The sequence below is a fragment of the Choristoneura fumiferana genome, chromosome 15 (genome assembly GCF_025370935.1).
Source record: "Choristoneura fumiferana chromosome 15, NRCan_CFum_1, whole genome shotgun sequence".
NCBI classification, from domain to species: Eukaryota; Metazoa; Arthropoda; class Insecta; order Lepidoptera; family Tortricidae; genus Choristoneura; species Choristoneura fumiferana.
Window position 1 is genome coordinate 5,039,784 of NC_133486.1, and position 72,089 is coordinate 5,111,872.

At 37.1% G+C, this 72,089-nt stretch overlaps 1 protein-coding gene across 3 annotated transcripts; it reads right to left on the minus strand.

The window, feature by feature from the left end:
- Positions 1–2,079: 2,079 nt before the first annotated feature.
- On the minus strand, positions 2,080–58,818 carry LOC141435508 (uncharacterized). 3 transcript variants are annotated; one of them, XM_074098202.1, is made up of 3 exons: positions 58,687–58,818; positions 6,823–6,959; positions 2,080–6,565 (listed from the first exon to the last, which is right to left on the minus strand). In XM_074098202.1, the coding sequence occupies exons 2-3, from the start codon at positions 6,936–6,938 to the stop codon at positions 6,289–6,291; spliced, it is 393 nt and encodes a 130-aa protein (XP_073954303.1). In that variant the 5' UTR covers positions 6,939–6,959; positions 58,687–58,818; the 3' UTR covers positions 2,080–6,288. The 3 variants fall into 3 exon arrangements, with proteins under 3 accessions (XP_073954303.1, XP_073954302.1, XP_073954304.1); XM_074098201.1 differs by lacking the exon at positions 58,687–58,818 and adding an exon at positions 47,767–47,855; XM_074098203.1 differs by lacking the exon at positions 58,687–58,818 and adding an exon at positions 36,612–36,700.
- Positions 58,819–72,089: the final 13,271 nt, after the last annotated feature.

Sequence of the window (72,089 nt, forward strand, 5' to 3'; positions counted from 1 at the left end):
CTTGGCGACAAATATTGACTATGGTAGAGTCATTTTGTTTAAGACCCTGTGTGGCTGTATGTGCCTTCGCAATTTTCACTTCTAAACGTATAATTCCGATCCGAGTAGACTGTAGTACAAGATACTCACTCATGAGCCTTGTGGGTATAGCATGTATGATGAATAAGAATGTTTGCAAGTAGGTTTGTTGTTTCAAATTCAAATTCTAATCATTTATTCAGTAAATAGGCCGCAATGGGCACTTTTACAAGTCATTTTTTTAAACTACCAGCGCTTTCGGAAAGACCATCATTGCCAAGAAGAATGTGCCGCAAGAAAGTTGGCAGAAACCATTTTTTCAAAATAAAATTAAAGAAAAAATTACAAAAAGAAAAGTAATAATACAGGGATGTATGGGGTCCCTTAGTTACAAAACTAACTATATCTACGTTCAGTGGAAGTGTAGAATGCCTACACCGTCATAAATAAAAAAATAAAAAACTTAAATATACATTTCAGGTCAAGTAACCATTAAGCTTTTGGATTCCGAAGGCAAGCTCACGTCTGCCGCCCCCAAAGTTAGCTCACATACATACTCGTATGTATTAGGGTTTTTTTTAATCGATTGGATGGCAAACGAGCAAGTGGGTCTCCTGATGGTAAGAGATCACCACCGCCCATAAACATCTGTAACACGAGGTCTAAGATGGGATACCTCAAGTGCCAGTAATTTCACCGGCTGTCTTACTATCCACGCCGAAACAAAACAGTGCAAGCACTGCTGCTTCACGGCAGGATTAGCGAGCAAGATGGTGGTAGCAATCCGGGCGGACCTTGCACAAGGTCCTACCACCTGCACCTGCACCTGGTTTAGTTGAAGTATACTGCCAATCGATTTACACGAGCGGTCTGTGGGTGACTGCATATGCAGCGTGACTATAACACGCTGCGTGTTCAGTACAATATTTTCAAGAGGTTGATGATGATACATTACGTATATTATATACTTATTTGACTGTATCTGTGTAACCGTGTACGTGTTAACTGTGTAACTGTTGTCTATAACTCACAAGAACTACAAGCTTTACTTAGTTTTGGTTCAAGTGAATAATTGTATTTTTCCTTTTTTTAATTCTCCCACGATATTTATTATTAAATGTAGAAAATGAGGATTTCGTTTGTAAATAAGACCATGTTCAAATCTACAATTGTTTTAATTTAGACAAACCAGATTACAATAAATTATTTATAAATAAACTTAAAATAGTGGTAATAAGGTACATTTAATATTAAATCCACAATCTAAAAAAACTCGAATCTTAATTCAAGAGTCAAATAAAACCAATTGCATGGTAAAAATAAATAAGGCCTTAAAAGTTACTGGTTAGTCTTATATAAAACTTCAGACTCGCGTGATTTTAAGGTACAAATATTTAGAGTTTTCAAATTAGTAAACTGTAGAATATTCTGTAATTAATTCAGTTTCGTTCCCAAAAAATCGTCAAAAAATGTATTTTTTGTAAAATTTCTAAGTCACGAACAAAAATGATTGGTAACATTTCATATACCCGTTAGTGCTCGTAAAAAGTGTACAATATGTCTTTTATTTGTACCTATGACATACGAAATTTATGTAAGGCGCGTCTTAATTTTATGATAGTCATTTTAAGACCATTCTTGTGATACACGAGCACGGTTAAACTACGGCCTGTAATTCTGCCCTCCTTATGCAAATGCAGTATTTGAAAAATGGCGGTTTACAGTAAAATTAAATAAACATAGTATTTTTGTGCAAGTACCTACTGCGTTTCTCATTAGAAAAAACATGTTTAGTTTTAAATGATGAAAAAATATATATAAATAAATTATAGCCCCTCGAGATGTCGTTTTTGCATTCAAGTAAAAATTCCAAAAATTATGATTATTGCAAATAATTTGATTAGCCGGGTAAAATTGTCATGATGAATGAAAATAATTTAAGAATGTGACGTATTAAGGGTTTGAATTATCAGGTCGTTCATTCCAGATCGAGAAATAAGGGGCTGAACACTAACCACACACAGAGAGGAAAAATAGATGCATTAAATGTAAAAAAATACATAAATAAGTACAATTTATTTTGGAATAAGTTACATAGAGATTTCAGTAACACATAAGAAAAAAAAAATCCAAATTTAAATAAATATTCCAAATGTCTTACTTGCCATTCTTTAAAGATTTTTGCTTTTTTAAAACAAAAATTAACGTACAAAGAAAGGCCTACGTTTTTACAATACTTAAAATTATATCATAAATTAATATTTTTTACAAGTATGAAAATTGAACCCTAACGTTTCACAGTAAACTGTGTTAAATCAGTAATATCACTGTCTATCAGAAATAAAAACATCTACCAGGACTTTGGAACGTAGCTGTTTGATTTTATCTAAGCCATACTAAATTATCATATTTTTAGGGATAATGATTGCGCTTAAGGATGTTTCATGGCAAGTTGATGCAGTGGATTATTTCTGTGTCTGGAGCTCGATTAAAAGGACGCAGTGTATTCAATATTTTATAAACTTTAATTCAGTTTTAAAATGTTGTTTTCTGACTTGCCAGAAAATTAAAGAATAATAATTTACTATTCCGTAAATGACACCAAATTTGGTACTTTGAGTGCAACGTCATAAAAATATGATAATTTAATTGGCATTAGATGTAAATTATATTTAGCGTGTAAAGCTATAACAAGAATTCTTTTAAGTTGGCTTTAGCTTTTAAACTTTTAATTTAATTATTATATCTACCTAAGTTATATTAAAGCTGCAGGGCTTTATTAAGGCACGTTTGCTTTTAAAAAGTACTTCATTTAGTTCACAAAATTGTATTTCGGTGTCAAATGCTTATTAAGGCAATTTGTGTATCTTTTTTTCTCTGCATGCACTTTTTATTTTTTGTCGTACTCTAAACGACATTTTTGGACTAACATGGAAGTACTTTTTAAAACCACATGTAATCTAATAATAAGCCATGCAGATACTAAATAAGTCTCACTATTTATACTTAAATCGCCACAAATTATATGTATTAGGGGTAGGTGTATATATTGTAAAACATATAACCATACGAGTAGATTAAAAAAACAACGAATGCAAATTGAATTTGTATAGCATGCTACCTACTGTTGATTTTTTCTAAACGATGCCGTTGCAAAATAACCCCAATAATAATATCTTCATAACTGTATACATTTGTGGCTTTAAAATATACTTAAAATAAATTTTATATCAATCGGTGATCATATTCGTCCTTAACCAAACAAAAATTTTACCTATTCGAAACTGAAGAGATCACACGATCTATGAAGATAAGGTGCCGCGTGCGCATTTACGCAATACGCATACCGCAGTGTCATTGGATGCAGTAAGAAAAACGAATTAAAAATAATGGCCGACCTTTTACCGTACTACCACAAAAGTTACTACAGTGCTATGTTACGTCAAAGTCCATCAACATGAAAATAAAGATTGAAAGAGTAGGGTGACCATATTCTCCATTCATTCCAGTTTTTTTTTTGGTTGCTGTACAAAACAAACTAAGGCATATATACCTTTAGTCCTATCTATTGTGATCATTTGATAAAGTACGTTTGATGCTCATTCTTTGCTCCTCGACTCCGAAATGGAAACCATCGGGAAAACTCGAATCTCAATCGAAATACGACCGCACCCGAAATGTCAACCAATTATTGTATTAAATGAGTGACATTGTCATATTCATTATTATGGTACTTTATTATTTAGTGTCAAATGTCATAAGTATCGAAAAATGTACGGCTGTACGATCGTACTGAAACTAATTGAGAAAACATGGATAAATGGGTGAAGACCAAAAAGTTGCACACCTTATTGCAGGTAGTTAAAATTACAATATTTTTTTCCAACGAGACAGAAAATTATCCACAACAACGTAAAATTAATTTTCTGTCACAATGGAAAAGTTAGTAGTAATTCTAACTACTTGCGTTAAGGTGTGCAACTTTTTGGTCTTCACTCAAATACGAAATTTTTCGATGAAATACGATGGCAATTTAGCAGTTGCCACTCGAATGTGTACTCTGCGACTTTTGCTAACACCATTAGCGTTGAGCCGACCATTTGGTTATAGAGGTTAAGGTTGGTTTTTGGAGTCTTTTTGTATTTTTTGTTTCATCTCTAAATTTTGTTACTTTTACGGACATCCCGTAAAATCCATATTGAAAATACAAACGGAAACATAGATGCACAGAAAAACCAGAAAGAGACCAGCGCTGGGAATCGAATCCAGGTCCTCAGCATTCCGTGCTGCGTGCTATACCGCTACACCACCACTGGACAGGACTACAGACACAAATTTCTCCGATGCACCACTTTGTCAGCTTGTTTGTTTCTTATTTAGTCACTTAAGCAGCGACACTAGCGACATCTATGCTTCAGCCCTCATCGAGCTGCTTGTGGTGGTGTAGCTGTGTGGAATGCTGAGGACCTGGGTTCGATTCTCAGTGCTGGTCTCTTTTTCTGGTTTTTCTGTGCATCTATGTTTTAGTTTGTATTTTCGATATGGATATAGAGGTTGTTATCGAATCTGTGGTAATACGGTTTTTGGTCAGCTTAGTATACGACTCAATATTGACATCCTTGAGTGCCACACGATATGATTAATTTCAGAGCTAGTACTTCAAATGACAATAGATTTAAGAACTGCATCCCTTTTACAACATCGAAAAATGAATTTGTTATAAGACATAAAAAAAAAACAAATGTGAGACCATGAAACTGAAACAATGAAATGAAAGAAACTAAATCGCATTCCAGGATGGAAGTTTGTGCTACTAAATTACTGATACCATATTCAAGAAATCATAGCTAGATTTATTATGAAAAGGTCCCACTCTGGTACGCGATTCAGTTTGTTCAACTGTACCTATTATAGTCAACCAAGAAATCCATTATAAATAAAAAAAAAAAAAATATCACTTAAAACTCAATGTCTAAGATCATCTTACCTACTGTTTTTTTTTACGTAGGAGCTCTCGAAAAAAATGATAAAGCATGTAATTGGTTGACTACTGTTGTCTGAAGTTACGTATTTCCGATTATGCCGTTGTATACGGGCGCTTTAGAAAAAAGTGTACCTTTTCTTTAAAAATGAGTCATTTTTGTGACGCCCATACTGAGTGTATGAAAAGAACGTCACAAAACTGTCATTTTTTGGGATTTTTTTTAAACTGTCGTTATCGATTGTGCTTTTCATTTTGAGTAGGAAAAACCATATTAATTTCCAAAATTGAAAAAAAAAGAAAGGGTACACTTTTTTGTAGAAATGCCCATAATACACTCATAGTACTAAAAAGATAGGTAAGTTAATAGTTTTGTAAATAAAATACATTGCAGTCCTAAATAACACCTATCCTACGCTTTAATTTGTGATGTTACGTAGCGGATAAATAAAGGCTAATAAAATAAATAAAGCTAAAATTTTTACACAAAACAGTCTTTTTACAGTTACCGAAAACGACTACAGTTATAAATAAATATCTACAGTTGAGTTTTAACTTAACGAAATGACTATTACATATATTGTAGTCTTTCTCATAGCCAATGAAGTTACACTAAATATACAACACAATAGTGCGTTACTATTAATCCGTCTATTATTGTTTAAGTAGATAGTGTATTTATAAGAAGTTTGCTTGGAATACAAGAAAAGAGAAAGAAATTGGCCTGTTTAACACATGTATTAAGAACTATATAAAATAATGGGATTCAGCGTATTAAAAGAAAGAAAGATGAAAAAGACTGAATAGATATAGAGACATATTCTGACAATCATCCAAGTAATGCTAATTTATAGATTACTTGAAATAAGGACATAAAAGTGCATTTAAAGAATAAATCGGCTTTGATGATGGTGACGATAATTACAAATCGTTACTTGTCAGTTTCTTAAAAGTATGTGGACATTAGGGATTGAAGAAAGAGGTCACGCACATGTATTTGAAGCAAAACTTCTTATAAAGAAACCTACACATCAGTTCCTTAAACTTCAGTCATTTTAAAAACTTGGATCCGACAGTAGTAAGATAAGTTCAAACTCGAATATCACATCACTTGAGAGCTAAAGAGCGCACATTTTGGAATTAAGCGATTGCGCTATCCGATAATCATGTCCTGTTGTGCCTAGACACAGATACTATAAGGTTTCTATCTATTCTAATATAATTTTAAAACTAAAATGTGAAGTGTGGCACTTTTGAAGCGTTTGACAGCTCTACCTCAAATCTTCATACTAATCGAAACTTATTTTCCTTCTTACTCCTTTGTCACTGGACGCCGAATCATTCCTCCTCTTTCTAACAACAGGCGGATCCTTAGCAGTCTTTTCATTCGGGGTAACTTCATTCTCCATTTTCATTTGAAAGCTATCTTTTTCATCACAGATATCAGTGTTCTTCTCCCACCCTACCCAGTTCTCTCCTTCACGTTTGAACCATTCGATGGGTCCGTCTAAAGGTGTTTCGGTATCAAAGTCGAAGTTCCATTTTTTGGACATTTCTGCTTTGTCCCTAGAAAAAAAAGTTAAGTATTACCCTCAACACATCTTAATACAGTGACATGAGTTGCGCGCCGAGTTGATAAATTTAGACTAAGATAATGACAATGACATAGTAGGTAACTGAAAATGATCAATAAAATAAATATTTAAGTCAATCTGGCCACTGGAAGTGAGCCCAATTTAACTTGCAAGATCTGACGCGTATAAACATACATACATAGGTACATTGCAAGTTCAATAAAAGCTCATAATACCGATTATAACTACCTTGCTATGGACTCCTGCAGAACATTGGTACAGTTGTCTATGCGAGCTTCTTCAGACAGATCGGCGTCGGCGAAGAGACGCCTACGCACCGGGTTGTTAGGGGAGATGCGCCGCATCGCTCTTTGGTCTCTAGTTGTCTGTGGAAGAAGAAACAACATTTTATTATTAAGAAATATGCCTTTATTCGCGACTTCATACGCCTAAACTATTAAATCAAGCAGCAGTTTAACTGAAATTCCGGGATTCTACTAAATCCTCATGGAAAATGTGGACATTTACATTATGTTCTTCATTTTGGCCTTATTTTATGACAGTTATAGACAGAGACGCGCCTAATCCTATAAGAACTTGGACCCACAGGCCTCAAATTGACCGGAATTGTTGATCGGCCAGCAGGCAAATAGCACGACAAGTTTGTGTAGTAAGGTGCCTCTAAAATTACTGGCCGGCGCCACATCAGACTTTAAAAAAATTGCCCACCTAGAAAATCATGCGTGGCTAACTATGAGTCATGAGGTACGGAATCCTATTACTGGTGATGGTAAATCGTAAAGGTAAATAGGTAATGGTTCGTCGACTGTTCAGATAATCCCCAAGGTATCAAGAAATTGGAGATGTCACTCAAACCACTCCACTAGGTATACTTAGAGCCCGATGAATGCTCCGATCGGATGTTTATCAAACAAGCCACTTATAAACGAGGCCGCGATGGACGGCCATTTGTAAACAAGCGATGTTGACGAAATAATTGAGTATGCACTGGAAATGTGTGTGCCCATCACATTTGACACAATATGATACCGAATAATTGTAATGTCATTGAAAATCAAAATTACACCAAATTAAGAATCAATAGCTCAACAGGAAGAGGGTAAAATTAAAATAAGTATTGGTTAAAAAAAAAACACTTTTTTGTTGACTGTGCATAGAAGCCATATGGAACCCAATAGGTTGGCTAAAATAGCCACAGGCTGGATACCACAAAGCGGACTTCGGCGGCATGGCAGGCCCAGGCGACAATGGCGGGATGATCTGGCCGCCTTTCTTCGCAGCTGGTCAGAGATCGCCCAAAACCGGGTCGAGTCGAGGACATGGGGGGAGGCCTTTGCCCAGCAGTGGGACACCTCTACAGGCTTCTAAATAATAATAATATATAGGTCCGGGGTCCTTTCAATTCACCTCGACCCCTGAAAGTGCGTCAAAATTAACTTGCAAGATTTGACCCAACAAAAAACACCAAAAAACAAAGATAAATAAAAGCTTGCTTGTTGCTCTAGGTACTTGACCACACAAGACAAAACAAGCATGCTAAAAAAATAGAAAGTAGATATTTCAGATGGATTCTAAATCCTCTGCCTTTATTTGTTGTGGTCATCAAGTTCATTTTTGTTAGGTAAGCTAATTTTTTTGACAGAGAACAGTGGCAATATCGGAGCGAGTCTTTTGATTAACAATAGGACACAACTAAATATAATAATAATAATAACCTTTTGAACCATATTCGTTTATTTTACTACCTACGAGAACGAAACTGCGGACAAAATCTGAGAATCTATAATATACTTTCTTCTAACTAGGTTAACAAGAAGAGATTAAGGGATCTTAATATATATTAGGGATAAGTACCTACACCTTCTTTCTGCGTACCTGTGTTTTTATTTTAAAATTTTCATGTGCAATAAAGAGTTTACATACATACATATTATTATGCAAGTAAAATAGAAGTATTAACCGTACATGTATTTCGAAATGCAGTCCACGTGTTAGCGCCTCGGGTTAGCAGCAGTTAGCAGGCTTACCGCTAGGCTGCGCAAGCGCTGGTGTTAATAACGACGCGAATTGACGCGCGTGAGACTCCGTTTGTTAAACACATCCGTATTTGTAGCCGTTCTTGCGACTGCTAGACTACTACGAAATTCGAAAATATCGTTCCTCTCACTCTCATATTAAATAATATTAGCATCAGCGGGACGGCAAGATACGAAATTCGAATTTTTCACTTCCTAGTAGGGCCAGGTGTGGCGGATTGTTTTTATCACTATAAAAAAATATACTAAACTTGTTAAGAGAAGTCTCTTCGTTCCATTCTCCATACAAACGTAGTCCCGGTCTCATTTGAAAACTAGGCAACAGAAATAGATGAAATTTTGTAAGTATGGACTAGACGTAATTATCCTATGACTGTGGTTTTTCAGATTTTCATATAAATGTGTAATATCAGAATTACAGGAGCTCAAAAATCGTCAAAAAAAAGATGTCAACTTTGCACGAGAATTACAGACTAATAAAGCATTTTTACAAAAATCGAAAAAACCACAGGCATAGAAAATAAAATTAATATCTTGATTGTAAAATATCATTGATTTCTGTGCTATACTTTTCGTATAATATGAGAACAACGAAACCCAAAATTCAACCGCCCAAATCTTAAAAAGCCTATAGCTATCTCGATATAAATTACGAACGTTGCGGAAGGCATGGGGGGGACGGCTGCGAGCGCTTATGTCACGAGCGATAAAGACAGCAATATCCCAAACGAATACCTAACGCGGCCGCGCGGCCGGCAGGGAAACTTCTCTTAATGAGGTGTACAATCACCTGTATTGATATCTACCACAGCGAAGCGTGTAAAAATATCTGTTACATCCTACCGGCCATAGAAAGAGTATTTTACGCTAAGAATATACCAGCCAATTAAAAACCATCTAGCACCGAATCCAGCCTAATTTCGCTCGTTCCAGACCAAATTTAGACACTAATTGATTGCACCGAGCTAGTTATATGAGACAATGCAATTGATCTACGTCTATATATAGCGTGCTCCAGTTGACAGATGCGTGAGACTGCGCCCGCGCAGCAACCGCGAAGGATTTAGGTCGCGGATCATGTGTCGATACCGGCGTGTGGGACTGCGAATTTCTTACGAGGAATGAAAACCAAATACTTCGCTGTTCTGCAACTGCAGCAAGGCTGCGTCTGTGTGACACATAATTATGGTTTTCTCTGATAAAATCAAACCGCCTACTGCGCCCACATAAATTATTGACTATGTAAGTCATAAATATGGAGAGTACATGTCTTGAAAGGTTTGTGTCAAGAAGTGTCAAAGGTCGGGTCAGGAGTACTCTAACTAAACCGACGTGCACGTATGAAAAGATTGATGAATGTAGAGGAAGCGAGAGTTGTATGCCAGGATCGTAGCAAGTGGAAGGATATAGTTTCTACCTACCCCTTGGGAAAGAGGCGTGATTTTATGTATGTATGTATGTCTTGAAAAGTTCGAAAAATTTGTCGCGGGAACTATGCAATTTTCCGGGATAAAACTAAGTATGTCCTTGCCCGAGCGAGACTCAAACTATCTTCATACCTAATTTCATTTAAATCGGTACAGTGATTTATTTAAGCGTGAAGAGGTACATACAGATACACATACTTATGACATTTGTAATAATAGTAAGGATTTTTGTGCATTTTGATAAAGAGGCTTTTTATTGGAAGGCACGCTGATTCATGTGGAAACAGCAGGAGGTATGCCTGCTATGCCTAGTGCACAAAAACATATATGTATCGTATAGATGCCGCTGTCTTACACGTGTAGTTCCAGAGTACTGAATTAATTGGCTTTAGATCATAAATTATATTGTACTAGTTTTTTCGCGCGGCTTAGTCCGCGTGGAATTCGGTTTCATGCGCTGTTCCCTCGAGAACTGTGAATTTTTCGGACTAAAAAGTAGCCTATATGTCACTCTCTGGCCCATAAATTATCTCTATGTCAAAAATCACGACAATCCGTCACTCCGTTTCGGCGTGAAAGACGGACAAACATACAAACACACAAACATGCAAATACACTTTCTCATTTATAATATTAGTATGGTATAAAATTCCAAAAAATATTATAAATGAAACAGATACAAAATTCAGATCTATAGTCAAGAAGACATTAATATCTAAGGCGTATTATAAAGTTAATGATTATATCATGGACAGGGGATATTTGGAAATAATTCCGATCCGCATTAGCGATCCCTTCAAATAGCGAACCTACTGTGTTAAAAATAAAGTTGTGTTAAATACTTGTGATGTATACATATCATTTAATAATATTGTAAATCATTTAAAAAAAAATATACCTCGTTGAGTTTCTTGCCGGATTCTTCTCAACAGAGGTTTTTCCGAACCGGTGGTAGATTTTTTTTGACATTCATAAGTTCTTGTTATAGTCTAAATTAAATAAATATATTTTGACTTTGACTTTGATAGTGTAGTGTAGTATGGATTATTTAGTACTAGTTGAAGTTAACTGTAACTAGATTAAGATATCGCATAACCAACTCTATCTCAACGGACCACAAACTTTTGCATTTTCAAATAGCGCTCAACTTTTACGCAATACGAGTATAATACAACTGCATATAAATCACGTCAGTCAGTTTTTCCTCGAATCATCATCAATTATGGTATAAAATTTTATAACGATACAATAATAAAAATCATCGTCAAGCCCCAATTACTTTCCGAAGCTGCAACGCTCGCAGTAACGAGGAATCTTATGTTACATAACGAACAGCGATCTCGTTTTGTAATTCGTTTGTAACACATTTAATTGCTATGGGGTGTGGAAGGTAAAAATCTGTTATTTTAGAACGGAACGCAGTGTCCGTATTCTTGTAAACGTAAGCATTAGATATATACTTATAAAAATAGATAATACCACATGTAGAGTAATTCACAAAATAAGAAATTAAAATACTAGGTCCGACAAACTTGGAATCCGATGAACTTAGAATCCGACTAGCTTGGAATCCGACGAGTTTGGAAACCGGCAAACCTAAAGATACCTTGTATATTCTGGAACCATTGGAACTTTTGAGACAACTGCCACAATACACTTTTAGATTTAAGAAATTTGTAATCTGTTTTTTTTGTTGTTGTTGTTGTTGTTTCGAAATAAATTTTATTCATTCATTCATTCATTCATTCATTCATTCATTCATTCATTATTCATTCATTCATTCATTCATTATTCATTCATTCATTCATTCAACTTAGAAACAGAAGGTTAGCAACCACCTGTGGCAAATTCGCAAACCGCGTGAACCAAAAAAAAAATTGTCAGACCAGCGCGATGAAACAGAGGCCGTATTGTCTGACATGCAAACGCTTGCTATTGCATTCATTATTTTCTTTCTGTCTAACAGTGTAAGACGGTGACAGAAAGAGATGGTGAAAGCGATGGCAAGAGCCCGCGCGTTAGACAATACGTAAGGCCTCTGGTAACAATCAAGAAAGTTAACTTAAAAAATGAAGACACTTAAATGACGACGCCGAACTTTTATTTAAATTTTATCAGAATAGGGCCGCAAACGCACACGCATCTTTATTCATGAAGGGCATTAAAGGGCCCAATCTGCGTGTCCATCTTCACGCGTAACGCCACAGACAACTCATGAACAACACTTGCTCAATTCTAGCCGCAATTTCGACGCCATAAACACTACTACAATGCTGTGTTTAACATATTTAAATAATGGCAATTACCTAAAGCAAATGCTGTTCGTCCGATCCGTTCGCTTGTAGCCCTTCTAGGCCTGTCCAAACCTATACCTATTAATATCTGCCACAGCGGAGCGTGCAAAAATATCTGACACGTCCCACCGGCCCTAGATTTTTTTGCATTGTTGCATTACACTGCGGCGCCTCGATTGACCACTACAACTCGTTGGCTTTCCGGTCTAATGTAATGCCGAAAATACAAACTGAGACATGGATACACAGGTTTTTATGTGCATCCATGTCTCAGTTTGTATTTTCGATATGGTTTCACGGGATACCCGTAAAAGTAACAAATTTGGAGTTGAAATAAAAAATACTCCAAAAAACCAATCATAATCTGATTGCTTAGTAGCGACATCTCTTGTGTGGGTGAGCGGTTAGTTTCGAAAGAATGTGACGTCTATCGACAAAACATAGATGTTGCTAGTGCTGCTGCTTAAGAAGCGTAGTAGAAAAAAGCAACCTGAGATATGTATGCATAGGAAAAATTCGTGTCTAGATTCCTGTCCAGCAGTGGTGTAGGGGTTATAGCACGCAGCACGGATTGCTGAGGACCTGGGTTCGATTCCCAGTGCTGGTCTCTTTCTCTGGTTTTTCTGTGCATCCATGTCTCAATTTGTATTTTCGATATGGTTCCACGGAATACCCGTAAAAGTAACAAATTTAGAGTTAAAATAAAAAATACAAAAAGACACCAAAAAACCAATCATAATATTGTAATGTAATGCAAATTCCACGATTTTTCTTGCAAGTCTAAACCGTGCCTAACAATAGTTATTTGTGCAACAAGAGAGCAAAGTTGTTTTTTGTTGCGAGTGTTGATTTTGAATCCCGAGTAAGCGAAGGATTCTATAATTGAATCACGAGCGTTAGCGAGTGATTCTAGTTTAGAATCCTGAGATCAGCAAGGGATTGAAATACACGAGATGCAAAAAAACTTTGGTCTCGTGTGACACATACAATTTTTCACCTCAGCAGCGAGAACATAATTTAAATGTAACATAAGAATAAAACCACATATACCTACCTGTTTACAAAACAAACACATTTTTTTAAAATAGAATCCGATTATTATCAAATATAATAATTACATTTAAAACCATAAAAAGAGTCCAGTAGCTACAATACAAATTGCATACTCATAACATGCAATCTTAACTTCTTGTAGGTACTAATGTCACACTTATTTTTTAATACTGCAAAAAGCCTCATCTCGGGGTAATTGAAAAGGTTGAACAATTAACCTTTAAATATGATTTTTATTGAGATTTCTATTACATAAACATAAATAGATTTGTTAAAAAATCATTAAATTTAACAAATAATAATTATACTGTAGAGGCAGTATACGGAATTCTTTTATAAAAAAAAAACAAGAGAAGCGGCTTTCGTGCAACGAGGTTTCATACTTTATTAAAAGATCGGGAAAATTTACATTTTGGAAATATTTCGATATATTTTTAATACCAAAAAATTTAAGTTTGTAATCGACAAATTTGATCCTATCTCTTGCTTTTTTCGAGTTGAAGTGAAATGACAGATCAAAGTAAAGTTCAAATATTTGGAATTCAGTGAGTAGACCCAACACTGTACTCAGCATTTAAAAAAAATAATTAAAAAGTTACTTTGTCTCACGGAGTGAGCAAAATGCGATTTTGCTCACTGATTTCTCATAGCAAAACCTGCCTGTTTGAGGTGCTGAGGTGAAAACATATTTGTACAGTCACCAACACCAATGTGACACAAAATATCTGACACGTCCTTCCGGCCTTAGAAATAGTCCTAGGGCCGGTAGGACGTGTCAGATATATTGAACGCTCCGCTGTGGCAGATATTCATGCAGGTAACTGTACACACATACTCGCAAACCTCACCTTGCCTCACCATTTATTGGAGCACACAGAATCAAAAGCAGCTATCGAATACAAACACAAAGGATACAACAAACACAAATATAATAAGGCCAAAGGATATTTTTACAGCTAGGTAAGTAGTAGTGTTTTCAATAATTACAATGGATATTGTAACTTATTATTACTAAAATAAAACGATAAGGTCGCTAAATCGCCTCTACCTTAAGGGTTAAGGGAAACACTCCCGTAAAAAATATTATTATCTCTATCGGCGGCCATTTTGTTGTGCCATTCATCAGCCGTTTAGTACTATAGTATTTTCATTTCAAGGACTAACCGTTGGACGTTGAACTGATTCCAGTATTCCCAACAATGTGGCACCTGCGAGGGATATCTGTCTGTCCGTCACGCTCTGCGGAGGGCTAAACGTCCAACATCCGCTCTGTAATGGACTCTTACTCTCGCGAAGATGAAAGTTATTGGCTTTTTATTTCACTTGACATAGATGCGAGATATACTTTAGGTAGGTTAGGTATTGGAAAAGACTTCATGATTGATGAAGTAGATATTGCAATTTCATAAAATTTCATATACGAGATTGAGTCAGAGACCCATCGATATGTATCAAATCAAATACTTTATTTTGCATAAAAACATGGTGTACATAATAGGCCTTAAATATTATTAGGTTTCACATGCTCTGTTGCTAGGACAACGCGTAAAATACAATTTAATAAAATTAACAAAATAAGTAAAAATATGAATATAAAATTTAAATGTGTATGAATCAAAAACTCTTTTCACTTCTCATGCTCTTAAAGTTCGTGTTTATGCTGGATCTAGGCGACATAAAATGACTTTTTATGCACTATTGCATAAAATAAAATCTTCGTCTAAGACCAAGGTAATCAGGTGTCAACAGCCACAAACAAAGAAATTTCTATATATTTTTAAATACATTTTTAATTTATATAAAACTAAAAATCAATCAAAATAAAACAATAAAACTAAAAATGTATAATTATATAGTAAACTCGAGCATTAAACCCATTTCCCCCTTGACTTGTCTATCCACCCTCGGCGTACCGGCTCGGGTGGCTATATGAAAGTCTTGGGTAAAATGGCTCGTTTTATGCTCTTGTTGTACAATCTACTATTAGTTATACGTACGGAGTTTCAAAAGGCGTCAAAACTTAAGAACTTTTACGCCACTTTGCCGCGTTTTTATGAACATTCCAAGTGTAAACTAACTAACGCATGCAATTATCTGAGAACATCGTCAGATGGAGAAACTTCTAGGGGTGGTGTGAATTGAAGAAATGTATAAATGGAAGCTATTGTTGGTTCTCTTTGCTTCTGAGAAGCCACCAAGCCACAAAAAAACCACAGTATAGTGATAAATATATCAACAATACTGATGGATGTGTATAGTATTATATCGAAACTTATACTGAAATTCATAAGTTACTTAATGGCGTTAAATTAAGTGTTTAGCTCTTTCCCTTTACGGAGGGTATTTAGTAAAATACCCCTTTACTAAATATTCCCTGTGCAAGTGTGTTAGATTATTTTTACAAATACTTTTCATTCAATTAAATGTATTGAAATAAAAACGGAAACGTATTTTTGATTTCATTTTATCGGTGTAATTCAAGTGGATCTTATTTGCTATTAACTAGTATACTTATATAGTATGTGCAAGTGCAGTCATCAAAAAGCACAGCGTGGCACAGCGAGCAGAAAGTTTAAAGTACAATACAATACAATACAAACTATTGAACACGAACACATAGTAAGCAGTACAGAAAACACAGGTATATGGAGATTTACCAAGGTAAGCAATAGGCGGCCTTATCGCTTCAGAGCGATCACTTCCAGGCAACCTTTACAATAGACGGAAAGGAAGGAATACATTTTAGCAAGTATTCAAAAAAACATTTTTTACCGACTTCATTGCTCAAAATGAATACACAACCTTATCAGTATATCGTTTGTACAATCACCAGCATTAATATCTGCCACAGCGGAGCGTGCAAAAATATCTGACACGTCCTTCCGACCCTAGAAATAGAGTCGTATCAGATTCTTATGCACGCTTGTTGTGTCAGATACCTATTCATGCTGGTGACGCACATTATTTTGAGCACGATAACCTTCGATCCACTTTTGCTGGATACAGTATCATTAAGAATTAAGGGAGCAAATGTACTTCGAATTAGGAAACTGACGCCATAGTACGTATCAGTAACCGCTAAGCTATCCGGCCATAACTATCCAGATGACCAAGATCCTGAACAAGCCACAAGCCCAATCGTTCCTAGTACACCACACCGCTTAAGGCACTGCGGAAACGCTCTATATATAAACTGAGGGGGCGCTAGGGCTGTCAACTTTCGTATCAATAAACCGACTAAATAGTCTAGTGTTAACCTAGTTACTAGGTTAACACTAGGTCCTAGTGGTTCGCTCGATCGATCACGCGACCCGCGGGCCGAGATACAAAACAAGGCGCGAGGCGAGGCCCAAGGCGAGAGTAAATCTCGTATAAGTTTGGGAGTGGGGGCACGTGATGTCACGCCAGACGTTAACTGGCATATATCTCCGTGATTTTTTTAACTGCCAAAAGAAAAAATGCGTTTCCTATATTTTTAATAATCTGACGAAATAGTCAGAATTTAATGGAGACTAGCTTATTTTCCGGGATAACCTTTCCAGCCGAAGACCTTCATCATCATCATATACCTAGCTCTCGTCGGTTGAGTTATCCCCATTTTGTACGCCTCTCTGCCAATGCTTTGAGCTCCTGATATGACATTACATTGCCTTTCTCTTTAGCTTGATCGATAAACGCACGTCTCGGTCTTTCCCTGCCTCATCTGCCCTCTATCTTCTCTTCAATTATTGTTTTTATGTAATTATCATGTCGTATCAGGTGCCCCAGCATAATCCTATTCTCATCCGTTTCTCAACAGCAGTCTCTTCTCGCCTACTAAGTAAATCTAATACCTCTTCGAGCCGCATCACTTCCATCAAAGTGATCCTCTTTAAATATGCCAGATAGCTCTGCTCTTACAAAGCTAAATTTAATTAATATTGTCGCATTACATACTTGCGTGTTGACCAACGATATATTTAAAAAAAAAACGCGTATAGTTGGCAACCCTAAGGTCACGGTAATGGTGTTGCGCACGCGTCGCAAAATGGCCGCTCAACGAATCGCTTCCGTCCGCGACAAGTGCATCCGAAATTGATACGCTTTTGTATGGCTTTATTGGGGTTGCGGACTTTTTTATTGGCACAGGCTCAAGTCGATTACATTGGTCGATTTTCAAACGGTTAATTTGAAATAAAGTTGATTAAAAAATGCTTTTTGTAATTACAAGATTTTTTTCTAAATGAGGCACCTGAGTTCTACAAATTATATGGATAACAGATTTCAAATCAGATATCAGGTACACATTTACTTAAACAAGCATAATACGAACAATTGATTAGAATGCAATATAATTCGGATTTACTACTGGGAACATAAAAAGAAAAAGTCCAACATCATGCACAAAAAGAAAAAAAATAGACCGTATCTCAGAAACGCAAATAAATCAATCCGATAAACAGAGAGTTCAAAAGCTCTGCTGGGGATTTTGAAAATAGAACTTTTTCAGCGTCGAGTGGGGACGACGCGGGAAGTGCATTCGCTGTATTTGGAACGTGCAGCCATGTTGTCAATTTTAAAAATAAACTGGTAGTGGCCAGGTAGAAATAAGCTAGGGCGTTTTCGAAGTTAGCTTCATTAAGTTACTTATGCTTCATAAGTTATATGGCTTACTCCATGAGCATTGATAATTTAAAAAGGAATTGTTTCATTTTCAAATTTAAATAAATTGGCAAGAACAAATAAAAAATATGAAGTGCAGTCCGTTTTCATGCGAGCGACAACTTATCCAACTTTTGAGGCAGACTGTGAAAATAATTTATGAAAAACACTACCCTCTCAAATGTCAACGATGACCTATATAACTATTTATAGGTAAGTATTATTATTTTCATCAGCATTTTTTTTTACGAGCTAATATCTATATATACAATCTTAATATTTATTCTACAAAAGAATTACTTACTCTATTCCATGGATACCATAATGACTTAAGTAATTAATGCGTGTCTCCACAAATTATACTTAGCCTAAGTATGACGAATGGCGTATAGTTTGTTATACTTAGTCCATCTATGGTTCCCTCGAATTGGTCATTGGTTCCGTGACCGCTTCTACCTTATATTCAGGTTTTTCTTTAAAATATAGTCATAGTCTTTTTCGCGTACGCTACATCTCTTAGCTTACGGTGCCGAGCGGTAAATATTATGTAACCATTTTTTTTTTCGTTTTTAACCTTATACCTTAATATTTCTTATGGCCCCGAGCTTCGATCGGCAAAAACCAAAATGTTTTAAAAAATTGTTTCCATACAAATTGCTGGGGAAGCAAAACCTATTGGATACTTCCCGTTGTCATAGAAACATAAAATTTGGTATGATAGTCTTTACAGCACTCCTAACAAACAAATTCTGAAGATCTTAATTTTCATGTTTTTTGCTGCTGACACTAGCTATTCATAGATACCTACAAATTTGCACGGAACCCCCAGAGCACAAATCCGACTAGCACATTACCGTTTCTTATTAGTATAGTTTTTTCATTCCAAAAAAAACAACGCCTTCGAAAACGGTTTACCAAAAACTTTACAATTTTCCTAACCGTTTCTTCCATCTGAACCAATTTTTAATTATTTTCCATCTCTATACTGAACCCAAACCTCACTGCGTAAATGAGGAATGATTCCATGTCACAGTTCGTTAGTGAAATGATGACCATGGATGCGTGAGCGCACCCCGCATCAATTAATCTTTCAAATAATTCTATGTAATTAGAAAATGACAGGATCATAGACAATTAGAATTGAAAGCAAGACGGCCGAGTGTATTAAGCACGCACGCGGAGAAATTGTGTGGAATGCAACTGGAATGCAATGTGAATTGGGCTTTTCTATTCTAATATAATAGGTACCTCTAAAACCTCTACCACTAAGTCTCTCTCTATGTACCTCGTTTTCTGTGCTGCATGCTATGTGTTGGTGTTCAATAAAGAGTCATTGTACTTATTGTATAATACTACTAGTTAGAATAAAAGTTATTATAGTCCGCAAGTATGACCATGTGGTAGGACCAGGTGGTAGGACCTTGTGCAAGGTCCACCCGGATTGCTACCACCATCTTGCTCGCTAATCCTGCCATGAAATAGCAGTGCTTGCACTGTTATGTTTCGGCGTGGAGAGTAAGACAGCCGGTGAAATTACTGGCACTTGAGGTATCCCATTTTAGGCCTCTAGGTTGGCAACGCATCTGCAATCCCCCTGGTGTTACAGGTGTCTATGGGCGGCGGTAATCTCTTACCATCAGGAGACCCACTTGCTCGGTTGCCATCTAGTCGAATAAAAAAAAAACGTGTCTAATTTCAGGGTACAGCTGAAGTGGTTGCCTATAAGGGATCGTAGGAACATAGCCTATCCTTCTACCTCTTCCAAAACATCTTTTACAGTGCAAGCTGCCAGGCTGTGGAATCGGTTACCGACCTCCATCAGGCAATATCCCACCGTAGAATCTTTCAGGGAGGGCTTGAGAAGGATGTGGCTTACCTACACCTTCTCCCTAAAGATTTGAGGACATTCCTTTGTTTTATATTCGCATGTATAATATGTATTATGGTTATATACATATAGAAATAAATAAATAAATAAATATCATGGGAGACTTGACACCAATTGACCTAGTTCCAAACTAAGCCAAGCTTGAACTATAGGCATTAGGCAAGTGATAAAAATACTTATATAGATAAATACATATTAAACATCCAAGACCCGAGAACAAACATTCGTATTAGCCATACAAATATCTGCCCCGGCTGGGATTCGAACCCGGGACCTCAAGCTCAGCTCAACTCGTAGTCAGGTTCTGTCGGACACTAACTGGTTACACCTCTCATCTACTCAAAGGCTGACTGGTAGAGATCCCTTAAAGGGATAAGTCCGCTTATGTACAATATCTCAAACTTTGTCAATTGTGTTTTGTTTCTTTTCTTTTGTAGAATAAAGAGTTTACATACATACATACATAAAATAAGATAATTTCAGGATAATTTTAATTTATATCTACATTCGCATTTCTAATAATACACATTAAGTAAGGATGGTCACAAAGACTAATATAACTTAACTTTTTTGTTGAAACAATTTATTCGTCTAAACATACATTAAGCCAAAAAAAATACCATTTGATAGAGTCATTATCCCTTTTATTTGCCTAGAGTTCCATTTTCATTAGCAATTAACTAAGATTATTTTTTCGTGTGCTTCAGGTGGGATACGAATTCGTCGCACTACCTCTGGTTATACGCGTCGAATATGTCCTACCCACTAGACCACTGGGAAACCGAATAACCATCCGAAAATCGTTCGGATTTTGTCAACAAACGCATTGCTGCATAAAAAACAAATAATGATAGAAGTTGACTGTCCCCATAACTTACTTGAATTAAAAATGATGAAAAAAAATAAAAGCTGAAAAACCGTCATTAAAGAAGTGAATGAACACTCAATCCTTTCACACACTCTCGACGTCACATTAAAATGAGGTTTAAAAGGCTTCCTGTAAGTTAAAACATAATTAAGGATAAAAATAAACTAGTAAAGGGACGTTCAACGAAGAGCACGATGAACACATTACTTAGTCTGAAATACTACTCTATTTCAAGAAAAATATGTTTCATTTTACTGTGTACCAGGGACTTCCAATTATTTTTCAGTATGCATATGAGTTTATTAATCAGATTGTGAATACTTTTTTATTTGCAAAAAGTGCACAATCCTCTAGCAATATACCGTTATTTTGCTAAAATAACAGTTATGAAATTAAAAAAGGTAAAGTTTAATTATCTTAACCTACTAAAATTACTGTAGAAAATAGTAAACTTATTATTATTTTATTTCTCTGTTTTCTTGTCTGTCGGATAGCTCAAGACAGGGATAAACTTTCAGAACTAACAGAACCTCCGGTAATGGAGTGGCACTTTAAGAAGATCTCAGAATCATTATTTTGTACCTAGTATTAATGTGATAGTTTGTGGCAAATCAGTTAAAACACAGGAAAATCACCTTGTAAAGTCAAGTTTCCAAAAACAATCAATCTGTATAATGTATATATAATTCACTGCACACTACAGGATGTCTCTCACCCTCCTATGTAACGGAAACTGCGGTAAAACGATCCAACCAGAATCCTCGTGGGATCTTAGAAATGAAGTTTTTTTTAAACCTTTTCTAATAGAGCATGGGAACAGTTGGTGATGATCTTATTACTCATACCCCTATTCTTAATGACTATTTGTTTCATAGAACGTAGGGGATTTCTTCATCACTGTCGGGCACATGAAAAATGCGATTATTTCAGGATGTTCATGAATTTAACATCATCATCAATCGAAAGACATCTACTGTTAAACAAGGTCTCACCTTTAAAATGTCACAATGAACGACAACTAATGCCAATTTTGAGGATTTCCGTGAAAATTTTGTCAAATTTCGGAATGGTTATTCACTGCTAGTTTAAGCTAGCAACAACTAAATAAATAACAAAGAACGAAAGAAAGACTTATTTGGTTCCAACAGTGCCACCACCGTACAGTAGGTAATAAGACTAAAACACTAAAACTAACAATAAAAACTAAATACCTAAATATTTCTAAGATCTTTACTGAACAAACCACAGGAAGAAACCGACTCTCAAAATCAAATCTTAATTGAACAAACAAAACTATCCACTCGTAACAAGACAAACAGTGAAGTCATGTATGTAAATCCACAGACGCACAGACAGGACAATTTACAGAAGAGGGATACTGGCATGCGGGTCTCACTAATTCATCGATTAAGTAATAGTCTCAAATTGGTATCCAATTTATCAGTTAACCGAAGGAATTTGTAACAAATAAATGGTGTAAATGCCTTTAATGGTATAAAGCTGTTGATTGGAACAATAAACTATACATCAGTGGCTATTCCGACGTTATTTTCTTGTTTAATGCCCGTTAAAACGGTTAACAATAGTAGATTATATTCAGTTACTCGTACAGTCACCAGCATTAATATCTGCCACAGCGGAGCGTTCAAAAATATCTGACACGTCCTTCCGGCCCTAGAAATAGAGTCGTATCAGATATTTATGCACGCTTGATGTGTCAGATATTGGTGCTGGTGACTGTACTAACGCCCTTTTTACGTGTTTTACGTGTTTGAACGTCTTCCTCTCGGTCTGTTACTACTCCGCGTGAAACTGCGAAAGGATATCTAGGTTAGTTTGATCCCGCGAAATTGCATTCTTACCGCGGGATAGTGATAAAGGAATTCTTGATTGATATTATGAATAACGGACAGTACAAATGCATAAAAAACAAATAAAACTAAATGGAAACACATTAATAAAAGGGCATGTAAAGATAAATAATAATACACAATCTGATGCCTGGATAAAAAACTGCGTGAGCAAACCCAATGTCTATTGAAATAAAAGGTATCTATTTTTCATCTGAGTTTAACATAAATCGTAGATCATTTCTAAACTTGAAGATGTTGTTTCTTAATTTTATTTAAGTTTTAATATGAATGTTCTGTAACATAAAATAATAATCACGGCCTAAAATTATTTATACATCATCATCATCAATTAATACAAACTGCAGGTGCAAATTAAACACATTGATATCTTTTTTTTGCAGATGTTGCTCTGTTATAGACTAATTGGTAGATGTAGGTGTGAATACTCAGCGGTCTTATCGCTTTAAAGCGATCTCCCCTAACTTCAGCAAAAGGCACAGAAGAGCCGAGATAAAAGAAGGTGTTGCAAATTACATAATAACAGAGATTATTAAAGTAACAACCACGTAACAACAATTATATAACATTTTATTTTAGCGATGAAAAATTAATTCAAAAGTCAAAAACGGATTTTACTTGTTACTATATATGTTAACCATTGAAAGAATTTAAGACTTAATTTGAATTTAGGAATCGAATTTTATTGTTCCATACTATGAACTCTTTGATTATTCCTCCAATGTCGAATAAGACACAAAATGTAATTTTATTTTGGATAACAACTAGATAAAATATGTATAAATAAATAATAAGAACAATTATTTTTAGCCTGTTAAAGCGTCCCACTGCTGGGCAAAGGCCTCCCCTTTTTCCGCCACTCGTCCCTGTCGAGAGCAAGCTCCTGCCACTCTTAGCGTCCAAGTCGTCCCGCCATCCCTTTTGAAGAACTATTCAAACTATGTGTATAAATTTGTTAAAAAAATACAAAAAAAAATTATTGGACTTTTTGCTGACTATACTTATCTACTTGCAAGCTTACTTAAGTATACCAAATATCAAGTCGATCCGACCACTGGAAGTGACTTTCGACTTCAAAGATTTGGCCTAAACACACTAACCGGAAAAGTTTGTAAAAAAGTTGGAAAAATTCGACGGTGAAGTAGCAAGATCTTTTAAACGATAAATCTCGAACATGCAACTTAGCTTTATTAGGTAAGGGGTGCTAGCTAAGGTCCTCAATCGCAGTATATTTAGGAAGAATGTGTATTGCATGCTTGTTAGACTATTTAATAAATTGCCCAGAAATTTTCGTGACATGAGCATAAATAATTTTAAGAAAATTATGCATCAATTTTTATTAAAAAAATGTTTTTATTCAGTCAGTGAATTTTTGAGTGATGATAGTTTTTAGTTTACGTTTAGTAAGTAAGTAACTCTGATCTTGCAAGCCGGAAACGGCAGAACATGATGCACCAAGTTTATTTTAAGACCTGATAATATGTAACACATGTTCAGCAATAAATTATTTCATTTCGCATGTCAAAGGTCTTGCGATTTGCCGCTTGCTCTTTTGCTTCACCAACCCGGAACCCCAGACATCCCGCTAACTTATAATTATCAGTGACTGCAACACTGGCAGTTGACACTGACATTAGTCATGCCGGTGTCAGTGCCCTGCGATAACGCGGTGCGTTTGCGCAGCGATTAGTGCGCGGAATACGTCGTGTGAAGGGCGGCATAAAAAATATCAGGAAGCTTTTGAATACAACCACCATACCATGGACTTTTCTCAGTTTATTATAATACTAGACTGTACTCGCGGATTTGCACGCATACCTAAACCATTAGATCTGGCAGTCGTAATGCTCAACGTCAAAGCTAATGTGAAACTTGACTAATTTAAATTAAGACGTGGGCCTTACGAGGATAAGACAACCGCACCAAATTTCATTTCTAGATAATCCCAGCGTTTGAGATTTCAAGGTTCTAGAGTTACAGCATGAAAAAGTAACAAACATACACACAATACTCACAAACTTTAGATTTATAATATTTATTAGTAGCACACTCCACAAGTTTGTATATGCATAAGTATACATATAAACATACGCATATTTTCAGCGTTTCGCACGAAGATGTTACCTCTAGTTTCTCGCAGCATGGCAATTCGTCCCCGTGTCATTGTTAGTATACATTACAACTAGTTTGTAACCCAAGTGGTTCGCGGAAGCTGCGCCTGCGCAGCGAACTATGACGAGCGACGGGATGTTGTCAGTGCTCCTGTCAGCTCACATCGATCGTACAAGTAGAAAGAACGAAAAAAAAAAATTCGTAACTTATGATAAAGAAAATATAACAAAAATACGTAGACTGACCACAATATGCCAATTGAGATTGTCTAAAAAAATACCACAATGCTTTTTATTTTATTTTTAAGAAAATAAATAAAATATTAGAAACCAAATTCGACATTTTTCATTTAGATCATTACTTTTTCTTTATCATTAAACTATGACATATCTAGTTCTGCCACACTAATGCAATTTCATAACTTTGATCTGTATGCGTATGTTGTGAACCAGCATTATTTTACTTTTATCTCTGGTGAAGTGAAGTTTTTGGCCTTAGTGGTTTAGCAGGCTGTTACGCAGTCAGTCACTCAGTCACTCCCGCTACTTTTTTATTGTTATATAGAAGATATAAACCTATACTTTAATGCTCAGTCACACTCCAAGGCACGGTAATGTGGCTCGTGACGAAACAACGAAATGACATGCTGCAGGCAATCGTAGCGGGACAGTAAAGTACTATTACGCGTGAGCTCCGTGAAATGTGCCGTGGAGGCACGACTGTGATTACGGCACGCTTTTGATTCAAGTAAACATAGCCCTTCGGGAGGCATTCAGTTTGATTGAAATACGGGGTTTTACCGTGCTCTTACGCTAGCACACGACAACTACGTCTGTCTGTGCAAGACATATACTTACGTAGGTATGTGATCATTGATTATATAGACACCTAAGTCTCTACATTTTCAGTGGTTGAGATTTCCTTGCGGACATCCCGATCATGTGCGAATGTCGGAATAAAAATAATATAATAGAGTAATTCTCTCATTGCATAAATAAAACAAAACTACGTACCTTCTCTACAACGACTAAATATTTTTTTACGTTTTAGCTGAGTGACAAAGTATATTTGCCACCTTAATATGATAATTATAAAATTATTAATTTATCCCAGCGGATCGCACTTGCGGTCCAAAGGGGTAATGCGGCCAGCATCATGGGAACTCTGCCACAGGCAGATCCTTTGGACGGGGTTTTCTTTTTATAATTTTTATTTTTATAGTAACATATAGATATATTTAGTTAAGGTTTCTTAGGTAAGTTTTCTTTGTCTTCTTATTATTATTATTATTTTATTTTATTTAATCTGTACTTCTTTTGTTTTTTTATTTGAGTAATTAAATAAATATTTGTCATCACTATTAAAATTTAAATAAGTATAAAAATAACAATTTAAATGTTATTTTATTTAATAAAACAAATTAGTAAGTAATAATATTTTTTTATAGCCTAAATCTCATTACCAACACCACGCAATGGGCGAATTTTAGTAAATGAAATTTAATAATAAAACAACCTGATGTTTCACGGAGTGCTGTTTTACTGTAAGTATTAAAACTGTAAATTAAAAAAAATATATAGCGATTGTTGTTTACGTTCACTGAGCACAAATAATTTTGTAAAAAAAATAGTCATCACCATAAGGTCTACTTGATTAAGAAAAACAGCTCGTGCACACACGAAGTGTCATGCCTCGCCCCTTCCGCGCGTGTCGGAATTGACTCTATTTGACCACTTGACAGCAAATAGGGCAGACGCTTGCAGATTTTGGAAAACATAATGTTGGCTGTCGGGATTTCACCTTTGGTACGCATTTTATTTCATTACCTACCATTAGTGCTATTTGGAGATTTGTGCTATTTATTAGATACTTAGTCTTTAAAAAAAAAGACTTTCATAAACTTTCAAATTTGTTAGGACAGCACAGTGAAGGTACCGTTCAAAATTCAAGCAACAAGTATAATAAACTACAAAATGAGTTCTAAATGGCACTCAAGTTTTTTTCGCCAGATGCGTGATTATTGACTGGAAAGCGATCACTTCACACCGATACACAAGACTATCTCATTTAAAGTTACTTATTTTGACCACATCGATACTAGACGTAATGGGCATGGTGCAACGATAATTCTCAAAGGGACCGCTTCGGCAGTGATCGCCACCACTCGGCCACCACCGTCGGACATTAAAACTACGACGCGGCATACTTCTAACAGTTACATTGCGGGTATTACCAAGCAAACGATGTGTGGGAGTCATTTTGACCGCGCAATGGGCAGAAAATTCGCCCGCCTCAGCAATGATCGTCGTCGGTAGTTACGTGAGGCATGATGCGCAGGAGCAAGTATGCGTGCTAGATGCGTCTGGTTGAGATTGTCTTGTAATTTCCGTTGGATGTAAAGCTTGTTTCGAGTGAGAGCTACGTGACACAAGTTATTATGAATTAAATATTTTTTTTTTATCTTTATTCTTAGGAACACAATAATAAATTAAAATTAAACTAATTTCATGATATTAATAAAAGTAAAACAAACTAATAACTAAACTATAACTAAAAGAAATTGCATTGTCTCTCTGTATTTTTAAAGTAAATTTATCGATATCATAGTAGACCGATTTGGTTTGAAATTTATTTTAAAAGGGCACCTAAACTCGCAAGGCAGATTGCCTTAAACCTGACTTAAATTATACCAAAAAGATTCAAGAATTGAAACATTATCTTCCTACATTTAAAGTGGGTTAATATTTTCTGTTTAAGCATGAAAAAAGTACTTATTTAATAACTAATCAACTGAACAAATAATACAAAAAAATTCGACCTGTACTCTCAAAGATACTCTTAAATATAGATATTAAAACTGCAATGTCCCACTTTTGTAAACTGGTCAAATATTGTAAATGTTTCCTACTACTAACTACAACATCTTTACCCAGCCTCGCTCCTTGTGTAACTTCGCCCTTCGCGCGCACACGCATGTGCGAATCTGATATACTTTTTGCCCGACTCCTGCCAATATCATTGCCCGTTGCAAAAAAAACTCGCTGCAAGTTCCTACTAGATTCCTGCCTTTGATTTATAGAACCCTTGATGGAGTTTTAGTCCAGTGTTGCAGGTTTTTGCAATCTTTTATAGCGCGGTCTTGAAGTGCGATGACTTTCTGAATCTAGTCTTGATACGTGAGTGGTCACTAACACTAGTATATACCACAACAAAGTGTTTTTTTTTATCGTAAAAATAAAACCTCATTCTTTTACATCATAAATTGGTATTGCAAGTTATACAAAACGCGTGTCATCCCATCCGCCGTACGCGAACCGATACATCCTTTAGGGTGGCGCTTCGCTCCATCGACGACGAACAATCGGGCAGGATGCTTCGTGCTACATCAAGACAATGAAAACTGTTGTCGCGTTTCATTAAACACCGTGAGTTGCAAAGGGAAATTACCTTGGAATTGTTAAAGTGATTTGATTTGCTCCACTCCTTGAATCTTTCATTATACCACTTTGATTCAACCCGCTTGTTACCTTCCAGAAGAAGTAACCATTTATTGACATAGCATTCTTGTTCCATTAACTGGCTGAGAACTTTCAACGTGTATTTCATAGGATTTAGACTATACAGAATAATAATAATATAACGTTCAGTTTCAGTTTCTTTATTTGCGTTGAAAGTATTCCTATCAAACTAAAATCAAAAGTTGTCCTAACGTATATAATGGAACAAAATTTGGCCCACTCTACAAGTACCTACATACAAAATTACCTATTATTGCATACATTTGAGGGCCAGATTTTTGCCGCTCAGTATATTATTTTCAACGTAGGTATCAAAATTTACGTTCTATGTAAGTATGAGTAATTTAATTTCGGTTAAACGTACTTAACTGGTCCTGTAGCTATTTAATTTAATTTAATCTTAAGTAAGAAAGCGGGGAGTCCGAAAAATCTTCAGTCCTTACACAGGGGAAGGGAGTACAAAATGACCAAAAATAATCCGAAAATGTACAGCTTCGTTATGGACTCTATCACATCGTTCACAATTACAAATTAACCAACAATGAGCATCCAATAGGGTATACCATAAAACCGGGGTTACGGTGGGTGCTCTGAAACAATAGGGATGTTTCACCATCAAAGACTGCAATTGTATAGGCACTGGTAACACCGGTATTGTTGAAAATTTATATCAAGTCACTGTCGGTTTAATTGTGGATAGGATGTACGATTCGTTTTGCTAGCCACCAGTTTGGGTGTGCCATTTCAGGCACTGTTTTTTTCCAAGACCATTGTCCGAAATTTAATCTGACTGCCAGCGCTCCACCACAATAAAGTCGTTCTATACGCTATCGTTGACATGCAGCGCTTCTATTTTCTTTGGCAATGGACACCCAAAAATTTACTCTGTGACCGCATGAGCAGCGCTTCAAGCTGCAATACAGCGGTACTCAAAAACGAGTGTCGGGTCTGTTACGTATTACCTATTAAATTAGTCTGTGGTACCCTGTGGTGGTACCTTAGAAACTCCATGCTCTCCGGAATAAAAGTAACCTACGTGTATGAAGAATTCCATTAATACATTCGACAAAAAAAACAAACGAAGCTTAAAATTGTATTATCTACTTTTTCTTTTTAATACATAAAAAGAAAAGCCCATATCTATATGTCTAACCAACACATCAACGCTTGGTCCCCAATGTTAGATCTACCTAGAAAGCTGAAATTTTGCATAACGTGTTTGAGTTTGTGATTTAAATAAAACTTGTGACCGTCTCAAACTAATTGATAATTGTGTTCTACTTTCTGGCAAGAGCCTCTAGGGTTAGATTTTCATTAAACATTCATTCCAAGGTAAAATCGAACGCTAGATCGTCGATACGTTTGCTAATAAATACCCCTATACATATTTTACATGAAGTAAAAAAAAAAAACAAGCTGTGTTATCTGTATAAGTTAAAGTATCGTTCATTCCAACAGTCAATCAGAGGAGTGCCCCAGTCGTCACGGCCCATCAAGTCTAGCATCCTGTGTTCACATAATACCCACCTATAACGGCTATAACACATTAATCGTATTGTGAACGCAAATCTATACGTCCATGGGCAATCGTCCATCGATTTCCCGTATAGCCTAGGGTGTACCTGACTAGAGCTGGACGTATTGGGTTCGAATACCAGAGGGCCTACTCCGAAATTCGAAAATCGAAGTTCGTATCGTACTGTCCCTTTCACTCTCGTGTTAAAGAGTATAAGCGTCAGCGGGACGGCAGGATACGAAGTTCGAATTTTGCACTTCGTAGTATAAGTAGGGCCAGTAGGGGACATTATTATATGTGTTTTCAAAACACACAGCATTTATTGAAGAAGCGTCTATAATTTTTTATCAAAAACCATGTTAAAGAGTAAAAACGCCTTTACCTTTGTATGAAGTTACCGTTTCCTCTTGCTTGTCATACTCACACGCAGCAGAGCGCGCTGTAAAAACGCTCCCAAAAAGGCGCGCAACTGTCATCTGTCACTCATAGCGTATAATTTTTTTCACACGCCATGTTCAAAAAATTTTTCTTTCATCAAAATAAATAGAAAAGAGAGTGAATAGATAGTGATATTGTGTATAAGTGTTACCAAAGTGTTGTTGGATAACAGGTGAGTCGATATTTCTCACTAGAATGAGTAAACAAGGCGGGGAGGACGACATTGTTAGCGTCGTTAGTGACCGGTCGGAAGAATGCGTTGCTTCGGGCGAAGAACGCAATTCCCGGCGCCACTTGAGTGGCTCAGATGGTCAGAGTGAGTCTTCGTCGTCTTCGGAAGACGATGAGGGCTCCTCATCGCTTCCCCCTAACAAGCGTCGTAGATGCGATCGAGGTTATGTACCTGTGGATCCACGAGTTGATTCCTTGGTCAATCAGGTCAATTTTATATCTGGGTATCTTACACAGTTGCCGCAATATTTGACGGCCTTTTCTCAGAACAATCAGGGCAACCCACCTACCTCTAATAATAGAGTTGAGCAGCCTAGTACGTCAGCGGCTTGTCAGTACCTAGTAAACCCCTGCAGTGCAGGTACAGGTACCTTTACATTGGGTGAGTTACAGACGGACTCTGACGACAAGAAGGTGGTACCACCTGCTAATGAGGAGCGCCTTCGGAAGGTTACCAAGCTCCAGCATTTTAACACACAAGCCTGGAAAGGCTTGAAATATAAGTCGATTTTACAGGGTTTTTCAGCGACTCCAGGTTTTGTAGCCTTAAAGGTAAATGAGGAATTTACTCACTTCAAAGCTACCAAAGATTTTTTAGCTTCTGCAGAGAACATGTTAGCCGGACTAACAAATGCTGAGTTGGAGCATGAGGAACTATTGAGAGGGGGGCTGCAGGAGCTTATCAATTGGGCGGCAAGGAACCCCAGTGAATTAAACCCAGCATCTTTACTTGAGAAAGCAACTTCTCTCTTAGGACCTGGCTCCCCTTTACACAAATGTTCAGAAAGGAAGATGCAAGTAATTTGTGGCAGACGAGGTGAATGCATCGAAATAAGAAGAGAAAGGATTTTGAAGGAAGTAAATAATATCAACCTTAAAACTTCATTGCGTGAGATTCCACCAAGCGCGGAGTACTTGTTTAGCAGGGATGCCTTACAGCCTCTAATACAGTCGCTAGGAGGTTTTCACACTTGGCTTAACAGACCTTCCTATATAAAGGAAAAGGGACAGAGTCGTGATCGCTCATCAACTTATAAACAAGACAGGAGAAATAGAAATAATGGACAAGAGAATAGAAATCCCGGACAGGACAATAAAGCCAAGCAAGGAGGTTCACAGACCTTTCAGAAGCGAAATAACTTTCGCAACAAAGGCAACTACACTGGCAAGAAGAACTTCACCAATCAAGATAAGCAGAAGTGACTACATTCAAAGGCAGACATTCCGGGGGGGGTTGTTTAAAGCAGCATGCACAAGTATGGAGAGAGCTGGGCGCAAATCAATTCATTATAAATATTGTAACCAGAGGACGGATACCTTTCAAGAAGAAGCCACCTCTCCAACATCTAACACAAAATTTGCTAAACAGATTTACAACAAGAACCTCCCCAGAGATGTCTGCAATCATCAAGGACTTGAAGGAGAAGGCAGTGCTAGAGGTGCCACCAGTTTTGAATTCCAGCTTCCTTTCAAAGATGTTTTTGATAAAGAAGGCGGATGGAAGCATGAGGCCCATATTCGACCTAAGGGGCCTAAACCAGTATGTAGCCACCAAGCATTTCCAGTTAGTTTCTCAGTTGGATGTAGCAGATTTCCTACAAATGAACGACTGGATGACAAAAATAGATCTGCACCAGGCATATTTTCACTTACCAATCGCAGAGACTCATCGTCGATTTTTGAGAGTCTACTACAACCAAGAAGTGCTACAACTAACTGCACTACCATTTGGCCTGTCTTCAGCCCCCCGGACTTTTGCAGCAGTGTCAAATTGGATTGCAGAGTTTCTACGAAAGAGGGGTATAAGACTTCTTGTGTATCTAGACGACTATATCCTTGCAAACCAGGACAAAGACAAGCTGGCCGAACAAGTCATGGAGACTCTAAGCACCCTAGAAAATCTAGGCTGGCAGGTAAACTACCAAAAATCAGTTCTCACACCCACACAACAGCTGGAATACCTGGGACTGTCGTGGAACACACAGCAAGTAACCATGGCCTTGCCCATATCAAAGGTGCAAAAGGTAAAGGAGTCCATAGGCAAAATTATGACTAGAGCTCGGTCTTCCCTCAGAGAAACTCAATGCATTTTGGGTCTGCTAAACTTTGCCAGCCTAACAACACCCAAGGGCGGCTACACTGCCGTCAAACCCAGAGATTCCTAAAGAACCTAATGAATTGCAGACCAAGAGAGAGGAAACCTCTACCCCGCTCAGTTCAGATGGAGTTACACTGGTGGCAAAGGGCCATAGACAACAGCTCAGTGGCGATGCACCGAAAGGAAGTAACTCATTTTTTAACAACAGATGCAGCAGATACCGGCTGGGGTGCTCACCTCAACGAGACTTACCTGACGGGGAGATGGTCAAGAAACCAGAGGTCGTGGCACTCAAACCTCAAGGAGTTATACGCCGTCTACGGCGCGATAAGTCGACACCAACAGAGGCTAGGCAACGCACATATTTTAGTTCAGTCAGACAACAGGACCCTCGTGGCTTACATAAGAAACGAGGGGGGCACGCGTTCCCTGGCCCTACTCGAGTTGACGACGAAGCTTCTAGAGCTGACGTCACAGTTGAACGTCACGATCTCGGCGGCGTATCTCCCGGGGAGATACAACGGCATAGCCGACCGCCTATCAAGGAATCGACCAGTGCCGGAATGGCACTTGTTGCCCCCGGCCTCGGAGGCCGTGTTCAGAATTTGGGGCGTTCCCGAAGTCGACTTGTTCGCTTCCAGCGAGTCCGCGGTCGTAGACCGCTATGTAACATGGGACTCCAGAGATGGGTCGGCAATTTTTTGCGACGCATTCAGTCGGCCATGGAAGTTCAAATTGGCTTGGGTATTTCCGCCGCCCAACCTAATACCTCGGGTACTAAGACATCTCAATATGGCCGTGGGAACTTACATAGTAATAGCACCGCACTGGATGCAGTGCTTTTGGCTGGCGGATCTGCGTGCTCGGGCACTAGCAGAACCGTACCCAATTCACAATTTGCACAACAATCTTATAGATCTGACAACGGGCAGAGCCCCTCCCCAGGTAGAGAGGATAGTACTTCAGGCATGGAAGATTGGGGGTGGGCCAGCCAGGTCGCTCACTGGTCCTTAGAAGAAAAGGAACTTCTTAAGAAGAGCTGGAGAAATTCTACATTATCCACTTATAATGTTCCTATTAAACGATGGCTTTCTTGGTGCAATTTAAATGGTATTAATGCTAGAGCGCCCCTGGGGAATGACGTTGCAAGATATTTAGCTAGCTTGTTTCTTGAGAAGAAGCTTGCATATCGTACAATGCTTGTACATAAATCTGCAATAGCTACTTACTCTGCCACAGGTCCAGAAGAAATAAGCAAAAACTTTTTTGTTCGTCAGATTATTAAGGCAATTTCTTTAACCAGACCTCAAGAAAAGAAAGTTGGAATATGGGATACAAAGTTACTCTTTGATTGGCTTAGAGATACACCAAGCACAGATAGACTTTTTGATGTATCAAGAAGAACAGCAATAGTTTTACTGTTAGCTTCTGGTCGAAGAGTTCACGACCTAACACTTTTAGATATTGCTGAAGACAGTTTTTTCGAAAACAGGGACAATGAGCTGGAGCTGTGGCCAAGATTTGGTTCCAAGACAGATAGTGGAAAGAGCAGACAATCAGGTTGGTTACTAAAGAAGCACCCAGACGAAAAGCTTTGCCCAGTTCGACATGTTCTTAAATTAATTGAGAGCACAAGAGAGAGACGATCTGTAGATAATAAATTAACCAATCTGTTTATATCAATTAATGGAGCAGTTAAGCCCGCTACCCGCACTATAATAGGTGGATGGATTAGAAGTATATTCAAAGAAATAGGCCTAGATGCACCTCCAGGAAGTGTACGGTCCGCTGTGGCATCTAGAAGCTTTATAGAAAATAGGCCTTTGGAGGACATTTTAAAGCGAGCAAATTGGAAAAGTGCTCAAACATTTCGCAATCATTATTGTCGTAGGATAGAAAGAAATGAGGATAATAGTAATAATGGTGATCAGCTAAGAGATAATTTCTCAGACATATAATGTAAATTTTCATGAAGAAAATTTTACTTTAGATTCCTATTGTGATGATTGATCTCATAGATTGAGTACTCAGTACTCTGATTAATTATATTTTTTATGTTAATTATGGCCAGGGCCCTAATTGTTTTTTGTTTCTTAATTTTAAGAGTTATGTCCTGCAGATAATTTGGAGACTGCAGTTTGTTAGACATCTTGTTGCAATTTTTTGATTCTATAAATGGTTATGTTCATTGATTAATAGATTTTTATTTTTGATATTTCACATAGCGTATAATACTCTTTCACCAGCAGATATCAAACAGGTCTTCAATAAATGCTGTGTGTTTTGAAAACACATATAATAAAACTGTTTTGCATTGCAACAAAACAGTTGTTATGTGTGTGAAAAAAACACACAGCATTGCAGCAAGGTGCTTGCTGGTGATCATGAAGACTTATGAGTGACAGATGACAGTTGCGCGCCTTTTTGGGAGCGTTTTTACAGCGCGCTCTGCTGCGTGTGAGTATGACAAGCAAGAGGAAACGGTAACTTCATACAAAGGTAAAGGCGTTTTTACTCTTTAACATGGTTTTTGATAAAAAATTATAGACGCTTCTTCAATAAATGCTGTGTGTTTTTTTCACACACATAACAACTGTTTTGTTGCAATGCAAAACAGTTTTATTACGTCACTATTTTATAAAAAGTCATATCTCAATATCGTTATTTTTTCTGAGTGAGCTTTATAAACATAAAGGGTAATTTTTTTAATTAAGGAATAGTAAAATGCGAGCGAAATCGATAAAAATTACGCATGACAATTATGACAACCTATTACTTCAATGAATTTGCTCGAATTTTATGCAGGTTGGCTAACACCCACACTACAGTCGAAGCCAAATAATATATTTAATTTTACACTTACTACTTTGTCACTGTCACTTCGTGTCTGAACTTTTGTATAAAATTATCAGACAAGGCATATACTGTGACAAGATACTTACGAAAGATTTTGACCTAGACTGTACATACGTATAAGCTTTGCCTAGTCCAAAGTGACAAAGGAGATTGCTAATTGGGAGATTGTTATAGGGTCCCAAAGCCCATGACTAAAACCATCTTCACATTTGTTTACGGATCAAGTTTGTTTCTTTTGCACATAAAAGTTTGTATTTACTACTGCTGATAATAATGTCTGTATACCTTAATGATTTAAACTTAAACTTGTCGAGACATTTCAATCAAAACAAATTAAATCTCAGCGTAAGTATCTTAATGCTAATTTGTCATTTTATACTTATTGCAAAACAGCGTAGTTGGTGTCAACCTATATAAGCAAGTCTGACAATGGCATACATATTCGTAGCAGGTATAACATAAAGTTTAACGCACATTTTACGGCTTTTTCAGGGTTGTAGTTAGTTACTAAGCGACAGTTTAAAAATCCTATGACAAAGTTATTTTAACATAGCTATTTAACATAGTTATATCTTTCAAAACCGTGGCAGCTTAGCGATTTGATCTGTGGCCTTTGAAGCGGAGGATCATGGTTTCTAAATCGGGCTCGTCACTCTGAATTTATGCGTGGAATTACATTTAAAATTTATCGTGAGCTTTTTGGACATCAAGAGGTAGGTAATCTGAAAAAAAAATGAAATAAGACGTGCTGCTCAATAAAATGGATCGCGTTGATTGTGCTGGCAACCCAGGGTGCCGCCTCAATTTAAAGCATCTCATCAACTTTGCAATTGTTTTAAGTACGAGTACTACGAAAATAATCACCGCTTAAACCCGGCCGATAAATGAATATTTTTACGATTTACTGTCATTCAGTACAAATGGAAAATCGTCCAGGTATTATTGATCAGGTATTTTGAATTCGGACCAAAATTAATACGATCCAAAATGAATTTGGTCAAAATGAATTGTGTTTTGAACATGAAACTACCGTGAGACTCACTCATATTAATACAATGCAATACAATACAGACAGAGACAAAATTACAAGGTGAGCAATAGGCGGCCTTATCGCTTAAGAGCGATCTCTTCCAGGCACCCTTTTAAATGATATTGTAACGGATAACTCACGTCTTAAACTGAGATTCGTCGGGCAGACGGGCGAGCAGAGCGGTGGCGCGTAGTGTGCGTGTTACGGCAGCCGCCGAGTCACGTGCTCCTGAGAAGAAGGACTACGAAATAGCCCGAAACATGTCGAGCTAAACTCGGTTTAAGACGTGAGTTATCCGTTACAATATCATTTAATATGAATTGTGTTGAAAAATATTTGGAACCTATAGGAAGATTATGGTATTTTCTTTCAATCTACGTAAATAGACAAGATTATTTTTGACGATAGTCAGGATGGACAGTTTTTAACTGGCATTTTTCTGCTTGGACTTATGTATGTGTGTATGTATGTATGTATGTGTGTATGAATGTAAATACTTTATTGTACACAAAACACAAAAATAATACAAAAAGAAAACAACAAAACAAAAGAGTACAAAGGCGAACTTATCCCTAAAAAGGGATCTTTTCAAGCTAACCTACTAACCTAACCTACTTATAATTTCGAGCTGTCGATTTTCCATTTGTAAGTACTCAATGACAGTAAATGATTCTTACCTCTAAAACGCACCGCGGCATCGTTTAAGTACCTACCTATACTTACCTACTAACTGATGTTTACTTAATGATACTTAAGTTTTTGTCCTATGCTCATTTGATACAAATAAGAGAATAAGACGATCCCTATGTTGATGCCAGATGACTAGGGAGCATCGCCCTACGACTCAATGTGTCTTTGTGATTTTACTAGCATGTGTTAAGTATGATTTGTCTGAGTTCTTTTATTTTTCTGTCGTGAGAAAAACCTTAATTTCCGGTGTTGTTATTAGGTATAATAGTTATTTGTGTCACAAGGGAGCAAAATGGTGAATTACCGCGAGGGCGTACATTGAATTCAGAATGTAGCGAAGGATTCTACAATAGAATCCTGAACGTAGCAAGGGATGGAGGGGGGAGGAAAAAATGAGTTTCTGCCAAGTTTCTTGCGGCGCATTCTTCTTGGCAATGATGGTCTTTCCGAAAGCGCTGGTAGTTTAAAAAATGACGTGTAAAAGTGCCCATTGCGGCCTATTTACTGAATAAATGATTTGAATTTGATTCTAATGTAGAATCGTGAGCGTACTGGGGATTCAAGTGTTAACGCCCAAGATGAAAATAATTTTGCTCCCGAGTGGCTCATACAACTTTTCACACCGAGCATTTTACCCGAGCGAAGCCAGGTTTTCATCTAGTATATATATAATTACTAACATAGTTTTTAAGTGAATAATGTACTAACGCTTATATGGACTCTGTCTGCAATAAACTGATTTTATTTTTATTTATTAAGAAAATTGAAAAAAAAACTAAGTATTATTAAAGAACAACCAGCATAGAAAATGGCGTGTCTTTACAATTATCAACTTCAAAAAATGCCATTTGCAATATAACACTTAGAAAAGCCTTGAACAGAAAAGTTTAACTTTGCTTCCTTTCTCAGGGAGGAAAAGTTACGTTTCTGAAGGAGAGGTGTGAAAAAAGTATTCTTTAATTATTTTTGTATCTATAAAGTATCCGTTTCAAGATAAACTAAGAATTAGAATTAGTTTAAAAATAAAATGGATGTACAGTCACCTGTATTAATATCTGCCACAGTGGAGCATGCAAAAATATCTGACACGTCCAACCGGCCCTCAGTCGTATCAGACTGCACACTCAAGGACTTATATTCATGAGCCGCCATGGAAGCTTTTCAAAGGAAAAGTCATTACGATTTTCATTGTTAATTAATGCGATGTCACTATGACGTTTACTGTGAAATGGTTCCATGGTAGCCCATGAATTACAGTCCTTGGAACATATTGTCAAATTTACTCGCTTAGCAGAACAATTAAATAAAGGAACTAAGAACGAAAACTGTACAAAGTTTGGTGTTTGGTGTTAAATCAGCAAAGTTTCATAATAATTAGATAATTTAATAAGTACCTTACCTAATGGCTATTATTGTCACTTTTCATCTTCTTTTGGTGGTTTTGGTGGTGGTGGTCGTGATGATAGTTGGGTTTGTGTGATTTATGTTCTTACAGTGTGGAAGAGATGCATGAATACACATGTATTGCATAAATTTAGCTATCATAAGGTGGCGGATGAGCAAATCAATTATTTGTAGTTTACTATAGATATTATTATGTGCATTAAAACAACTGGTCTGTAATGTTATTCAGAAGTATCGTCCAGCATTGAGTAACAGCATCCGGTCAAGGTCATCCAATCATTGTGTTGTCATCGTACACTTCCTGCCTTAATAGGGAAGTAGGGTAAAACAAATCAGAACTATGAGCATTGTTACTGTATAAGGGACCCTGCGTCAAAATGGAGCAAAAACATAGGTTTTTGCTACAGAGCTAGGTAATTAAAAAGGGAAGGTATATCTAATTTGTTTCGTTCTATGGGTACATAGGTATTTCCAGAATGGAACTGGGTACATAGGTGCCTAGTTAAATTCCATTCCATTGCATAGCTTTTTTCGCTGACTGGCTTTTTTGCGCTTGACATAGCTTTTTTCGCTGGCTCGGATGCCAGGAAGGGGGTGAGATATTTACCTAAAAGCTTTTAAAAATTGGTGTTCATATTTCACAAACGGATTCCTAAATCGGAAAATCTTTCTAATAAAAAGAACCTTAATATTTTTACTTCGCTTCTCCGCAATCATTAGAAGAAATAAGTAATCAGGCAAGGTAAAGATGTTGCGGATCATTGGTATAGTCGTAGATCCCCGCAAAGTAACGTCTGATTCAAGCAAGTGTAAGCTATGGACAAACGGACAGATAGACATGGCGCAATTATAAGGTAACTAAACCCTAATGATAATGATAGCAATACACTCATTTTCTTCGGGCAGTCGTGCAAAAATGAATAAAATGCAGTTGGAATGGCAAAGAGAAGGCGACTCTGAAGTTCTCGTATCTTATTCAATATTGAATGGCCATCGACATACATTATGTAAACTTCAGTCTGCACCTGTTTTCTAGACTCTGCATAAAATAAAATGGTCAGATGCATAATAAAAGCTGCTGAAAAAAACAAAGTCCGACCTAAAAGTATGTGCATAAATAAAAATATGCAACACAGAATGACTAAATTGCCCAAAGCTTTTGAATGTACGATACATACACAAATATGGAAAAACTTTTCATAATACGTACTATAAAACTAAGTATGTTATGTACTCATACAGACAAACGAACATAACGGTCAATTGAGTTTCATTGGTAGAATAAATAAATAAATAATAAATATCATGGGACACTTGACACCAATTGACCTAGTCCCAAACTAAGCAAAGCTTGTACTATGGACACTAGGCAACGGATAAACATACTTATATAGATAAATACATACTTAAATACATATTAAACATCCAAGACCCGAGAACAAACATTCGTATTATTCATACAAATATCTGCCCCGGCCGGGATTCGAACCCGGGACCTTAAGCTTCGTAGTCAGGTTCTCTAACCACTCGGCCATCCGGTCGTCAAAATGAATGAAATAAAAATACGGTTGAGTTTTGATCTCAATTCATGTACCTACTTGAATTTTCATAGTGTATTTCATATAGTGTTTATATTATGTCATGTCGTAAAAACTGTTGTTACGCAAATAATGTTAGGTATAAAGAATTATATTTACTAGTATTTTTGTTTTACCAGCGAATAAATAAATAAATGCACAAATAAGGTAAAATCAATTAAAATTTACAACTCGGTACTTACAATGCATAAAGTTTAACGTTTCGGTGTTGACTTTATTTTTGATTATTTCACTTTCTACATGTATATTAAGAAAAACAATACATTGCACATCCGTGTCTGAAACCCAAAACGGGACGGAAACGATGACACAAAAACAACCCCTAAATGCGTCCCCTGATTTAAAATATCACACCCTCGCTTACAAAAATAGAATAGGGATAATACAGTGCTGTTTGGAATAGATTGAACATTTTAACAGCTTGTATCCAAGCCGCGTTGGATGTTGAAGTGTGAGGGTTGCGCAGGGGAGTATATTGTGTCAAGCAGGGTTGCTTCAATACTATGTTTCGTTTAAAAATAGTTTACGTAGGTTTTTCTTAGAAATACCATTTTAAATGCCTTTTTTTTATTTTACCATTTTCTTGGCATTTTTTTTTAAGTTTGTCAATTGGGTTTTGTTTCTTTTCTTTTATACAATAAAGAGTTTACATACATACATACATATCATTTAAAAGGTTTATTTAAAAAAAAACTTAATTAACTTTAACACTGCATAATTGTTCACTATCCGTTAGAATATAAATATTTCGATTACTTTGTAATATCGAAAATACAAACTGAAATATAGATGCACAGAAAAACCAGAAAAATAAGACCAGCGCTGGGAATCCAACCCTTTGTAATACTTTGCTTTTAATTTTGATTGTTAACTGCAAACCACATTATACCTCAAAGTCGAGGTATCTGCTATGTAATCGACTAAGTTTTGGTAAAACTTTATACATTTTTTTTTCATTTCATATTTTCTATTTCTGTAATATGACAAATCTTTTTCTTGAACTACTCTATTTATTGATGAAAACCGCATTTAAAATCGTTGCGTACCTAGTTTAAAAGACCTAAGCGTAGATACATACATACAGAGCTATACACAACAACGACAGGAAGAGAAGGAAAGAAAGCCATTCGCCATCGTCATAACCATCTAGCGATATTCCACGCGATAGGATATCCTTAAATACTTTTTTTTTAATTTTCAGTCAATAGAGCTCTTCGCGCGGGAGGGAGGATCCTCTTGAATGTATATCTGTCCGAATAACCATATCTTCAAACGGTGGTAACCCTAATACCAACAGATGTGAAGGGGAAAGACAATATCGATCTTTGAACGGTGCGCGTGCGCTTGTTTTTGATGAATATTCGGCGTGGGGTCAGAAGGGGTCGGGCTGTTCGCGCTGGGGTTCGATTGCTGACAACCGATAAAATCGGGGTTTAGTTTCATCAAAGTTGTCCGGTAATGTAATTAATTATTTGGTATGGCAAAGCTGTGCTACGCCGCTGCCGAATATTAAACACTTGGATACTAATAAAAATAAGTTTTTATCTGACTGACACGAACCAAACTATTAGGAGTAGAAACTTTCAATTTCGAACAGGCCATCCTTTTTTCAGTGAAGCGAGAATTAATGAAGGATGTCGCGAAATTCTCAAGAAATAGAAAAGCTGCAAAGAAGACAAAACGGATGGCAAAGGTAGTCTATAAAACAACTTGAGTCTAAACGAACTTTGAAAAAATCGGAGGTCTTCAAATCAGTACTCGTACAGAAAAAAGTTACAGTTGTTTTTACGTGGCTGATCCGATTTCTGTAGTATTTCTCTCTCTGTGTGTGTTCTTCTCCGTTACGTTTACGCAATTTTTAGATCTCTCTTGTTCGCGCACTAGAAGATTGAACAAGCTTTTCCATTAACTGTATGAACTGTACGCTTTCCAGTAAATCATGTTTTGTACAAATAACTAGCAAAACAACAATCTCCAATGCCCACGTGAAATATGTAAGGAACCACCTCTACTGTACCTACGTCTGATTGATGCGATGCATGCAAAGTCAACCGCATTCCTTATCGCCTACAATACGATTTGAATGCATTATACAAATATGAAGTTAACTAAAGCTTGGTTCGGTCATTTGAATTTGATATTTGTCTGTTGCAACAAGGAAATGGAAAATGTACAAAAAATCAACATTGCTGGAAAATTAAGTTCGTAACTTTGTGTTACAATACACAAAAGTAAAGCTTCGGCTAGAATATCCGTTACCTTAACTAGCTAGTGGGGGTAAGATGAAAAACCGGTCAACCGCGAGTCAGACTAGCACACTGATGATTTCGTAGAAACAAATTTGAAAGAAATCAAATCATATTAATTCAGTATTTCATTGTAGTAGAGCACAACGGCCAAATTTCAAACAGTGGTAAGCGGCTCTACAAACCAGGTTCATGACTGTACCTAAATATTTTGTTTATTTAGTACTTACCAGCTTTTATGCTATACAGTCTTATGCGCTGAACAACAGCTTCATGCGTGTACGCAGTATAATTTCTACATGGCACACAGAACAAATGCCACCCGCGCAACGACACCAACAAACAAAGATTTCCCTACGACAGGTGTTATCTAACTTTTATCATATTCCAAACATTACTCCAAAAACAAACCATAATTTTAAAAACTTGAAGCTCAAACTCCGTTGCACACGCATGCTAAGATAATAACAAGTGATAATGAACTTTCGTGGAGCGGCACCTGCTTTGATAGCTTTCTTTATTAAACACTCGTAAATTTAACTTAACTTGACAGTGCCAGTCTAAGTGGGGTAAAACGATAAACATTACAGTTAAAAGGAACAAGTCGAGCTAAACGTTCATGACGCCATCTTAAGCTACGTGTGCCTAATGAAGATTTTTAGCTTACCGTCGTAACAACTCAATCTCTACCGGGTTGCATAAATTTTTGACGCGTCTGTGGTGACAAACTTGACGAATCTTGTTCCCTAATGCTTCTCACAATTTTCGGATTGTTCAATCCTAGCTTCTGATCACTATTAGCTCATGCTCATGACCGATTTAATATTCAGTTGGTTGGTACATAAAAATAATAAAAAGCATTGGTATTTTTTTGACAATCCCGAATCCTTTACTTGCGTGGTCTTCATTTACGAAACTGAACGTAAATGAAGACCGCGCACGATTTCATTTTGGATTATTATGTTCTGTGGTATCTTGCTGAAGTTAGCGACCTCAGATAATGCAGATGCAGACATCAGTGTCACAGACATTTGCAAAATCTAAATGTGATCTGATCCTGATAGAAGAGAATAGTGTTGAGTGAGGTTTGGAGATTGTCCGTAGCTGCCGTGCATTGTTTTATATTTATGCTTGGAATGATCTTATTTGCTAATGTTAGTATAGTGTAGTATAGGTATTCTCTATTTGTCTGTATTTGTCCGCGGATCGGTAAGCGCAGCGTAGAACGTCCATTTACGAGATGGACGGATGGCCGATTAGAGTCGCGGGTTCACGGTGGATGCAGGCAGCTTCCCACCGAAGAAACTAGCCCTATACTACGAAGTGCAAAATTGGAACTTCGTATCGTGCCGTTCCGCTAACGCTTATATTACTCAATACGAGAGTGAGAGGGATGGTACGATGCGAACTTTTAGAATTTCGTAGCAGCCCCTCTGAAGCTATATGGGGGAGTCCTGTGTCTAACAGCGGATATGATAACGATGGTGATGATGATTTGTCCGTATGTTTATATTAGGGGATAAAATAAAGCGATATCTTGGGAGCAGGTAACATTATAAAACTAAATGACCCACTTGAAAGTACGTAGCTGACCTACCCATTAAAAATTAAGGTCTCGCGTATATATCATTGTCTTGTCCATCTTAGAACTCGGTCGCACAAGGTCTCTTTGTTATAATATCTAGGGTACAACCTTGTAGTAACTGTAAATCAGTTTTATTGGTAGTTACTTCGAAACAATGTTAACAGTAACTGATGTCTTGGTTGTGTAGGAGTTTATGAGGTGCTTAGGTTTTGATGTAATGCTTTATGACGCCTTTTAAATGTTTAACATTGTAAAGTATAGTATTATTATAGTTATAGTATAGTATACTAAGTGAGCTAAGAGTTATATTTATGATGTGTCTTATAATCAAATTAATGTAATGTGGCTTTGTTCGGATTTTTATGAGAAGTCAGGGGATCTTTTCTTCAGACTCTTTAAATGAGACAGGGTCAAAACAGGACGTTTTTAAAAGCTCTTTACTTTACTGTTTTCAGTTTTACCTGATCCGGAACACACATTTAAAACTGTAATGTTTTCACTATTTTGGGGACGGATTAACTTGAATTTTAGAAGTTTATGTGTCTAAACTGGATGACAATGCAAATGCAAACACTACCGACAAAAGTATAGCCAGCAGATATCATGTGCGATTAAAAAAACGTTATTTACATCAGGCCTGCTTACTGGAATCACGAATTATTTTCTCTTTATTATGTTACATGTCTTAATTCAAGTGATAGCTTTTACTAACTCGTATGTGTTCATTAAGTCCTTAAAAAACTGACTTACTATTGGTATAAGTTATAGTTCTGTCGTAACGTAACACAAGAGACGAATAAATATAATTTAGATGAATTCTATGAGCCTTTTGTTACGAACGTGATCGCGATTTCGTTAATTCAACTTTGCCGACTCCGGCGCAGCGCTGTGTGGCCCGGATGCGCAGGCGGCGAATCTGACAGCTCCGCATACAGTTTACTTGCTTTAATGGATCTCGTATCAGGTCAGTAACCCCGTTTGTTGACATTTGATAAGTCCATGTAATGATAATTTTTTGAAACGCTTACATTATGAACAATTTCTAGACACTGAAATGAAATGAAAATGAAATGAAAAATGTTTATTGCACAGCTAGTAGATAAACTTACATTCCGACCCCCAAACAAGGTAATGACCTGTGTCTTGGGGAACAGTGATGATGAGTTCTCCGACATCTACGATACAAGCATAAGTACATGAATCGAAGAACTGCCTATGAGAGTTGTACAATAAACAATAACACAACAAAGATACAAAATAAGATTTAAAAAATAATAACAACAATAATACTACTAATAAAGATACAAAGGTAGCTTAAATACATATAACCTCGTTTAGGATACTACTAAGAGGAGATTTTCGGTGTCCTGATAACTATAAGGCTTTGCAACCATTTTTTAAGTTTAATTTTAACCTCATAGTTGTTTAGATCATATATATGAATTAAATTATTAATTTTACTGTATAGAGTGGAACTTAGTGCCGCGGTTTGTCGGTGGGCAAATGCTGAACGACAGGTTAAAGTTTTGGAAACAGCGTGTCCATGTCGTCGCAGAAGTAGCTTTTTATCTAGAGGTAATCTAGAATGATGACGTAGAACAGACTGCAGAATGAAAGTTTGCCTAACTGTAAGAATTTACACTATTCATGCTACCACGAAAACTTACCCCATCTTTAATCAGGTGGCAGTACAGTCACCAGCATCAATATCTCACATAGCAAAGCGTACATGTACGCTTGTATTAGGTATGCATAAATATCTGATACGACTCTATTTCTAGAGCCGGTAGGACGTGTCTGATATTTTTGCAGGCACCGCTGTGACAGATACAGATGTCACCTACAAAACTGTCGTTTTAGGCGTATTTAGATAAAATTGTATTACTTTAGGGATCTAAAGGTATCATTGTATCACGCATTGTTCCTCTTAAAGTCGTACCTCTACACATAAAAAACGTTTAGGACGCATTCGCATCAACGTCTCAATTCTTATCTATTGCCAACAATATCTCTCGTATGTTGTGCCTTTTCACTCTACATTGGTCGAAGTAAGTGCTTGATCATTTATTTTCTTCCTTTTAATCTCTCCAGTTCCTACGATTTTTTTTAAATACATTTTCAAAAAACCAAAATGCCTTGTTGAATTTCTCAAGTGGTAGATTTTTGTGACATTCATAAGTGACTTTTAATATCGATCCGATTACGAGAAGTAGAGCCGGCGAAACTCGACTAGCAAGATATGATCTGAACAAACAACCATCGTAAGTTTAGTGAAAGCTTGTAAAATATTAATTGTTTGAAGCTAACAAATGCCATATAGGACGAAGATAATTAATTCATGATCGACTAATACCTAGTAGAAAAGCTATAAACGCGATATGAATGCGCAACAAGTTCATGGACCATACCAATCAAGACCCGATTTTCAAATCGTCAATATCGTGACTATCGATTAACTAATGCAGCGTTGCTTCAATCGATTCCACATCTGCCACGGCGTGAGCGTGCACCTGCCCTATCGAAGCGTGGCACAAATCGGTTATCGGCGTGCCCTAGATTTAAATATGGCCGAAAACCGATGCAGTGACGTGGCCGAAAATGCATTTGTTTGTGTTAATGTTATGTTGACAGCATTGAATTACCATTCATGAACATTCTTGCAATGTGACGGGTTTTAGTATTAGATACTTTCGTTGTTTAAACGGGTTAGTGTCATCGTCTAAAAAGCAGCTGGTCTAAGTAGCAAATTAGCAATTGGTCTAAGGAGCAACTGGCTGGGTGATTCTTTGACTCAAAGCCGCGGATCTCCTATTCCGCGTAGCTGAGGCGCTTTGTGAATTGATGCAACTCGAACCCAACCTAACTTCAGTAACGTCAGTTGCTTTTTAGACCCCTTGGTTTTTAGACCAGTTGCTTCTCAGACCACTTGCTACTCGGACCAGTTGCTTCTGAGAACACTTGGTACTTAGACCAGCTGCTTTTTAGACGAAGTGCTACCATGTCGAGCTAAACTCGATTTAAGACGTGAGTTATCTGGTACAATATCATTTAATAGAAGTGCTTCCATTTTATAGAAGCGCATCATAACGTTTTAGATTGCTGCAGTTGGTGGTGTGCTAATAGCGGCACTTATTGTTTACTAAAAAATTATGTCTACTTTTAATTTAACAGAAAAAGTAAATGCATACCTACCTACATATATAGAGACTGGCTGGAGGCATTGAGGTAATTGGCTAAGATGAAGAAAATAAACTGAACAGAGAGAGTGACTTGGAGATCTTCAAAAAACGAACCTACCATTTTTTCAGAGCGCCCTTGCAACCAAAACACGAATAAGATAGAGCCGATCAAACCGATGTAGGTAGGCTACTTTTATCATCCCTATTATTACCTATTGTCTTTGGTCTGAGATCGTATCTTACTTGAGTTCAGTAACTTTCTATACCAAACCGAGTAACCTAGTAACTTACATCAACACATTATTATTAATACATCTAAATATGCAGCAAAGTGATAATACATACGCTAACATCCGTATCAATATAATATAGTGAACACAACAGTCAACAAGTGAAAGTGCGATATATCAGTATCACGATAGCGATTTTATCAACTTCATAATAATGAGTCATAAAATATGAACTCTTTTATAATGTTGACTAATTTGCATAAATATCTTATCTTAGACAGTTTTTTTTAAATATCTTATCAGAAAAAGACTTATTTAGCGATTAATATAAAACTGGTCATTGTATACAAACAAAGAACTCACCATTTCAGCAAAATTAGTATAATAAAACCACAGTAAAACACTAGTAAAATAAAATCACAATTTACAAAATGCACATAGCGACCGCTTGCATACACTGTCAAACTGACGTTTTGATCACAAAACGTAGAATAAAATAATTCAATCAATAACAAACCCCTCTGTCAAAACAAAGAGGGATGGAAATATGCAGCTCAGTCGAGAAAGAAAGGAAGGGGCGAACATGTGATTCAGTTGGTAGAGCGCTTGCCTGAATTTGGCGCGTGCGCGATGGATACCGTGTCCGCGTCAAAACAAGCGCGGTCATCCTTTTCTGAATAGGTGCAGAAGAAGGTGATGGAGCTAGTTCATTGACTGTGAAGTTTACGGTTCATACAAGACTCATGACATGACAAAGAATGTTATTTGAGTAAGAATTAAAGTTCGCTTTTTCACTGTTCTAAGGGGAAGCAGACCTGAGGTGCATAGGGAAATTCGTGTCGGTACCGTTGACCATCAGTGGTGTAGCGGTATAGCACGCGGTACGGATTACCGAGGACCTGGGTTCGATTCCCAGTGATGGTCTTATTTTTCTGTTTTTTCTGTGCATCTATATTTCAGTTTGTATTTTCAATTTCGGTTTTACGGGATGACCGTAAAAGTAAAAATTTGGAATTGAAATAAAAAATACAAAAAGATTCCAAAAAACCAATCTTAATTTGATTGCTTAGAAACGATATCTCTTGTCCGGGTGAGCGGTTAGTTCCAAAGGAATGCCGAAAAAAGTTCGAGGGCTTACGGCATAGATGTCGCTAGCGTCGCTGCTTAAGTGACTAAGTAAGAAACACAAGCTGAGATATAAGGTGCATAGGGAAATTCGTGTCGGTACCGTTGACCATCAGTGGTGTAGCGGTATAGCACGCGGTACGGATTACCGAGGACCTGGGTTCGATTCCCAGTGATGGTCTTATTTTTCTGTTTTTTCTGTGCATCTATATTTCAGTTTGTATTTTCAATAACGAGTAATTAGGTTTACATGACACTATAGTCTTTATGTAAGCGTTTTGTTTTGACAATCTGACCGGAACGACCTGTAGATCCAGATAGGACAATCTTATCAGCTAGATAAGGTGCTGCAACCTTGCTGCGAAGCGGCTGAGGTCATAATGCACTTAGCAACAAATTCAGCCATTTTATGATGTACGTAGGTGACAGACAAATCGTGCATCAAATAATGCTATCAGTACACATAGACTGTATCTACGTCGCTAGTCATTTTCCATTCCAAAGCCTTAGAATTATAATAAGTAATTTTACGATACCTGCTGTGAAAGGATGTAAATTTTGTCCAAAAGAACGACTTTTTGACATCACTAAAACAAGAAGGAATTATTAAAAAACGCCGTGGACTAGAGGTTTGATCTATGGCTTCTTAAACAGAGGATTGTGCGTTCAAATACCGGCTTCGTAACTCGTAAGTTTTTCAGAATTCATGTACGAAATGACACTTTGAATTTACGACGAAGGGCAACGTCGTGAGAAATTCAGAGAAAAGGTGCAGTGCTTAGCAGTTGGATCCAATTGGCATAGCTAGCATGGCACCCGGGGCGGATATTGTGTCAATCCAAAACTCGAATGAAAAAAAAACTTACCATACAAACAAGCACCAGGCACTATTAAGTAGATACATAATCATCATCCCAGCCTATATACGTCCCACTGCTGGGCACAGAGCAAGAGGGCTTGGGCCATAGTTCCCACGCGGGCCCAGTGCGGATTGGGAACTTCACACGCACCATTGAATTGCTTTGCAGGTTTGTGCAGGTTTCCTTACGATGTTTTCCTTCACCGCAAAGCTCGTGGTAAATTTCAAATGTAATTCCGCACATGAATTTCGAAAAACTCAGAGGTGCGAGCCGGGGTTCGAACCCACGACCCTCTGCTTGAGAGGCGATAGGTCAAACCACTAGACCACCACGGTTTTTTTGGTGCGTGCCAAGTTCCCAATCCGCACTGGGCCCGCGTGGGAACTATGGCCCAAGCCCTCTTGCTCTAAGAAGAGGCCTGTGTCCAGCACCCAGGTAGCATTTTGACGGACAAATGACGTCCTTTATTAGTCTTTTTAGACGAATATGACGTCAAACACAGACGTCATTTTATCCTTCAGGGGACGTCCACATGTCACAGCCTGAAGACGTCATATTAAGAGACTTTAGTGACGTCTTCTGAAGGTGAAATTTTAACTCAATTTTAACGTCAATTCAAGGCATTTCAGGAGGTGACATTAACGTAATATTAACAAAATGACGTATCGTGTGTCGCATATCGCAGTGGACATAGGCTGGAATGAATGAATGAATGATATTTATATATATATACTGCCGTGGTGGCCGAGTGGTTTGACCTATGGCCTCTCAATCAGAGGATCGTGGGTTCAAACCCCGGCTCGCACCTCTGAGTTTTTCGAAATTCATGTGCGGAATTACATTTGAAATTTACCACGAGCTTTGCGGTGAAGGAAAACATCGTGAGGAAACCTGCACAAACCTGCGAAGCAATTCAATGGTGTGTGTGAAGTTCCCAATCCGCACTGGGCCCGCGTGGGAACTACTGCCCAAGCCCTCTCATTCTGAGGGGAGGCCTGTGCCCTGCAGTGGGACGTATGTAGGCTGGGATGATGATGATGATATATATATATATATAATCTCTAACAACCCTAGCTAGTTGGCATTAGCCGGCAAGGCCATACACAGTGCTGCATAATGCACTAGCGACCTTGGCGATATTGCTCTGAACACTTAGCTCATATCGATAAAAGGCGTAGGATTTAGAGAAAATGGTTTTAATTAAACATAGAAATAATCACTATAAGGTTCAGGCTCAGATGGTCTGTCTAGCAAAAAAATTCCATTGAGTTAAAAATCTAATGAATTCTCAGAATTTTCCAAACTTGGATGGACAATCGTAAAATTTCATAGTCAATAGTTTCACTGAAAGTTATATTAAGTACGTCAAATGATTATTGTGTATTTCGTCCATTATTAATTTTATACTCTAGTTGTTGACATGTTGCTCTGTCTAATTACGAAGTAATTCATTTACAAACACAGCTAAGTATGATCAAGGTATTAGTCAAATAGCTGAAAACCTGAAAATAGTTCTTTCAGAATCGATAGTTGAATCGATTAAGTACACTATATTTTCCCTTTTTTCACTGTGCCCAGTCTTAAAGTTACATGCAAAATACGTCAATTAATCACTCACATGCTTTGAATTTTGAGTTGAACTCTATTCATTAACAAAATAAGAGCGTTGACAGGCAATTATGTAGAGTTGGTAATCCCATCCCAGCCTATATACGTCCCACTGCTGGTCACAGGCCTCCTCTCATAACAAGAGGGCTTGGGCCATAGTGTCCACGCGGGCCCAGTGCGGATTGGGAACTTCACACGCACCATTGAATTGCTTCGCTGGTTTATGCAGGTTTCCTCGCGATATTTTCCTTCACCGCAAAGCTCGTGGAAAATTTTAAATGTAAATCCGCACATGAATTTCGAAAAACTCAGAGGTGCGAGCCGCGGTTTGAACCCACGACCCTCTGCTTGAGAGGCGATAGGTCAAAACCACTAGGCCACCACGGCTTATATAGAGTTGTAGAGTTATAGAGTTGGTAATATTTCTGTCAATTTGGTTTTATTTCTATAAACATCACAGCGCAAATTACAAGTACGTAAGAGTAAGAGTAGAGATGGAAACGTAAGTAAGTATTTACGTATATTTTTGACACAGTTAAGCTATTTGAACGAAAATATGCATTTAACTAACTAAAAATAAAAAGTCCGATAGGAATGTCTGTGGTTTTCAGTTATTTAATTAACACCTTATGTAACGACACTGGCCTAAACTTTTGATTTTACTTCTCCCGAACAGTTTCCACAAAAAAGAATACGCCAGTTTTTACTCTTCGAAAGCAAAAGTGGTGTAAAAACTGGACAAAGGAATGCCAGGGTCCACTTAAATACAACTTAACCGCATGGAATGTGCTCTTATCGTACCTAACTATAATGAGTGATGGCTGTTTAGACGATTTTAAGTGACGAAGTGTTTTAGAAGCCTTCAATGGCTTTTAGTATACATTTGTTTTTAGATGAAACTACACACGATGCAAAATATCTTTAAGCAAAAAGTTTCAAAACTACGCCTAGGCGACTAAAAATAAGCAATTGATATATTTTCCATTGCATTTCTGAATCAGTTACTAATGTAGTTGTTTTTAATTAAAAATCAATATTGTGAAGAGACGCTTATTCTATGTCACTACAAGTCAGTTAAAAGCTTTTAATATATAAATAATAAAAACCAGCCAAAAGCGTGTCATACACGCCCAGGATAGGGTGCCGTAGCCATTACGAAACAATGAAATAATATTTTTCTAAGGATTTCGTATTGTGTACTGAATTTTAGGTTTATTTTATACCTTAGGCTGCTATTTATTTACCTTAAACTACTAATAATTCTCAAGCAATCTTAGCCGCTATAATTTTACTTGTAAATTTGATATATTTACTACCATTCGCGCTTTAAAGTTGAATATTTCGCAAACAGATTACCGAATAGAAAAATTGTCTTAGCAACCCCCGTGGTTTTAAAAGACCTATCCAACAATACCCCACAATATAGGGTAAGTCGAGAAAAAAAAATCACCCCCACTTTACATCTATGGGAGGTACCCTACATTTTTTTTTTACTTTTTTATTGTACCACTTTGTCGGCGTGACTGATATGTATATTCATGTCAGATTACAGCTTTCTAGTGCTAACGGTCTCTGAGCTTACACGCGGACAGACAGACGGACAGACATGGCGAAACCATAAGGGTTCCTAGTTGACTACAGAACCCTAAAAACAAGCATCTTTTGTTTTATATTTATTATTCTATTGTGGTTATATCGTTACTAGAATAGAATACTATCTACCGCAGGAGGTATATTGTACTGATAGATAACACAAGTGTACCTAAGCATGATGGCGTGAGAAGACGTTTTACAATTACCTAATGGTTACTTATGTTTCGGCGAAAATTATTTAGCAAATTATTAGCTCCCAAACTATTTATCCCATATTTTTATTTAGGCGAAATGTTATTTCCCAACTCAACTTTTCGCACTGATATCATTTCCCAACTAATCATTATAATTTAGGATTTTTATAAGATGTCATTTATGTTTTGGTCAAATGTATTTATTGGCATATCTTAAATTAGCAACATATTAAATGGCGTCCTACCTACTTTCCTAGTGGCACTTATCCTGGCTGCTAAAAAAAAACCTAACATCGAAGGCTCGCTTTGCTCGTCGCATAAATTTTGAAGTAAAACTTTGCAACATAAAAATTGGCTAAATGTTATTTGACAATTTGTTATTTTCCTAAGCCAATCATTTGCTACATATTATGATTGGTTTTTTGGAGTATTTTTTATTTCAACTCCAAATTTGTTACTTTTACGGGTATCCCGTGAAACCATATCGAAAATACAAACTGAGACATGGATGCACAGAAAAACCAGAAAAAGAGACCAGCACTGGGAATCGAACCCTGGTCCTCAGCATTCCGTGCTGTGTGCTATAACCCCTACACCACTGCTGGACAGGAATCTAGACACGAATTTTTCCTATGCATACATATCTCAGGTTCTTATTTCTACTTTGCTACTTAAGCAGCAGCACTAGCGACATCTATATGGCGTCGACAGACGTCATACTCTTTCGGAACCAACCGCTCACCCAGACAAGAGATGTTGCTACGAAGCAATCAAATTATGATTGGTTTGGTTTAGTTTAGTTAGGTTTAGTTAGAACTTAGGTATCAATTTTCGATGTCAATGAGTATTTTTGGCATTTTTCTTTGAAAATTTGTCTAAAGGTATGGGTTTTTATTGTGGCGTTCCTATAAACACATCCCAAAACTAAAGTCACATAAATGTAAAGATATATCTCTGTTTAAGTATATAAAACTATCCTAAACTTAAATAAAACCTCCACAAAACAAGAAAAAAGTAAAACAGCTCCCTTAGGCATGATTCTGAAGATGCTGGCAGGGTCCCCTTTTTGAACAGCTAAGAAAAATGTTAAATAACCGTGAACGTCCATAATCGAAGTGGTCATTGCTGGAAAGAATACCATCTCCTGTCGTACGTAGTGCTGTGTGGTATCTTATAACAATGGGCAATAGGTATGCCATCGATGAGTGATACGTATTGTTCAAGTAACAGGGCATCGAATATCGAGAATACGACCCGAGCCGCTCGAATGTAAATAAAGCACGAGTTATTTATTTGGATTTCCGATGAAACGATTGTAGTGGATTTTTGCAGGTGGTAGGACCTTGTGCAAGGTCCGCCCGGATTGCTACCACCATCTTGCTCGCTAATCCTGCCGTGAAGCAGCAGTGCTTGCATTGTTGTGTTTCGGCGTGGAGAGTAAGATAGCCGGTGAAATTACTGGCACGTGAGGTATCCCATCTTAGGCCTCTAGGTTGGCAACGCGTCTGCAATACCCCTGGTGTTGCAGATGTTTATGGGCGGTGGTGATCTCTTACCATCAGGAGACCCACTTGCTCGTTTTCCATCCAGTCGTATAAAAAAAAAAAAAAAATTTTTTTTCACCCAATTTGTTTTTGTATAAATTAACAATGGCAGAGCCAATATCTTACAATACAACTATCAGCTGGAAAAATACTATAATTTCAAGCGTTAAGATGTTTTTTGCTTCAATAACTACTGTAGCCAACGCTTCAGGACCCATTAATATTAACGACTACAAGCGATCACACAAAATAGGAGAAATTATCGCCAATACCTAGCGCCATATATCATACCATCATAGCTATTCTCCCAGCGACACGTTCATCATTATCATCATCATGATGGATGACAGGAAAACTAGTGTTCCTATTTAAAGTTTCTCACTGTACCTTAGTTTAAGATGTGATTTGTGTAGTTTCACAGTGTATTGGTCAAGACTGTAATGCTGTGAAATGTACTTTTTAATAAATAAATAAATCATCTACAGCGGAAAGATGGTTCACTGCTGGACATTCAAAAACGTCATCTAAAAACAACGCCACTATGACCGGTCTCACACCGCTAGAATCCATCGAACTCCTGCGATCTTCAATGATGAGTCCACCATATGGATGGCCAAATAACGCTGCGTCTTGCGTGCTCGCCACTCATAAACACGTAGGCCCCAAATACTCGTATTGTTCTTCGAGAAATATCAGAAAAAAGAGAGATGCAACGCAATATATTTTCGTCTAATATCTCGCAATTTTTGATCAGTGTGTGTTGCCTGTGACTGATGGCTCTGAAATATGGTCCCTCACTACATTTTACAAACGTATCTGATATAAGTAGGTACTTATGTCGTACGTAACCCAATTTTTCCTACTCAACCTTACAACTAACAAAATGTGCCTAAATTTCCACCTGCTCTACACATTCATCGGGGTACCAACAACCATTCCCAACTAACCAGTTATGTCGGCATTAACGTTAACAACTTAACTAGTTCCATTGAACCCAAATTGAAAAGGTGCATACGCATGATCGCGCGGCAAACAACAGACTAATTTAGATAGGAATTTGGGAAGGGCCATGTTTTAAACTGTTACAAAATTGCTTTATACTTTTAAAGCTCGTGAAACGCCTATCGTACACAGGTTTAGAAAAATAGGAAGTTTGCGCTTCCAGATGGGTGCTAAGACGAAGATAAAATAGTTTCAGGATACTTGGACTTATAACTTCAGTACCTGATGAGAGTTATTCGTATTCTGTTTGTTCCGAAACGCTATGTGTAACTGCGCCGATGTGATATCTCTAACAGCGCCGATGGTCGCGCAATCATGACCAGGGTGTTAGAAAGGAAGGGGTTAGATATATAGCTCTCAGCATTATGTATTATATAGAACCAGTGAGATACACCTTTGGCCTCATCTGCACCGAACCTATGAGATTGCTTTCATAAGTACTTATAGCTTTTGGTGAACCAGACATGTTGGTTTGGGTCAAATCTTGTAAGTCTTTTCTAACCTAGTTATAGGGGTCGGATTGACTTCAAATTGGATATACATATGTAAGTTGGATGACAATACAAGTACGGTCAACAAAAAGTACAGTCAGCAAAACAACTGTATTAGATTTTTTTTACAAAAACTTTTTTTTGGTGTTTCGTGCGTATGCCTGATCTAAGAACGACGTGTTTAGTTGCGCAAGAGCATCTCAGTAACGTCTGCAAGGTCAACGACATCTCCGTATACCACATGTCCCAGTATCCGGCTATGGGGTTCCGTAATTTTAATGGGTTTTTTACGGTTTAATGTGGTTAGGGACGACTGAATAGTTCAGTGGTTCAAGTTGAAAAGACGGATGGTGCCGGGCGACGTTAGTGTTAACTCTTATTTATGTGACAGCTTTTTATTCTCGGCTTCTATAAAGCTCTTACAAGAATAATGGCGATTTATTCTAGAGCAAAGAGTAAGGAATAAGTTTTTATATCGAACTAAGTACAAATTTAACACTATCTTGTACTTGTGACAGGTATTTGTTCTCCACACATCATCTTCCACACATTTGCCAAAGAATTCATAGCAAAATTAATTATTATTACGTGATTTCGTTTCCTCAACTGTACATGTACAGTCGCCAGCATGAATATCTGCCACAGCGGATCGTGCAAAAATATATGACACGTCCTTCCGGCCCTAGAAATAGAGTCGTATCAGATATTTATGCACGCTTGTTGTGTCAGATATTGGTGCTGGTGACTGTACATCCGTGCGTCATATAACATCCGAATGATAACAGTTGATTAGATTTCAATTAATTCAAGTTAAATATATTATTAAAGAAAATATCCAATATTTTTTCCATGTCAGTCCAATTGACTTAGATTTTATCACCACTTATTATCAGGCGTGATGTGGTCAAAAGCAAGCCTATTTTTACCCGACTTCCCGAGAGAGGGTTATTTTCTATGGACAACTTTACTAAATTGCTACTTTTATTAAATTAAAATGAAAAAAATGTTTATTAAAACACCCGGAGATCACCACAATTCATTATTCAGTTGTAGTTTAGGCCGCCTATTGCTTTCCTCAGAAAATCTCATGGATGTTCATGGCTTGTGGTGTTCATTTACTCGTATTATCAATTAGACAAAGAGAGGGAAAGGGGCTTTATTTACAAATATTTGATACAAAGGGTAGGTACGGAGGCATTTAAAAAAAAAAAGTGAAGGTACCCGTTCTTTTTTTTCAATATTGGAAAAAAAAAACTACTCAGAATCAAAAGCACAATCGATCCCGATGGTTAAAAAAAAGGTTCCAATCAAAAATGTCAAGTTTTGCGACGTTTTTCTTTCACGCACTCGCTCGGTACAGGCAGGCGTCACCAAACTGACTCATAAAATTTATATGAAAAAATTTAATACATTTTGAAAGAAAAGGTACACGTTTTTTTGAAAACGCCCACGTACATTGATGAATAAAATAAATTTGTGACCCACTTGCTCATAAATAATGTCAGTCCATGTTTTTTCTTTTACATAAAACTGACCGTGATTGACGAAAAGGTGTATGGGCATTTTTACTAAAACATGTACTTACCTAGCAACGGCATAGTTAAGGAAAAGTTAAATATTGACAGTTTTGTGACATTTTATTCCATATTAACTGTAGGGGAAAATCGTCACAAAACTGACAACTTTTAACTTTACGCCGTAGGTACATGTTTTAATGAAAATGCCCGTATTTCAGCATCCATGCAAAGGTGCATGTTATAAAGAACCTACATCTACTTGTTGGTAGAGCATTGTAAAACAGTAGGTATGCGATGGATCGTAAAATGCGAGCAAGATCGATTGAAATGACGTATGACAACTATGACAACCCCTAGCAATTCAATGAATTTTGCTTGCATTTACCGAACCCTGTGGCGTGCTGTGGCCGTATCGTCTTATAACGCGCTGACGTTCGCGATTGCATTCAACATCTCTTTCTACGATCATCTTATGCCGTGTGACAGAAAGAAGTGGTGAAAACGATTGTGATTCCAATTGTGTTATGTCATAAGGCCTCTGTTTATTATGTTATACATATTTACTTACTGATAATATCTTTGACGTCCTTGTAAAATCGAAAAGCGTATGTGCAAACAAATCTCTAGAGGGACGATAGGATACGAACTTCGATTTTCGAATTTCGTAGTAGCCCCCCAGCTTTAGCAAAACTGCTTTCGTATGTCTGTCCAGTGGATGCCCATTATCCATCTGTCTGTCTGTTCTCCTCTACAAGTCGCATCTCTCAACTGATTCTCGTGTAGATGTTTATGCAAGTTCGATAATCATTAAGTTTTTTTTTGCCGATTGTGTTTCAGGGTATTTTTAAAAATGGCGATTTGTCAGCTGACAGAGGCACTAGTTTTTCATTGTGCGCATTAGAATGATTTAGACTTAGTTTTCGAAATGTTATGTAGCTTTAAACCATAGTTTATGGTAGGTATTTACCGACCCCTCCTCTCCCTCCATCATAGTCAAATTTGCGTTTCTTTGTTTTCTAAAACAACATCTTGCAGTTTTTAACTATGTATTTGTTTTGTACTAATACTAACCTAACTCCTCCAACATGTAAGTATTAAGTCCAGAATATGCAATACCTAATAGATAAGCTATCAGTTGATTGAAATAGGCAATTGAACTGCACTGCATCTGCACTGCGTAATTGCACAAACTCCTTGCAAACAAGTCTAATCAGTTCTCAAGGTCAAAAGAACATACCAGAAACAATCACGTTTCTCACAACACACCCTTAATCATGATATTCTTTGTTTAATTTTAATTAAATATAACAAAGACACTGGCACAAAAGAAAACTAAAATAAAAACATACCTGAAAAAAAAACGTCCGCGTCCAGCCAATCCGCAATCACGCTCCGAAATGTTTTGAAATTCCGAACAAAATTTTGACGTTTCCGAAAAGGGCGGGAAATCTACGCATGCGCCGTGCACGCGCTACGTTCGCGCCAACACTGACAGATGCCAGCGACGCGCAGCAGCTGATTTCTGTTTAACACTAAAAACAATGGAATAGCGGTCTTGTTTAGGTTTGTTGAGGCTCGGAAATAGCTTGTAGTGATTTAACAAATGCATCGGCGAAATGGAAACTGAAAGTTTCATAACAGCGGCTTGTAGTAGTTGCAGTGGATAAAGGAAAGCAAGTTTTTCACACGCACTTATCATCATTCCAATCAATTCCGTACTTCAAGGTTGACGCTGACGATAATAGAAACATAGTTTTGTTATAGCCTTCTGATTGTCTATCCAAGATATTACGAAATAAATCCTTACCTACTATCTTCACTAATATAAATGCGAAAGTAACTCTTGTCTGTCTGTTTGTAACCTGTTCACGCTTATACCGCTGAACAGATTAAGATGAACTTTGGCGTGGAGATAATTTAAGACCCTGAGATCATCTCAGCCTATGTATATAGACTGCTGAGCGCAGGGCTCCTCTCAAAATGAGAGGGATTTGGCGTTCCCACGCGGGACCAGTGCGGATTCGGAACTTTACACATACCATTGAATTACTTTTCCTTCACTGTAAAAAAGTGATTTCGCACATGAATGTCGAAAAACTCAAGAGATGTGAGCCCGAATTTGAACCCATGACTGCCAGTACTGCCACGATCCTCTGCTTGAGAGGCCATAAAATCACACCACTAAGCCACCACGGCTGTTAGGAGGGGTGACTTGTATATTTCTATTCAATTTAAAAAAATACTATACCTACATATATGTTACGTATTACTATTCATCATCATCATCATCATCATCATCCCAGCCTATATACGTCCCACTGCTGGGCACAGATTACTATTAGATTGATTTTTAGCAATGACTAAATAATGGCTTGGAAACTTGAGTTTATGAGTGAATCTGCTCTAAACGCACATGGCGACAGCGACCTGTTTGGACATGTTTCAGTTGCAAATACCTACATTATTCTTGGCAACAGTATGAAAACAAATGAACCACATAAATGTCTTCCGTTTGCAAAACGATGAATCATTGAATGATCACGTCATATGACCTTGCCATGACGATATATTGACATACTTAAGTAATTGAAAATACAAACTGAAATATAGATGCACAGAAAAAACAGAAAAATAAGACCATCACTGGATTACCGAGGACCTGGGTTCGATTCCCAGTGATGGTCTTATTTTTCTGTTTTTTCTGTGCATCTATATTTCAGTTTGTATTTTCTATTTCGGTTTACGGGATGACCGTAAAAGTAAAAATTTGGAATTGAAATAAAAAATACAAAAAGATTCCAAAAAACCAATCTTAATACTTAAGTAAGTATCTTAGGTCAGGTCCAAAATATTGTAGTATTCTGAAGGTTTTTTTTATTTTATTTTACTTTCATCATCAGCCGGAAGACGTCCACTGCTGAACAAAGGCCTCCCCCTTAGAACGCCACAAAGAACTCGCCACTTACATCCACCGGTTTTCCGCAACTCTGGCCTGCCAGCGCTTCGTCTTCCGGTTCGTGTTTGCAACTCGAGGACTTTTCTCCCCCGACGGTTACCTGTTTTTCGAGTGATGTGGCCCGCCCATTGCCACTTCAACTTGCATATTTTTCCAGCTAGTTTGATGATGGTGATGATCATGAATTATAAATGGTTTTACCTCAAGATCTGTCTGCACGGAATTTGGGGTAGATGGAATTTTTTGATATCTATCTTAAATGATGGCAAAGGAATTATAGTAGAATACTAAAAATATCAACACGGATGTTGGTTTTAAACTGGGAAATCGTCGCTACGTCACATTGCGCCAGTCTGTAGTAATTTCTGTCTAAAATGCAGTGAAGGTCATTGTCACCTCTTGGCTCTGTTACAGGGTGACTGTATATAACATGATCAGTAATCTAAATACTAGGTTTTACCCGCGGCCTCACCCGCATTGACCATTAGATCATCCCTCTAGATCAGGCGTTTTCAACCTTTTGGTGTTAATAGCACACTTTTCGTTCGTCGAAGTTTCACGGCACACCAGTAAAAAATAGCCTAGTGCGAGTCGGACTATCGCGTAGGTTACCTATAAAGGGTTCCGTACAGTATACCCATAATAATACTTCTGGACACGGCACGCATCGTCCGGAGGTTCCTCACTCTGCGGCCCTGACCACCGGTAGCTTGGGCCCTACCCCGTCACCGGCGGCAAACTAGGTTACGTTTTCAAAATATTTTTATTTTGTATGTACTTTTCTGTATTTTACTTTTTATAACTATTATAAAAAACCTAAACCTAAGAATGAAAGAAAAATAAAGAACATAATAATAATAAAGATAATATGTATAACATAAAGCACAGTTTAGGCTTATTAATAGGGTCTCGTTGACACCTTTTATACGAACCGTATACACTTCGCGGCAATCGCGGTACACCTGAAAACCTCTGCTCTAGATAATCGTCAGATTAAAAGTCAGCACGTCTCAAGCATGAAGCCTGAGTATGAAATTCTGACAAGCTCGAGTATTTCAAGATAACTAAGCTGTTTTTTTGCATTTTCTTTTCTAAATATATGACGAGCTCGAATATATATTTTTTTCTGTTACCTACCACCTAACAGACTTAGGCCATCGTTCATGACCACCCTGTAAATAGGTATGCGCAAGAGTCTTTGGTCCAGCAATTTTCCACCGGCTAATCCCAAATTCTCGAAACGTGCACGATAGCCATCAGTCTAGCCACGAGTCAGTAATTACGCCACTTTGATACTGTAACTAAAATGTAATTGCTCTGAAATGGATGCATTTCAATCCGTAGGAACGGAACATGCGACAAAAAAGATAAGTATAGATCGCTGATAATTCTTACAAACATGCCTATACTTGGTTTGGATAGGTATCTAACTAAATTTAAACAAAACAACGTCAATTGGTGTATTAAATATTGAAATTCCCTCATTAAACTATCTAAACATTTACATTTCTGTATTGAAATGCCTCTCAAGCAGAGGGTCATGGGTTCGAACCTCGGCTCGCACCTCTGAGTTTTTCGAAATTCATGTGCGGAATTACATTTGGAATTTACCTCGAGCTTTGCGGTGAAGGAAAACATCGTGAAGAAACCTGCACAAACCTGCGAAGCGATTCAATGGTGCCTGCGAAGTTCCCAATCCGCACTGGGCCCGCGTGGGAACTATGGCCCAAGCCCTCTTGATCTGAGAGGAGGCCTGTGCCCAGCAGTGGGACGTATATAGGCTGGGGTGATGGATGATGATGATTGAAATGCCCTAGTCAAGTTTGTATTAGGGCTATATTTCAACGGGATACCATGGCGGCGCAACCAGTCGCCGCCGCCAACAAAATGTATGAAGATTTGCGCAACCAAATGGACATCAGGTGAGATACCATAGAGTTGCATACATTTTGTTGGTGGCGGCGCAACCAGTCGCCGCCACCAACAAAATGTATGAAGATTTGCGCAACCAAATGGACATCAGGTGAGATACCATAGAGTTGCATACATTTTGTTGGTGGCGGCGCAACCAGTCGCCGCCACCAACAAAATGTATGAAGATTTGCGCAACCAAATGGACACCAGGTGAGATACCATAGAGTTGCATACATTTTGTTGGTGGCGGCGCAACCAGTCGCCGCCGCCAACAAAATGTATGAAGATTTGCGCAACCAAATGGACACCAGGTGAGATACCATAGAGTTGCATACATTTTGTTGGTGGCGGCGCAACCAATAACAGCTACAAAAACAGCTAAACCGATCTTGATAAACATGTCTAAGAACCATGGCTAGAAAACCTGCTTTCAATAAAAAAAACGCATTCAAATCGGTCCACCTGTTTAAGAGTTACGGTGCCACAGACAGACACACATTGCGGTCAATCTTACACCCCTTTCTTGCGTCGGGGGTTAAAAAACGAGCCTACTCCTTTCTATAAGGGCCGGCAACGCATCCGTTACTCAACCTACGTTATTGCTTTCCATCAGGTGACCCACATGTTCCTTTCCCCCCATCATATAAAAAAAACTAGTTAATATAAAAAGTGTCCCACTGCTGGGCAAAGGCCTCTCCTCTCTTGCTCCACTTGCCCAGCAGTGGGACACAAAAATAGGCTAATAAAAAAAATATATATATATATATATAAAAAGTTACTTCACTATGTCTGGTGGAAAATTAAATGCACAATTTGACATTCAATCTGCGCAGACGCAGGACAAAGCTTTGGAGGCATTGTTGTCGCGCAGGCACCGTGACCGACAGACAGACCGACTGGCAAATTAGTGCTTGCTTGATGACATGACTGGGATGTTTTGTTAATAGATAAATATAGTGTGGCTTGAGATTTGAGGGAGTTGGATAATATGAAGTATACGTCGTATACGACGTATAAGTCTGTGTTTATACTAAGTAACTCAAAATTCTCCGCACATACTAATTGTGCTTTTTACTTGTTTTTCATATCATGATGGATGAGCAATTGAATTTTATACATCAACCGTTATCATATAATTGCATAGTTGAAGGCCAATTACACTATCACTTTGCATTTTAAGTTAATTAACATTAAAAGCGGGTCCCCCGACTCTCATTTTAACTATAATTGCATTAGGTAGGATCTTTAACAATCACTCTCTGAATTTTTCGTGGAAAAAAAATAACAAAATCGAAAAACCTGACTGTCAAAATAAGTCATCATCATCATCATCATCAGCCCGAAGACGTCCACTGCTGGACAAAGGCCTCCCCCTTAGAACGCCACAATGAACGACAACTTGCCACTTGCATCCACCGGTTTCCCGCTAATAAGTAATAAGATAAAAATAAATCTAGTGGCACAACATAGCCCTCCTTCGGGCAGTTGATTAAACAGGCAAATTTTGTCCAGTTAGGTAGTATTTAAGTCCAATTAGTATTGAATTTGAAACGGACCGCCGCCGGCTCTGTCTGCGGCACAGAGGCAGCGAGGATAGATCTTTCTCGCACTCTCGCTGCACCAGGCCACCTCTATCAGGTGTTATTACACATTCGAGCGTTTCGATCACCTCAATTTTCGCGGTAACATTCTTACAGGCTTTTATTTTCACCTGTCCCGTTGTCTGTCTGTCTGTAAACAAATGTTGCAAGTTTAATTCGACCAACTTCCGGTAGTTGGATTGACTTTAAATTTGGTATACTCGTGTATATTGCGTAACAATACAGAAATCTGTTAGTGACATCCTGGTAGTATGGCCAGGATCGTCTCCACAGGACAGAACTCTTCAACGGCTAATGGCATCGACTTGAAATTTGGTATGCAAATGTAGTTTGCGTGACAATACAAGTACAGTTAACAAAAAGTACAGTCAGTAAAAAAATATTGTATTCAAAATGAGATTTTTACCAAAAACTCATTTTATGAATGATGAATTTGTTGATATTTTCAATAATTTTTAGACACCTTGTACTTCTACTAGATAACCGGAAAACTGTAAGAGAACCTTTTTCCATGTCAACAAAAATGCACCCCCGTGAATTAAATAAAATAAACGCCAGAATAGTACCCATCAACGACCTGTCGCTGTCAGTTATAGATTTGAAAACGATCGGCAGCGAGACAATTAATTATATAAGCTTACTGAAGAAACACTATTGGCGCTGAAATCAACTGCATAAGACGTGCGTATGCGCATGTAAAATCATTCTAGGACCTTTGACCCCATAAGTACTAACTAGGTATGTATTTGCATTTGAGCATTCTACCGTTAACAATAACAATGGTGATAAGAAAACAATGACTTTGACATGCAAAGGTCGATGCACCCTTATCAGCAACATAACTGAAGGCAGGAATATTACGGAAATAATAAAAAACAGGATTGCTAATGTGGAACCGCAAACTTCTTTTTTGTAATCGACTTTTGAAAATCGATTTTCAGCAATTGTAAGCGCTAATTTTATAATAATACTACTGTAAGAAGGCTAATAGTTATGTTGATCTTAATACGGTATTTGTAATTTTTTTTTAAATTTATTAATTAAAGCTTAACAATGCATGTTATCAAACAGATTTTTTTTAAGCTATCTTAAATACGAGTACAACAGCGTTAAAGGTTTGAAATTCAAGAATAGACAGAGAAAGACTTACTTGCATGTGACGTCACACGCAAGTAGCGCCATACGTGCCCCAAAGCTTTTAGGACATAAGCTATTCAATTTGGTGTGTGAAGTTACCATTGCACGCTGGACCCGCAAAAAAACTACAGCATAAGCCCTCTCAAACTGAGAAGAGACCTGTGTTCAGCATTGGGACGTGTTGAGAAGGTTGTCAACATATTATATCATCATCCCAGCCTATATACGTCCCACTGCTGGGCACAGGCCTCCTCTCAGAACAAGAGGGCTTGGGCCATAGTTCCCACGCGGGCCCAGTGCGGATTGGGAACTTCGCACGCACCATTGAATCGCTTCGCAGGTTTGTGCAGGTTTCCTCACGATGTTTTCCTTCACCGCAAAGCTCGTGGTAAATTACAAATGTAATTCCGCACATGAATTTCGAAAAACTCAGAGGTGCGAGCCAGGATTCGAACCCACGACCCTCTGCTTGAGAGGCGATAGGTCAAACCACTAGGCTACCACGGCTATCAAAATATTATTATATATTATATCTTATATATATCAAAATATTATATGACATGACGCAATGCAATCAAAAATACCCATACCTAAGTATTTTATCTATAGTCAATTTTAAGGTTAAATTATTACGTGGCAAAAGTCACGTAACTAATAAAAAACTTAAAAGATTATGATGCTCTAGCCTAGTTAGTACTAAAGGTACCATCAGCCAAATATGTGGTCTGCCACCCTAAAGTTGATAATCGCTTGCATGTCATAAAACAATAATGCCAATATACGTGTCTGTCAACTTGAAAGTCCGACTTAAGCGACATATTCATTTGATAGGAACTTGTTTAAAAATTGATAGACCACTTATTTGTCTAATGGTACGTACTACTCGTAAAAGCGCCGTCAGCAAGATTTTTAACCCCCGACGCTAAAAGAGGGGTGTTATGATTTTAACACCATGTCTGTCTGTGGCATCGTAGCTCACAAACGATTAGACTGATTTCGATGCAATTTTTTTACGTGAAAGCGAGATTCCTTTCAGTGGTTCTTAGCTATGTTTCATTAATATCGGTTCAGTCGTTTTTGAGATATTGAAGTTTGAAATCGGGTGTTTTAATCTCTTCTAAGTCGATTAAGGTATTGTCAAAGAGCAGAATTTTCATGGCATTTTTTGACCTGTCATAGTGACTTCTCACTTATCGACTCTACCAAAATGATGTCGATATATTAGAGTCGTTATTTAAAGGTTTTTAGTTAAACCACTTAAACGCAGCAGCAGCAGCCTGTTTCCACCATAAGATGCGCGAAGATATGTTGCGAGAAATATGTTTTTCATGAATACATACATTTACTAAATTTCTTGGAATAAATGTTGATCAGAATCTAAACTGGAAGCAACATGTTGATGAGGTTTGCAATAAGATAAATAGGTTTGTTTTTGCGATAAAGAAGCTAAAAAGAATAACGTCAACTGAAACAACACTTATAGCATATCACAGCTATGTTTGCTCTGTTCTCCGGTACGGAATATTGTTGTGGGGAAATTCAACTGACATACAGAGAGTTTTCGTTGCTCAAAAGAAATGTGTTCGAGCAATAGAAGGTCAAAGATGGACAGAGTCATGTAAACCCTTATTTAAGAAACATAAACTTATGACTATAACATGCCTCTACATATTTGAAATTTGTAAATTTGTAAGAAATAATATGTATTTATTTAATTTAAAATGTAATGAAAAAAAGCGTACTTTAACCCACAAAGCACTGTTAGCCCCTAAGTGTAGACTGAGACTAAATCGCAAAAATTGTTATCATATGGCGATTACAATATATAACGCATTACCAATTTCATGGACACGTTTACCAAATAATGAATTTTATCCATTACTGTGTGATCTGTTAACTACAGAGTGCTTTTATACATTGAGCGAGTTTTATGTTAAATGTAACCAATTGACATTAGAATCGCGATAAGCAAATAAATAATTATATTAGGCTCCAATTTATGATTTTATATATGACATGACATGCTGGCTAAAAATTGACATATAAATTTAGTAAGTATTTGGTAAAACAAATGTCATTATCATCATGTCAGCCGAAAGACGTCCACTGCTGGACATAGGCCTCCCCCAAGGCTCTCCACTCAGACCGGTCTTGCGCTTTCCGCATCCACCGCGATCCCGCGATCTTAACCAAGTCGTCGCTCCATCTTGTTGGAGGCCTACCGACAGCTCGTCTCCCGGTCCGCGGACGCCATTCGAGAACCTTCTGGCCCCCATCGGCCATCCGTCCTGCGAGCAATGTGCCCCGCCAACTGCCACTTTAGTTTCGCAATTCTTCGGGCTATGTCGGTAACCTAAAAAAAATAAATGTGATTTAATGTAATTTTAATGAATTTATAACAAAAAACTCTATTAAAACTATTGCATGCCGTTAAGGTGAAATAATTGTGCATAATGTTTAATATTAAGACCTTATTGTATTATTATTATTATTTCAAGCAATAAATGAATTATTATTATTATATTATTATTATTATTATTATTACATACATACATAAAATCACGCCTCTTTCCCAACGGGTAGGCAGAGACTACATCCTTCCACTTGCTACGATTCAGGCATACAACTCTCGCTTCCTCTACATTCATCAATCTTTTCATGCATGCACGTCGGTTTAGAGTACTCCTGACCCGACCTTTCTTCAGAACGTCCCCGATTTGATTGTGATACGTTCGTCTGCTTAGTCAATCTGTTTTCATGAATAGAACCGCTTAATTTACCTATGCTCGCACAGCACGTCTCTGGTGGAAACAGCGGAACTCGCAACACATCCTCGCACATCTCTGGTGGAAACGCGGCCTAAAAAGTTGTATCTTGTTCAGTTTATCCCACGATGACGAGCTTTTCAAGGACCAGTCGACTCAAGTCCTCCTAAATAGGTCAATGCTCCCGATTGTATCGGATCCCATGCGACCACCATGCTTGTCTATTCAACTATATGGTGGTGAAAAAAATAAAGCTGATGGCAAACACTAGTTGAAAGGCAATTGATATAATCGCATTTTTAACCGACGAGGAGGTTCTACGTTCCAAGGTTACAAACCTTTATTTTATGTATGTTCAAAAATCCCTAATTTTTTTTTATGTAATTTTTGTTTATTTTATGTCTTTTTGTGTACCTATTTTTTTTGTATAATTTGAATTTTACAGCGCATTGGTGTTTCAGCTGAAATGCTGTAATTTTTTTGTTGACAAATAAATAAATAATAATAATAATGTTCACCGATGACTCAGTCAATTGCGGACCGATTTTTAAAATTCTTTTTTAATTAGAAAGTGTACTCTTCTGAGGTAGTCCCTCTTCAAGGTTTTTGTGTTCGGTTCCATTTTTTTATATTTTTTTAGAGTCCGTTTTACCTTTTTTTGTTAAAAAATTCTTTATTAAATCTTTATTTTATTTCTCTGGTGAACAAAGTGGTGATGATTACAATATGCCATGCCCTGAATATAACAACAATTAATTTGTATGTATTTACAAATTTATTGCAATTTTACTTGAATTGAAACTACCCAATTGGATGATCTTGCAGAAATCAATATGATCTTGTTGTGTCTGAACTTTGCCACTCTGAAACTACCAGTGGCGTGGAGTAAACATTTTCGTTAGGCAACGCGGAGAGAAGCGTAAATTAAGTCTTCAGGTGCAACAGTTTGTTGCTGTCACTGCCACTTCTCGTTTCTTGAACTTTTGTATGCAGTTATCAAGGCAAACCTACAATACACAATCTCTGCCATACAAATACTCGTCATCACTGACGTCACGTTAAAAATCTTAGGCAGCAAGATCGGAATCAAGTTGTTACGTCGCAACGCCATTGGAAACTACTCTATTGACTAAAATTATATCATCCTATTGACAATGTATTGTACTGATTGTAGTGTGTAGCTTGTATACTCACTATTATACAAAGTCTGTTTCTGATCGAGTTGTTTTTTGAAACTCACATTTACTTAACTGCCGGTACGTCGACAGTAAAATATTTCTTAAATCTACCTATAAATAAAGGAACCAGTTCAATGTCCGGAGGGCTGGGAGGACCTCAGGACCCTCAAACGTGTTCGGAATCAGAGGGTTTCGGTAACTTTGATTTAAAAAGCTTTTAGGGTTCAATGCATAAAGACATTTGAACACGCCTTAGAAGGGGCGTTGACCCTTATGCTTTTATTTTATGAGTTTAGTTTATTTTCTTATAATTTTTGATGATTACTTCCTTTATTTTGATTTTAAATAGTATAAAAATAAAGTCACTTCCCTCGTTTACCTTAATACTATAATGGGCAGCCAACGTGTTAAAGTTCTATATGGTGTACTTTACGTTAAAAAAGTTTGATACTACTCACTCAAATTTAGTGAAATAAACCCGGTTATTCACGTCTTAAATTGAGTTTAGCTCGCCTGTTTCGGGCTTCTTCGTAGCCCTTCTTCTGGGAGCACGCATTTTTTTCTATCTGCTCGTTTTCCTCCTATCACATAAAAAATATATTTGTCTACTCAACATATTTTAGTTTTATTTACTTAGTTATAAACTAAGCCAATTTTTGTACAATTGATATACAATATTTATTTATTGTTGCAATTTTCGTTCATCGTTAACACATTCTTAAATTTTTACTATCTCCATATATTTTTTTATTTACATTATATTTTTGTATGAACTTGCGTAACTTCCAAACGGTACTCTCGAAAGACAATTAAATCATTTAACTACTACGGCTTTAAACTTTATTTCCAAGTAAGTTCTGTTCTTGTCTAATTATAAGAAAGTCAAGTGGTCGGAAATAATGAACGATGTTTTAATGAATAATGAATCATGATGCGTTAGTTTAATTAATTAATGTTAAAGTATGTCGAGAACACGTGCTTGTACTTAATTTATAAACCATAGAACGCATATATTTTTAATTGCTCACTTGATAAAGATAAAGAGTTACGTTTTTATAAAATACTATCAGTTAGTACCCGTGTCTTGGACTGTGTCCTGCGGCCTCTAGCGTTTTCGAGAAGAAAATTGTACCCTCACAATGATAATGAATAACAATGCAGCTTTAAGAAAATAAAAATATCTACAAACAAACAAAGTTTATTTGTTTTTTTTCTCGTTATGTCTTACTTATAAGTTGCTTAAAAATCGACTTTGCCAATTGCTCGCATATGCTAGATTTATTTTTATTTATTTTAGAGGTCGCTACCGCTTGATACAATTATATAAAAAACGTAAATTGGCATATTGATGCCAATGCGCATATTGATCCGTTGCGTTGTATTGAAAACATGTCACCGTTTTGTATTTATTTTACTTTTTCAACATATCTTGGTGTATCAAGTAAGGGGAATTCCCGAGCAATCTCCCAGAAATCACACATACTTAAGACAATTTTATATTATTTATTTTTCATTTATTTTTTAATATTCTACGTCATACTATACTGTATGTACTTCTACTATTTTTGTGATTTTTGTGTGTATCATGTGTGTCGAATAAGCTTTTTTCATTCGTTCATTCATTAATACCCCCCTACTCGATACACCCCCCTCGCTCTACGACGGTTACTTAGTTAATTTTTTGACTTCAGAAATAAATAAATACCTTGATGCGAAAAAAATCTACCCCAGTCTCATACATATCCTAATTTTAATTTACTTATGCTAAATTTTCACATAAAAAAATAGTTTTCAAAACTTTGATAGCTGCTAGCGACTCCTAGAATTAGTAAAAAAAAAACTTGCATCCGTTAATCGGACACAACAATGACTTTTATGAAAGTTGATTTACAAGCAAAGCAAAACCCTATATACCTATTAAGATGAGATTAAGTAAGAATAGATAACACGGGCAGGCGAGCAAATGGGTCACCTAATAGGCTAGAAAATAAATAATACCTATTCAAGAAACCTTTTACGCCATTTTAGATAAGGTAAACTTGTAACTAACTTACAGCATAACAAAATCTAAATTTACATTTTTGAGATATTATTTTTTACTATTGATTGTATTTTACTTCTAACAACGTTTTAAATGTTTTTAATGTTAAATAAACATCTAATTGTACCGACAAAATGCTTAGAAAAACGCTTGCAGGGAAAAACTGCTTAGCTAAGCCTAGTGCTTTTAACATAATAACATAAACAAATCACTTCACACAAAGACAAATTTTTAAAACGCAGAAAAGACCAAATATTTGTTTTTTCCTATGTGTTGTCGCAGTTGCATAAAGCAGTCGTGAAACGAAGGGTCTTATTGTGATTGTGAACAAGTGCAAGGGTTGGTGACTTGAGAGCGAACAGGGACATCCAATAGAGCTGTCCACAAGAAAAAATATTTTGATGAAGACGCTGATTTTGTCAGTTTAAAAAAATAAGTGATTTATGAAGGGGGTTATTCTTTATCTTCTGTTGTTTACAACTACTGGAAATTAGTTGAATTGAACTTGCAAGATTTGATTACAGACAGACAGACAGACAACGGGACAGATGAAACTAAATAAAAGCTTGTAATAAGGAATCAAACAGTAGAAAATATTTTTAAAGTACGTATACAAAACGCAGCAGTTTAATTGATTTAGCTAGTAACAGAAATTTCTATCTTCATATAATGGAATAGAACACTTTTATGTATATGTAAAATCTTACAAAAGTATCTTTTAACTACCCAACGCCATCTACATTTGGGAAGTAGAAATACAGTAACAAAGGCCAAAAACTAGCCAAAAATTACTTAATAATATCAAATTTTTAAACCAATTTTTGTATTGATATATATCATAAAAAATCATTTGATATATATCGGATATATATCATGATATATATCCATTGATATATATCCTCGGACCCTGCAAATGAAGTGCTGGGTTTTTTTAATAAAGACTAGAATCGTGAAAATAAAATCACGGTGACGAAAGCGACTCCATTCCTTTCGCAACTCTGAAACCCTAAATGCTTAAGAAATCATCTAACACGCAATGGACATTCACAAAGGACATATGCACGTGTGGCCTCACGTGGCCCAAACTAGAGGTCAACGCACTTTTAAAAACAATATGCTCTATGATTGTACGCCTTGATTATTAAAGAAAGTGCATCTGA

Excerpts from the sequence above, each read along its gene's own strand:
- LOC141435508 (XM_074098201.1), bottom strand. Across the intron at positions 6,566-6,822 it reads CTGCAGGAGTCCATAGCAAG|GGACAAAGCAGAAATGTCCA; the intron begins GTAGTTATAATC and ends TTTTTTTTCTAG.